This window comes from Hibiscus syriacus, unplaced genomic scaffold, assembly GCF_006381635.1.
Source record: "Hibiscus syriacus cultivar Baekdansim isolate YM2019G1 unplaced genomic scaffold, ASM638163v2 tig00110500_pilon, whole genome shotgun sequence".
Lineage (NCBI taxonomy): Eukaryota > Viridiplantae > Streptophyta > Magnoliopsida > Malvales > Malvaceae > Hibiscus > Hibiscus syriacus.
The window spans coordinates 666,224-738,312 of record NW_024062762.1 but is presented as its reverse complement, the minus strand read 5'-3'; the positions used below and the strand labels follow the sequence as shown (position 1 = coordinate 738,312).

At 32.2% G+C, this 72,089-nt stretch overlaps 1 protein-coding gene and 1 pseudogene across 1 annotated transcript; both read left to right on the top strand.

Annotated features, from left to right (window-relative positions):
* The window catches only part of LOC120129492, a 1,882-nt pseudogene extending 125 nt beyond the window's left edge, over positions 1-1,757 (top strand).
* A 31,148-nt stretch (positions 1,758-32,905) lies between these two features.
* LOC120129435 lies at positions 32,906-33,754 on the top strand. The gene is made up of 3 exons (XM_039146935.1): positions 32,906-33,155; positions 33,304-33,427; positions 33,518-33,754. The coding sequence occupies exons 1-3, from the start codon at positions 32,906-32,908 to the stop codon at positions 33,678-33,680; spliced, it is 537 nt and encodes a 178-aa protein (XP_039002866.1). The 3' UTR covers positions 33,681-33,754.
* Positions 33,755-72,089: the final 38,335 nt, after the last annotated feature.

The window sequence follows — 72,089 nt, the reverse complement described above, 5'->3', positions numbered from 1 at the left end:
TCTGGCTTCCGGCGAAGTCACAAAGCTTGGTTTGCCTCCTTTCCTCCCCCCCAATCTTTTCTGGGTTTTCGTTATTTTCTTTAAAAAGCATGCTATTCTCCCGTTGTTGTGTTCGATTCTTGTTTGGGTTTTTTTCTTCGCAATTGTTTCTTTTTTGAATCTTGGGGTTTTCTTTGCCGTTTTTCTGTATATTTCATCTAATGGAAAATTTATCGGCGTTCTTTAGTAAATTAAGGAATTTAAGCTGTTGGTCTTGATTTATGCCTTCATTTCTCTTGTTTTTTGTTCTTTGTATTAGTTAATTGTTGGCCTTTTGTGGTTTGATTTACATTGACTTTTGATGATATACTATGAGTGGCCTTTGATACAAATAAGGTATTGTAAGTTGTCAGTTTAGTGTGGTCCCATTTGATCATTGGCAAAAGTAATTTATTTGTTGGATTAAATAGTTCCACTTTAGATTACATTGTTCTATTGATTGTGTTCGGAGGCATTTAATAACTAACACATTTAATTATTTTTAATTGTCAATTTTTTGGGGTTTATTGAAACCAAGAAATGGCTAGATATTGTTCAGTTTATGCCTCAAAAACACTCTTCAGTTCTGTTGTTGTGCTTGTGCTGCCTTGCAGTCATATGCTACTGATTGTATTTAGTGCACTTGTTGATTCTGCCATGATCTTCTGCTTATTATGAAACGTTAATTGATCCATCCATATCTTGCATTTCTTTTGAACTTTTAAGCTATAGGTAGTAGCTATAAGTATTTTCTTTTATGGACAATTTTCAAGTCATAAAATCTCTAGCTAAAGATTTCCCAATTTTGAAATTTGCTACCCTGCATTGGAGGGCACTTATTGAGCTTTGATGGTCTATAACACTGAAACTGTAGGAATTTCATAACCTGTTAGTTTTTGGAGAGTATTTATCCTATAACTTTCTTCTGCCTTGGTAATTGCATATTTGTTTTTTCTCCTTAATCCTTAGGTCATGCTCAAAGAAATAGACTCGATTAAAGTTTGAGTGACTAGCCTCATCTAATTCTATGATCTTAGCAATGTGCAGAGCATGTTTGAGATGTATTTTGTCATAAAGCCTTCAGGATTTGACATCAATTACTAGTATGATGTATTTATGGCTAGAAATAATAAATGTTATTGTTTTTAATTTGATGTCTTGAAACAAATTGTGGATGGTTACACATGCATACACTTATATATATCATATTACACGAGTTGGGGCCTGATGAGAGATTAAGTTGGAAAGTGACCTGTATAATTCAAAAGTTAGCATGTTATTCTAACAATCACATGTTTGCTTGCTAACTCAGCATATTACAGTGACATATGTGTTGGATCAATTGCTTGTCAAATGAAAAACAAGGAAGGTGGGGCCATCTGTGTGTACATCATGACATTGGGTGTTTTAGCACTATATCGTGGGCTAGGAATTGGTGAGTTCATACATATGGACCTTTAAATTGTTCTAAGCATCTGCACATTATTGTTGCTACTCGTGATGCTTAAGTATCATGAAATCATAATTAATTTGATGCTTAGCTAATTGCCTCAAACATGCTTTTGCTGAAATTACGTTGCCATTGATTCTTAGTAATAGCCATAGTTTGTTAAAAATCATATATCATTGGTTTTTCCATTTGTCTGAAATTTTTGCTTAAATCTTGAATTTATGCAGGTACTAAGCTATTGAACCATGTTCTTGAGCTTTGTTTGAAGCAACACATACCGGAGATCTAAATGTCAGCATATATAATCCCGGGTTTGTTTTTTCATTTGATTATCAATATATTTTAGTAACTTAATTTGGTTTTTGGTTTTTATAAAAGACATTGGGTGTGGGCGGTGATAGATATGAAAGCAACAAGTTCTTATTATCTTGATTCCTTGGGGCCAAACAATGTCCATCAACAGTTGAAGTAGATTATTGATACATAAGTAACATAAATTATCAAAACATTATAGTTTATTCTTTGATATATTTCATCAATTTTTATAGGGCAATGATATTGTACAATGCTCAAAGTGGATCTAACGAAAGGGTTAGCCTCAATTGGATCAATGTTTTGGTGAGGACTTCGATCGATCATTCATTGTTTAAATTGCAACTTTCATTTTGAGTAATCGTTTATTGTAAACTGTTTGTAGTGTCCCCGTCAGTCGGGAGATACCGAGTGTGGATATTATGTTTGTAAGTTCATGAAAGAGATAGTCGAGAATGGACTTGAAGTGCTGGTCAATAAGAATGTAAGAAAACTTTTCTGATACACATCTGTCATATCATACATACACATTAGTCATACAACTATCATATGGACTTGAAATAGGATGTTATTCTAAACAAATTAATGCAAGTATTTGTTAGTAAGACTGAAAACTGTGAATTCGTGCCGTGATAATGTATATAATTTCTATGGGAAGTTTTACTAATTAAATGTTTAAAATTTATTTTTACAAATGCTTCAAAGAATGCATATGTAAAATTGGTCACTTTAGTACTCTTTAATAGTTATATACTTCACTTTAAATAAATATAAATTATATACTTATTTCATATTTTTTACTTAGGTTGGCGATGGGAATGAAGAATACACGGATGATGACATTGATGATATTCGCAAAGAATGGGTATCTTATGTGGCAAACTTTATTATGCCGTGATATTTTGTATCGACATATGATTACAATATTTTTGATAAGTTAATGTTAATATATTGTATGCAAATGGATTGTTTATATATAATATGATATATATATTTAGTATTATGAGGCATTAAATGTGATTTAGTTTGATTATTTGTCAATCTAAAATATATATCTATATATATATATATATATAATTTATGACATACAATCACGATGCATGAATGTGTGTCATCTTCATTTATGACGGGGGCTTCAATGACTCGCAATGTAAGTCGTAAATGCGCATCATAAATGCACGTCATAAATGCGTGCCATAAATGCACGTCATCGATTTATGACATACAATTGTGTGTCATCTGAGATTTATGATGGTGGCTTCAATGATACACATTTGTGTGTCATCTTCACCCATAGATGACGCATAATGTGCGTCATTAAAGGTGTTTTTTCTAGTAGTGTGAGGTTGTATAATCATTTACAATCTTGATTGTCGATTAAAATCACTAATACATGTCTATACATGCTTATGTTGATTTTGACCTAACCTTAGATTTGGGGAAAGATAGTGATTTGATGAAATTAAGTTAGGGCTTTGATTTTAGAGATTTTATAAGGTTGAATAGAGGTTGATTTCATACTCGATTCGGATCAAAATTGAGTAAAATCATAAAAACCCTAATTTTAAACATACAAAGTATTCAACCTTACATAGAGGATGAGAATAATTATGGAAAATTGTGTAAGGGCTGGAAATGATGTAGAAAGTATTCTATGAGCCCTAGAAAAATTTAGGGACCATTCTATAATTTTACGAAAGTTGAGGGACATAATCAGTAATTATGAAAAAGTTGTGGGTAGTTATGTAATGATTCAACAATTTCAGTACTATGCTGGAAATTAATGTTTGAGAGTTGAAATCGATGTTAGAATGTGAAATTGAATTATTTTGGGAGGTTGGTAAAAGTTGAGGCTTAAATCATAAATATGAAAAAGTTGAGAACTTAAGTGAAAATATTATGTGAAATTTGGATAAAAAGGGACTTGAATGGTCAATTTTAAAGTGTTATGGCTAACAATTATGTTATGACATGTAATTTGTATCGAATGAGCATCGAAAGAAGTTTTAAAAAATTATTTTCTATTGTGTGCCTATGTTAGTATAATTCTAACATGTGGTTTGAATTTGAATATGTTTGTAATGATGCTCATTTAGATTGTGTGCTTGAAATCAAGATCAAACATTATTAAAGATAAGGAGAAGCTTAAGGATGAAATGGGAAATTTCTAAGGAATGTTGCAAGATAATGACACCAGGTGAGTGCAAATTTAATTTGTACTAATGTTGTCAAACAAAAATTGGCTTGCGATGAGCCAATGACAGAGTTACTATGTAATAAGTAACTGCTAACTGTTATGTGTTTTTTGGTTCATGCATATATGTGCATTTGGTGAGCTAATAGAATTAGTGAAGAAGTTAAAAATGCAAATTGGTGAAATCTGCTTAGAATTTATATTCTGGACCGTAAGTTTAGAAAATCACTATACATTCTACATAAATTATTAGAGGATTATTTTTATACCGTTCGATTTGTATATCAGTCTAGTTCGTTTAGAACAAACACAAACTATTTTATAGGTGTATACAAAAAGATATGATTTTTTAATTGAGGATAGGTCAGAAAATAGGGTAGCAGATTCTGCTCCAAACAGATTATGTCAGTCAACTTTTAAAATTCACCATAAATTGTACAAATTGAACTGGAAAGAGTTTCTCATATGATTAGATTCATATTCGAGTATAGTTTCAAGTGGTTTAAACAGAATAATTTTTTAAGTGAGTATATTAATACAAAATAATATTTATGTGAAGATTGTGCAAACTGCCAGAATATGAAATGGTGATAAAAATTGGGATCGAACCAAATTGAATGCAAAGGATTAAGTTAAAGCTTAGTGAGACTTATATTTGACTTGTATATAAAATTTCAAAGTGAGTGCAATGCATGCATAAAATTATACATGGATGTTTATATGTAATTTGGTTGGACTTGCGATAAGTCTACCTTAATTATATTGTTATGATATTTATGTCATTTATCATATAATTGATATATTCTAAATATGTAAAAGGTGAATATAAAATGCACTGATCACTGTTTAATACATATGATGTTATCATGAATACATATGATGTTTATCATAAATGTTATTTTAGGTATGAAATTCCTAAAGGTTAAATGATATTGATATACATTGCCATGGATGAAATAAAAATAGACTATGTGTCCAAGTATATAATTGAGGGTTAGTGGTATTAATGCCATGCCATAGAGTCTAGCAGTTACATAATTAGGTAGTACTAGAGTGTCTAACGAAGGCACATAGTACAGACCCTAGAGTGTCTAACGAAGACACATGATTTAAAAACACTAGAGTGTATACCCAAGACACTTAGTGTATATAGTGGACACGACCTTATGTGGAAGTACTACGGTGCATATATTTTACTCATATACTTGGGTATTCATAGATTTATATTTTGGGCTATGGTTTATTGGTTAATAAATGATAGACACGTGAATAAGCTTATGAGCTTATGGAATATATGACAAGTATATTGGTAAACAATTTATATGTTATTCATATCATGCTCATATTAGTATCATGATTGGAAATACATGTAAAGTGATCGTCATGCATTGAATATTATCACTCATCACATTTATATGTTGTATTTCCCTAAATGTTTCTATAATTGCCTCACTAAGTGTATACTTAGTGTGTGATGATTTTCACATACAGGAAAAAAATAAGAAAAAGAGTAAGTAGCTGAGTTTGGCATCAATCACCAAGGAAATATTTATAGGTAACAAATGATGACATCCTATAGTGTTTTAAATTTACTAGCTGGCATGTATATGAGTAAAAAATGTTTGCAAACTAGAAGTGTAACACCCTCAACTCATATCCGACCCGGATACGAGTCCAGGATGTCACATTGACTATACAAAACAATAAAAAAATGATAAAACAATTTGAACTTATATTATTAAAATACAATAATATACATTATTAATACAAGTTTATCAAAATACTCAGAGCATACACAACTTGACACTTTGATTACATGCCAACATTCATTTACATAACAAAAGAACCTACTGATCAAGTTGCCTCTGATCTGATAGTTGCATGAGTAGTGTTGTCCAGCTGCTTAACCTGTCTCGTCTACTTTCTCAGATCCTACGTGTGGAACACTCACACGCTAAGTCATCGACTTAGTGAGGCAATATAATAATAATAACAACAAAGGAATGTAACGAAAATGCCATAATAAAATGGAATGAGATGAAATCAAATACTTAACCATGCAGTTTATATCACCATGTTCTTTACCTGTAAGCATAATATATTAACATTCATGAATTCATATTAATAAGATTATTGGCCCATGATACCATACTGAGAACTTAAGGTATGTGAGTACTGTGAGGTTGTGCACTATGCTGTCACCACAGCTCGTATAAATGCACCGAGGTGCCACGTAGAATTGCACCGAAGTGCCGCGTAGAATTGCACTGTAGTGCCATATAAGATTGTCCCTAAGGACCACGTAGATAATTCCTTAAGAATCATATACATATGCCAAGGATCAAGTATGTGTCTTAAAAGACCTCACACATGTTCCAAAGAATACATATATGTCCCGAAGGACAGCTTAGACCCTCTACTCTTGGCATACCAACTATACCTATAGTTCTCATCTACATAACATGGGCTTTTCTCAATTCACGTAGTATACCATATAGACATATCATTCCCTTACCTTCATCACATGGCTCATATAAGTTTGCATACCTATTCATTTAAAACATGCCACACAATGCACTTAGTATGAATTCATATCATGCATCACAATATGAAATGAATCATGCATCAATGTATTGAATCTAGACTTCTCACAAGTCTAGAACTAAATATATATTGTTATAATCATATTATGCATATGCACTCACCTATATTTCCTTGCTTTTTCCTCGATCGATCTTACTAGGCAATTGTTTTGGAACTTGTTTAGGCTCTGTATCTACATAGTAATTCATTGATACTAATCAATATACTAATTAATATATTCTAAAATATCATTTCTTGGGCTAAAAGAAAAGTCATTTTCATCTTTTAATGAAGGTATGCATCGATGCACCACACCCTGCATCGATGCATAAATCCTATTCGATGTTTACATTTAAGGGGGTGCATCGATGCACTGATGGCATTCGATCTTCGTATTTTAAAAGAGTGCATCGATGCACTTCAGGTGCATCGATACACCTTGAACAATTTCTGGGATTTATCCTTGACTCATCGGTGCACATTGAATGTGCATCGATGCACATAGCCCAGAAATGTTATTTTGGCATGAAAATCTCTTTATAATCCTCTCCACACTTTATATTTCACCTCCTTTTATATCCCTAACTTGCATACACTTACTTAAACTAATTATTATCCATTCAATACTTCTAAAACTTAGAAATCCAATTCTCCATATGGAATTTAAGAATCTCACTCAAATTCCAACATGTTCCAATTTTAATTCTAACACTTCCTATTCCTTAATTAGCTTGCTGACAAGTCAAATCACACTTCCAATTCTTATTATGAACTATATTCCAAGATTTCACTTTTCTACTTCCTTTCTTTAATCCTTCATGTATTCATCATCTTATTGTTTTAAGATAATCTAAGCTTTCCTTAAGCTTAGTTATCATCTAATAGTCAATAAGCCACCTTAAATTCATCAAGAATTTGCTCAACAAGAAAACTCACCTTTAGCTTGGTCTCACGGGGAAGAAGAAGAATGAAGAAGAAGAGAAATCTAGAAACTTTTGTCTTTTTCCCTGGCTTCCACGCGGTTATAAATATCATCAAATAAGATTTAATTATTTTCCTTGTCAAAAGACTTATTTGCCCCTTTAATTCCCCCTTCTTTGCTAATTGATCCTACACCTAGAAACTTTTGTCTTTTTCCCTGGCTTCCACGCGGTTATAAATATCATCAAATAAGATTTAATTATTTTCCTTGTCAAAAGACTTATTTGCCCCTTTAATTCCCCCTTCTTTGCTAATTGATCCTACACCAAACATTTCAACCAATTCATTGAACCTTTCAATTTATCCAATTTGGTCACTCAATTTTTAAATCTCACAATTTAACCACTAACCCGGTATGGAGGATGTTACAAGAAGTGTGGTTAGTATTAAATATAGTCTGGTCTAAACAAATATTATGATACTAAACCATGCTTTAAATAGTTATTTAAATTGGATTTTAATTGAGATAGTTTTTTTTATTTAATTTACGAATCATAGCATAATCGCTCATTACCACATGAGTTCAGATTTTAAATTAAAATTTGAAATATTATATTTTTTTCAAATTTTGATTTTCTCTGATTATTTAATTTATAACAAAAGTTTAATATACGAGTTAAGGGTGTTACATTTATTGGTATCGTAGCTGCAGGTTTAGCCGATTCTACAAGTAAACCGAGCTTATTTTGATTTAAAAAATGTATACATCCCACTAGGATGTCATTGTTACTTATCTGGTGACTATAAAGTTTGATTGACCCTGTAAAATGACCTTATCCTACTCTTCAATAGCGACTTAATGACTGGAACATTTCGGCTAGAATTGTCGGAGTAGTATTTACATTTTAAGGTAATTGTTCGAATAATTCTACCCCGACAGTTTTGGTGTACCCTAGATTCTTTGAAAAACTGACCAGACTATAGATCCCTAATCGAAAGATATTTATTATCTTCCAATTTTAGGATAATCCAAAATAAGCTTCTAGATATGCGTTCACACAATTCTCTCTCTCATATGTGTGTTTAACCCGACCAGTTACCCTTTTTCGTCTACCCCTATGATATTTACCAATCTATTCATGAAGGATTAACTTTTAGCGAATTTGAAGAAGATCAAGTCTATCTAAATTCCTTCATAGTACAATAGAGTCACGTACTCTTCTATTGTGGGAACCATGTCCTACTTGTTGAAGGTGAAGTGATTGTATCTCGGATTTTAAAATTGAACTAATGCTTAGAGTAAAGCATCATATACTTTGATATATAATAAGTGAGCAGTGTCACCATAGCGTTGATAGAACTTCTATTTCTTCTCGTACTTATAACTGTCTTAAATGATTCGCAGCTCCTAGACATCATTTTATTTGAGACTAATTGAAGCATAATCAACTAGCTCTGACACATAACCATCTTGCAAACTATCCTTATTTTCTTTTTGAGTATTCTCTTACCACTTTCGTACCTCTATGTTCTTAATTTATTACATCACAACCCTTTGTCCCTTGTCAAAATTTATTCCAAGTCGACAAACACCTTGTGGATCATTACCTCTAGGTTATGATGCAAATGATGGAAAATGAAAAAACACAAAAGAAAACAAAAAAAGGTTAGTAAGCTAAATTAATAATTAGAAATCAAATTTATAACAATTTTTATCCTGCGTGATATCTACGGCAGATGCTTTTATTTCGACCCAAACATGATTTCTATCTCACATGCTTTCTAATAGAATAAAAACTCATAACCGCATATATTTATAGTTTGTATGCCTTGAACAATAAATGAAATTTAAGGTAAGAAAAATTGAGCATCCTAGGGTTTTAACATGGCTTTAGGGTGAGGTCTAATATAATGGCAACACGGTTTGGTTCTGAAAAGGTACTAGAATTATCCTTGTTTGTGCCTCATTGGGCTTTATCATTCCTAAACCCATCACATGCTAGTGTGGATTGGGTTAAACTCAAGAGGATACATTCTCCTATTTCTGATAGATATAATAAATTCTCAAGAAGACATAAGGTGTATAAACCCCAAAGGCTACTCACTAGGCCTAAAACAGAGAACAAATTCTCACGGCTTTCACCCTCACTTAAATAGGGATAAAGATCGAGTATAGAGATTAAATGATGTATTGTTTCTTTTCTTAAAAAAATATGAAAACATTAAAAAAAACATGTTAGTCTAACTATTTATGAGAAAGTAAAAAAAATATTCAATGGTGAGTGAAAAGAACCCAAAAACTAAATCAATGTTTAAACTTGCAAATTTTGCCTAAGAAGACAACAAGTAACCTATTATTGCTTAACTCTCTTATATCCCCAACAGAGTCGCTAAACTGTCATAATGATCCTTTGGGTAACTCGAATTCGTGCGACTTGAATCGGATAATGGAGTTGCCATTGAACTTTTCAAATAAAGGTAAAGTCAGATACCTTATACTTACCATTTTAATCGAATCTATGTCTTACTAGAGATTTGACCGGTTTGGGAATTGATTACAAACGAGGAAGGATGAGCCCCTCTGTATTAGCTTTTCAGTACCAACACAGTTACTGGTTGTCTTGATTGTGAAATTTATGTAAAAAGTTAAATAGTCGATCTAGATTACTTAATTTTGAAGAAATTTTGTGAATTTAATAAAAAGATTCCCTAAAAATTCTTAATATTTAACTTAAGAACACTGCAAAACAATAAAAATAGTTCAATGTACCAATTTAAATAAAAATAAATTCAAAGGAACAAATAAAATAAATCAAGGATCAAATTGCATTGAAAATCAAGTTTTAGTGACTAAATTATAAAGAAAATGATCAATTGATTTCTCTGAAAACTTAAGAAGATGGTTGAAAAAATTAATCATCAAATTCTTCAAAACACTCGTGGACCCATACTTAACCCAAAATTTCCAACTATGTTTTATTTGTATAATCTCTCCAAAAAAACAGAAAGGTTATAATTTTCTCCACAATCCGACGACTTCAAACCCAAATAACCCCTCGTCGATCGTCGTTTGTCTCGTTGCTCTAGCCACCACCTACAGTTGTCGGAGCACCCTAAAGATGTCCAAAACCTCCCTCTCAATGCCACAAAACCAAAAACAGTGTTTAGATATTTTAATACCAAAAAATTTGACTAGGGATGGAAATGTAATTTTTGAAAATTTGGTAGCCAAAGTAAAAACTTGAGAAAAGTTCAAGGACCAAAGTGGTAGTTTTCTCATAAAGAAATTTTATTATACAAATAAATAGTTTTTCCTTAAGAATAAATTCTTTATGAAATTCATATTTTGATCCGAAGTTTGTGTAAAAAGTTATGAAGTAATAAAATTTGGTAAAGTATTTGGATAATCAAATTGAATAAGAAGTTTAAAAAAATGAAGGATGATATTGTGGGGTATAAATATTATAATTATACTTTTAATTAGTAGAATTTAATAAGAAATAGTGGAGTTAAGTGGATTATCCATGTTAAATTGAAATAACAAATTTTAGTGATTAAATTGAAAATATGGAAAATTGAAATGGCAAAGATAGAAGTTAGTAAATGAGATTTTTATATTTATTTAATGTTATTAAAATGGAGATAAAAAAGATGGTGTGGGGGTAATTATTAAGACTCATTAATGGCAAATTGAACTTTTGAAATAAAATGAATTTAAAATTCATTTTAATTAGTAATTAAGCCATGTGTAAATGAGATATTTCTCAAAAAATCTAGAAAAAAATTGTCTTCATCTCCATTTTCCTATATATTGTCGTGGGTTTCATGGAGAATAAGCCAATGTATGTTTCCTTTCTTTTTACTCCATTTTAGTCTTTTTTTTGGTTTTTGGATTTTGTTATGAAATAGAAAAATGATCTATATTAAATTCTCTATCATTTGGTGTTAATATTTCATTATTTCCATGCTTGAATCAATTGTTTGGTTGTTAGAGTGGATGATGAATAAGTTGAACTTTAATAATTTAAGGATAGACTGTTATGTTGCTGATATTAAAGAGTTAATTCTAAGTTTAAATAATGATTAAAATCAATTGAAAATGTTTAAAAATGAATTTGATAAAGGTTAGGGTTTATGGAAATGATTAGACTGCATGAAAATGATGATAGGAACTTGAATTTATATTTATCTGTTCATTTGATAAGCTAATAGAATTAGTAAAATCTGCTTAAATTGGTAATCTGAATAGTAAGTTTATAAATTCACCATAAATTCCACAAGAATGATTAGAATATGATTTTTATACCTTTGGATTTGTATATCAGTATGTTTTTATTTAAAACAAACGGTTACAGATTTGGAAGTGTATAAAAAAAGATATGGATTTTTAACCGATAAAATGTCAGAAATTTAAGATGCAGATTTTGTTCAAAACAGATTTTGTTAGCTGGATTTAAAATTTTCCATAAATTGTACAAGTTAAACTAGAAGAAGTTCCTTATATGGTTAGATTTGTATTTAAGTCTAGTTTTTAATGGTACAAACAAAATAATATTTCTTTGAGAGTAGTATAAACTGTAAAAATATGAAATTGAGGTAAAGTATGCATAGTTTTATGTTATATACTATCTTAATTGTTTGAAATGAGCCAACTCCATTATCTTAGCATGATAATTATGACATTTATCATATGATGAAATTATAATAATTTTAGAAATTTTGTTTAGAGTATGAATTCATGCTTGAATCAAAATGTAATCCATGCTAGGAAAACTTAAAAGAATTCGGCAAAAGGGAACGAGATAAGGAAAATTTGTGGTAAAATTTTAAAAGGGTTAGAAATAATGTATGAGTGATTTTACATGCTTTGAATGTGATATAGACCAATTTGATTTTTTTTGAAAGTATAGGGACCTATTAGCATAAATTAAGAAACATAGGGAATAATGTGTAATTGTTCAATAAACGATTATTATGTTGGAATTTATTATTAAAATGTTGAATTCGATGTTAGAATGTGAAATTAGACTAGTTTGGGGATTAAATCGTAAATTATGAAAATAGATAGGGACTTAAGTTAAAAATTTTGTAATTATTAAAGTATTATGTTTTTAATTAAAAGGCTGGAATTTTTGGTTATATTAATTGAATCTTGAATTGAAGTTAAAATTGTAAAATTGTTAATATTGATGACTAAATTATAAATTATATAAGTTGTGGGTTTTTAAATGGAAATTGGTATAAGTTAATGGATAGAAATTGAACATGTTCTGGAATATTTGATTTTCTTAGGATGCTTGAATTTAGGATTAGATGGAAAAAAGGACTATATTAAATAAAATAGAAAAATTGAGATGAAAATTTAAAATAATTTAACTTATGGTTAAAATTATGATATTATGGATTTAGAATCGAATTGAGAAGAATGTATAAGCTAAAGAAATAAATTGTAAATATAGAGAAATTAGGGATTAAGTAGGAATTGTGTATGAGATGATGTGTAAAGTCTAAATAATTATTAGAGGGACTTGAATAGTTAAATAGGAATTTGACTCAATGTGGAAAGTTGTATAAGATAGAGATCCAATTCGTAAGTTTTAGGAAAGTTGGTGGTGAAATGACAATTAGGTAAAGTTAATGTATTAGATTTAATATAATCTGAAAATAATTTATAAGGATTTAAATTGAATATTAAGGAACTAATATGGATATATTCAAAGTATTGGGTTTATAGTCTAAATAATTATTAGAGGGACTTGAATAGTTAAATAGGAATTTGACTCAATGTGGAAAGTTGTATAAGATAGAGATCCAATTCGTAAGTTTTAGGAAAGTTGGTGGTGAAATGACAATTAGGTAAAGTTAATGTATTAGATTTAATATAATCTGAAAATAATTTATAAGGATTTAAATTGAATATTAAGGAACTAATATGGATATATTCAAAGTATTGGGTTTATAATTGAAAGAAAAGTTTATTAGTAGTTAAATGTGAAATGTTGAAAAGTCAAAGGAATGGTTGTAAAAATAATAATAATGATTATTTAAGGGACTTTGAAGGAAAATTTAATAGAATTAAAGTTACTTACGATTTTCTGAAAGAAATTAGTATCACATACACATTAATAATATTTTTAGAATATTTATAAGAACATGAGTTATAAAGTTACATGAGTTATTAAGTTAATTAAAGTATTAATACATGTTAAAATAATATATGAAGTTGATAATTATTCTATAAATGTTTTATATTAAAAATAATATAAATTTAAATAAAAGGGCAATATATAAGACGTGAGAGACAATGATGTATGAGGTGTAGTGATTGCTGAATACAATACAAATCATTCATGTGACTCATGTACCTTTGTGGTGCATTAGGTGGAGTGATAGTTGAATACTATACGAATCACTCATAATTATTCTATAAATGTTTTATATTAAAAATAATATAAATTTAAATAAAAGGGCAATATATAAGACATGAGAGTCAATGATGTACGAGGTGTAGTGATTGTTGAATACAATATAAATCACTCATGTGACTCATGTACCTTTGTGGTGCATTAGGTGGAGTGATAGTTGAATACTATACGAATCACTCATATGATTCATGTACCTTTGTGGTGCATGAGGTGGAGTGATAATTGAATACTGTACGGATTACTCATATGACTCATGTATCATTATGGTGCATGAGGTGGAGTGATAATTGAACACTATACAAATCACTCATATGACTCATGTACCTTAGTGGTGCATGAGGTGGAGAGATAATTAAACACTATACATATCATTCATATGACTCATGTACCTTTGTGATGCATGAGGTGGAGTGATAATTAAAAGCTGTACAGATTACTCATATGGCTCATGTACCTGTGCAGAGCATGAGGTGGAGTGATAATTGAACAATGTACAAATCACTCATGTACCTTTGTGATGCATGAGGTGGAGTGATAATTGAATACTGTACTGATCAGTCAATGGGACTTGTGTATCTTTATGGTACATAAGGTGGAGTGACTATACGATGCATGATTATATGACACCTATGGTGTAATTCTACGAGAAACTTTTAAGTGCATACAAGTGTACACTCAATGAGACTCGGATATTGTATATTCTCATGATTATGTACTAGCTATAAAATGAAATTAAAGAAATAGTACATTGAATGGTATTGTATATAAAACAATACAATATAAGGTGTAGAATAGTATAAGAGAAAGGAATAAGAAAAAAAGAGAAACAATATAAGAAATAAATAGTACTGGTTTGATGTTCGATTTAACACGGAATGGTTATAGACAAAAATTTGTATTATAAATTAATTCGTATATAAAATGAGTTGGACAAATTTTAATTAAATGGATTTATATTATATGGTTATACGATGTTTTGTAATAATATATAAGTTGCATACTATCATTATGTGATTTAATAAATATGTTTTAATAAATATGATTTAAATAGGTTAAATACGAAGTAAATTTTATGATTAACAATACTGTCTTTATATATATACATGTCAAATTAGAATGAAAAAAGTGACAATTGTCATAGTAGAAATTTTTTTATATTAATTAATATTTCTCATAGTTATATAATGGATGCTTATTCCAAATTGTAGATAACTAAGGTTAAAAGACAAATACTTTTCTTACGGGAGTTGATATGTAGGACGTGGAGTTATGATACTGGTTGTTGTTAGTGGGTGGTCATGTGGCGGTAGTTAACAACCAAAGAAAATCTTTTATTAAATTAACCTATTACAGACATTTTATATGTTAATATATGAATAAGATAGTTATATTAAAATGCGAAATAAAGTAATATGAAAAAAATATAATAAAAAGATATGTAAATATAACAAGATGATAATAATACATTATGTTATAAATGATAATCGATTAAATATTTGAATTAGGTAGTTAATGGTAATATGAAATAGTATTAAACTGCTTAGCGACTGTGTGAAATAGGATACAAATTGAAAATTTAAAATATATCATTACAAATTTATGCAATTAAATAGTATGATAATAAATGTTAAATTCGGATATTTTAAAAAACAAAATTTTACCAATTTAGAGCAAAAAATGTTATACAAAATCTTTATGACATCCTTAATTTGTATTTGGGTACGAATACAAGTTAAGGGTGTTATATATATCCAAGAACCAACCCCAATGACTTAGATCTACCATGCAAGGTTTCACTTTTTTACTTTTTCAACAGTATCTCTTTATTTTTTTAATTAATATGAGATAAGTATAAGGTAATATTTGTTCTAAGATTACTCTCAAACTCTTAACATTGAACGTTTATATCCCTGACGTTCTCGGTGCTCGAACCCAAGTCTCAAGGAACGATAATGATTCCTTTATCACGGAGACCACTTGATTACGAATACAAGTTAAGGGTGTTATATATATCCAAGAACCAACCCCAATGACTTAGATCTACCATGCAAGGTTTCACTTTTTTACTTTTTCAACGATGTCTCTTTATTTTTTTAATTAATATGAGGTAAGTATAAGGTAGTATTTATTTTAAGATTACTCTCAAACTCTTAACATTTAACGCTTACACCTCTGACGTTCTCGGTGTTCGAACTTAGATCTCAAAAACGATAACCATTCTTTTAGAGACCACTTTCATGCAACATTGTCTCTTTAGTTTCTTGGTGACCGTTCACTCTCCACGATGAGGGACACAAAGCTAAGTGATTTGCCCTCTTCTTCCTTTCATATTTTAGTGGGTTTTGGGGGTTTTGAATAATTGAAAAACTTATCTTCTATCATTTCTTTTGCAAGGATTTATAAGGCTTGAGAAGGATTTCTTTTCTTCTATCTATCGTGATTTAGGTATTTAAAAAGGAGATTTGTTTCTCTTTTTCTTTTGATTTGATTTTGTTTGTCTTTTCTTTCTGATTTTGGCTATGTTGCCATCTTTGCTTCGGATTTGCCTTTTGTTTTGGAAAGAAAATTTTGTCTGAAATTTTCCTTCCAAAATTTTTCGAGATATTCTGAAGATGGCTTCGTTTCTGCTCGTGGTAACGCATATGGGGTTATTTCGCCGACGCGTGATCTTCACGCATCGTTGATCAAACGGTGGTTTTTGCTCACCATTTCTGATGTAATCAAGACTGTTGGATCATCAAGCCACATCTAACGGTTCATGGCTAGTTACACATGATGACATCTTTAAGGGTTTCATAACCCTAATTTGTTTTCAATCTGGACCGTTACTTTGTGTTTTGATCTGACGGCTGAAACATCTGTGATAATGGGACTAATGTTACCTGGGTTTCCTAACACCTAATGGACTTGGACGAATGGGGTACATTGTTTGGGCCTAGCAGCTTGTTTACTTGGTCAAATGAACTTGTTTGTTGAGCTCTTTAGACTTGGACCTCAATTTGGACTTTGGAATGGATTTGGACCTACAAGTAAAATAATAATATTAATAATAAAAGTGTAGCATAATATAAATATACTAGTAATATTTATAAATACTATATATACGATACTAAAAATATAAAATATAATATAAAGACTATATAATATATAAATAGTATATGTCTATAATATTTAATACATACTACTACATATTATAAAATATAAATATTATAAATAATATATATGTATATATTATACTATAAATACTACACTATAATATTATATAATAAAAATACCATATAATATATAAATAATAAATATACTTTATAATATATATAAATACACAATATATATATATATATAAACACAATAAATATATGTACTATATAATATAACACCATATATTATAAATAATAGTTAATATAAATGCATAATAGAAATTTAAAATAATCCTCATACGAAAATATGTATCTACACACCAACAAATAATTAATATATTTAATTCTATTTTTTCAAAATATAAAACTAAGAGTCACTACAAGAAATTTAGATTATTTCAACAAAATTTTTTATCACTAAAAGTACTAAATTTGTCACGATATATTTATTCTGACTAATTTTATTTGTTACCGTGTTTGTTAGAACAACCTTGTCATGTAAAGTATATTGTGACAAAATTGTGTTCGTTACCATAGTATAGTATTTATTGTAATAATAAAATTTTGTTACTATAATTGACTTATCGCAATAAAAATACTTATCAAAATCAATTAACTATTTCATTACGAGAAGTACATTTTGTCATAACTAACTTATATTTAAACATCACATATAAATGATGTTTGTGACGAAAATACATAAGACAACAAAAATTATTTTATCGCAGTTGCTATTTCGTCACTAAATGTAACTTACAGAAACAAAATATTTGTTAAAATAAAATAATTATTTTATCACAAAAAGTAAATTTCGTCACAATTAACTTAAATTATAACATTAAACAAAAAAAGGTTTTCGTGACAAAAAGACATATTACAACAAAATTTATTTTCTCACTACTTTTATTTCGTCACTAAATATTTTTTATAACTTGTTTACTGTGACTAAATAATTTTATTACAATTTGTTATTGTGAAAGAATATTATTTGTTACAATTTTTTATAATGAGAAATTAATATTTTTTATAAATTGTTATTTTGATTAAATAAATTTGCCACAATTTTTTATTTTGATAAAATTTTGAGACGAAATAAATTTGACATAACTGTTTACTTTGACTAAATTTAACGTGTTATTGTAACTAAATCATTTTTTTACAATTTGTTATTGTTAGAAAATATTACTTGTCACAATTTTTTATGATGAGAAATCAATTTTTGTTATAAATTATTATTTTGATTAAATAATTTTTTCAGGATTTTTTATTTTGACAAAATAAATTTGACATAAATATTTATTTTGACTAAATTTACTAGTAGCTAAATAAATATTTTTACAATTTTTTATTGTGAAAGATTATTATTTGTCATAATTGTTTATATTGAGGAATTAATAATTGTTATAAATTGTTATTATAACTAAATAAATTTGTCAAAAGTTGTTACATTAGCTGGTGTAAAAGTTCGAGCGGTAATTCCTACCTCCATTTTAAGTAGATGTTCATCATCACCAACTGGTAAATGCAATCCTTTTTCTATCTTTACACCCTTAATTTGACACCATTTTGTTTCAATCGTTTTTTAACCTCAAATCCTCTAGCCACTCTACGAACTTTTTTTGTCGTAACTATATATATGTACACATATAAATATAAATATATGATTATTATAAATTAATATTTAAGATAAAATATAAAAATGTAGATGAATTCAGTTGATTGACACAACTTACCCTCATTATTCAATGATTCGATTGGTGTCGTCTCGCTTGACATATTTTGCAAGTTCGATGGTATTAATCTTTGATCGGGCATAGTGTCAATACTTTCATTGCCGAAAATAACATTTCCTATAACTATCAATATCATAGTAAATGAGTGATAGAAAAGATAATAAATAAATTATTAAATAAATAATAATAATAATACTAATTAAGAACATTGAAAAAAACAGAATTAGCATTCAACTAAGAGAAGTAAATGCAGTTTCTACGATATTTCTTTTTGTCCTGTAACTATAAACTTTAATTATAAAATGTATTAATCCAATATTGAATGATAAGTTTGATTGAACAAAACAAGGAAAGCAGGATAATGTCGATAACCCATATGAGGGGAAGCCGCCACCTAGCGAGGGTCGAAATATCGAAATCCAACAGAATGAAACAACTGACAAGGAAACCAACGACAATGACACGAATTATTAGCAAACAAATGGAATCGAAGGTCGAGATAAACCATAAACTACATAATGAAACAAATGATTGCCAATAACTTATAAAAAAACATGGTAAAAAATCTGAAATTATCTAAAAATAAAATAAAACCATCATCTCTCTTACCTTGATTGTTGATTGTCTCAACATTTGTATTGAATTTTGAGGGTTTAGGATCACCCACAGTCTTTGAGGTAGCTCTCACTCTCTTTCTTTTATACATGATTGCCTAGAAAAACAATACAAGTATAAACCATAAACTATAGATCATATTAGATTAGATAAAATATATAAAAAAAAACTAACTGTTTTTTGGTCATGTAGTTGCCCATTGATGCCATTGCTACATCGACTTCTATCCTTCCAAGTTCCGCCTGCAAGGTTATAACTGATTTGGTTCTCCATCGATCAGTCAGGAACTTAGTCATGTTCATAACAATTCTATGGCTAAAGCTAGTTTAACATTAACACAAACACAAGCATCTCAAAGCTGCCCAGGGTACCCCCACCCATCTTCGTGCCCATCGTTTATCACATTTATAGTAACTAATTAAACTTTTCAGAAAACCAAAGAAACCGCAAAGAGTGGTTATCTTGATCTTGTGTTTCAGTTCACGGTCCATAAATCACTGCTTCCCAAGCGTTCTAAAAAAAATGAATCTGCAACTCTTTTGCTCTCACAACAACAAATAAAACAGGGAAAGTTTTGGATGTAAAGGAAAGGAAAACACCAAAAATAGAGCTGGTTAAAGAGATTGGTATAGTCATAAGGGAGATGTTTTCAATCAACTATCCAAGCATCAGAACCAAAACAGTTTCGAGATTTTAGACACAACAACAACAATTGTTATTCCCATAGATTTGAGTACAATTACTACACTAAGAATTATCAAATTTAGCATTGAATGTTACTACCCAACATACCAATTCCATACACTCATACCCTGAGAATCTGAAGCTTGGTGGAGAACGCGATGGCCAACCAATCAGGCTGGGAAGTTGACCACTGTAACTTCTCAATTTCGGCCCCGGTGGTGTAGGCAAGGATTGGGTCAAGTCCACCCTCCAGAGGCTGACTCATGGAGGACAAGTCCCAAATCAAGGCCTGGGAATCATCCCCGGCGGTGCAAATATGACAAGAGCTGTAGGGTGCCCACGCTATGGCATTGAGTGACACTAGCCTGGTGCCTCTGCAGCTCAACCACCGGCAGTGTAGGGAATCGGATATCCAAAACAACCACCTTAGCACTGTCCATAATTATAGTGGCCATGTATCTTATGTCCTGCTTGTTCCACCCATACCGTATAGGCGGAGTATCGCGCTCCGAACTCTCATAAATAATAGTCGAGTACTCCTTGTCGCGAAGGTCAAAAACCCTAACCGACCCATCAGTCTAGAGAGCATATCACAATAATTGAAGCAATTATTGTTCTCATGTTTCAAAGCAATTGTTATCAGGGAACACATTGCATCGGTTACTCTTATCATATAAATACCAATACGTGTTATAGTGTATTTTTTTTACTTCAATAACTGCAGCCTAGTTGCACGTATAAACACCATCATCCCAAAGTTTTATTTGAAATAGCAGTTATTTTTATCATTCGTATAACACTTGTAAATTGTGAAATTTGTAGGGTTTAAACTTTTATGTGATTGCTATAACAATAGATTAAATTTTAAACAAAATCAGACTCCTATTAAGAGTGCTATACGATTATTATTATTAATTAGAATATCTTTGGATGTCTTCTTAAGATGATGATAATAATAATTAAAGCATAGTCTAGAGTAGGGATGGGCATGGATGGGGTTTGGTCCACCCGACCCGACCCAAGAAGAAGAAACCTTCCACCCTAGATCCGACCCGACCCGATCAAAACAATATTCCACCCGATCCGAATCTGATCCCACCCGAAATAATAATAAAAATATTATTTTTATTCAATAAAAATAGTGACTTCATTGGAAAAAATAATATATAGAGAGGTATTATTGTAATTATTTCTAAATATAAGGTAAAATATATATTTTTTCGGGTCAGGTCGGGTCAAGTATTTTCACCCTAAACCCGAACTCGACCCGAACATTACATTAAAAAAAATTCGACCCGACCCGACTCGAACCCCGAATATTTTTTAAAATAACCGACTCGATCGAGTCGGGTTCAAGTCCCATGCCCATCCCTAATCTAAAGAACATGATGAGATTCATATAATATTAAAATATAAAATAAATAACCATTTTATAATAATATTAATAGAAATGATAAAAAAAATAATATATCAAATTCATGTATTAAAAACAATTTATGGTTAAACTTCGATGTCTTATAATTAATCATAATAAATTTTAAATATCTGACTACACATAATAATATGAAATATAAATTTTATTAAATACATGATTTTTATCATCCGTATTAGTTAGGGGTGTTTATATTTAGGGACTCTCTTTTTCAAGTATTTGAGATTTTCGAGTGCCAAAAACTTGGTCCATGTCTTAGCTAGTAATATGCGGGTACCCGTAAATCGAGTAACCATAAAACCCAGTACCATTATTTTTAGGTCATCGATACCCGATTAATATTTATTTTATTTCTTTAATTTTCAACAAAAAGATACGTAAAGCTCTTGTACTTTTGTGAAAAGATCAATTTGGCAATCGAATTATTATTGCATTCAATGTGACCCTCGAATTTAGGAAAAAATTAATGTGACCCTTTAATCAATGGTTTCTATCGTTAACCATTATGAAACTATGTAATAAAAATATTAAAAAGTAGTTATACAACTAAGAAGAGCTTTGTAGTGAATATAACATGATTGACAGAAGTAAACTTCACCTAAACTTAAAGTAAAAAAATAGGAAATTTATCCTACTTTGGGTAATATATATTGTTCAATTTTTTAGAAATTTAATTTTCATTTTCATTATCATTATATATATATTTTTGTATATTTTAAATTTTAAATTTAGAATAATTATTTTTTAATAAATAAATAAGCCCCTGAAATATATAATATTTTTTGCACCAAAAAATCGGGATAAAATTTTTTATAGTATAATTTTTCATAATGATTAAAATATATAACCACAAAAATAATTGATTACAAAAACTTTAATTTTATTATCTGATGTAAATTTTTTCTATAACAATAGCTATAAATTATAATTACAAAACTTATTAATATAACTTTTTGAAACAAAAAAAAAGTGGAGAAAAATATTTATAACAATATATGTTATCACTATAATTAAAATTTATAACTACAAGTATAATTTCTAACAAAAATGTGAATACCATTATTTTTTGAGTCAAAGTTTTTTGTAATAATTACAAACACTTATAGTTACAAAAATTGTTACTATATGATTTTTTTGGTGTAAAAAAATATGGAGGAAAATATTTATGGCAATATATTTTGTTAATATATAACATTTTTGACAAAAAATAGGGAGAAATGGTTCTGATAGTATAATTTTTCATAATAATTAAAATATATAAGTACAAAAATAATTTATTACAAAAAACTTGAATTTTATTATTTGATGTGATAATTGTTTCTATAACAATAACTATAAATTGTAATTATAAAAATTTTCAATATAACTTTTGAAACAAAAAAGTGGAGAAAAATAGTTATGAAAATTAATATATGCTATCACTATAGTTAAAATTTATAACTACAAATATAATTTGTCACAAAACCGTGAATATCATTTTTTTGTGACAATGTTTTTGTAATAATTATTAACACTTATAGTTACAAAATTGGTCATTATATGACTTTTTTTGGCACAAAAATATGGAGAGAAATATTTGTGACAAATTTTGTCACTATAATTAAAACATATAACAACAAACATTGTTTTTTACTAAAAACTTGAATCTCATTATTTGTTGTGACAATTTTTTTGTAACAATAATTATAGCTTATAGTTACAAAACATGTCACTATATGATTTTGTTTTTTTACCAAAAATTGGAGATAATCATTTGTGACTATACATTTTGTAACTATAATTAAAATATTTACAAATAATTCGCGTCATTCTTAGAGTTTGAAAGTGAGACAGTCTTATATCTACAAAAAAAATGAAACAAACCTAATTAAATAAATAATATATGAATTAAAATATAATGCAATAAAATTTTTACACATAAATGTAAATAATATAATTTTATATTATTACCGTATCGGCAAAAATATTTCGACGTATGCTCCGGCTTTCCAAATTTTACAACCACAAAATTAATTGAAAACAATTAGACAATAATTTTTTCAAATAATCATATATAATTATAAAAAATATTATAAAAAATTACCTTACAACGAAAGATCGAACGAACGTCTAAATCAAGAGCCATTAAAATAAAGGAAACCTACTTGGAGGAAACTCACATTGGCTATGGAGAGAACGGGCACACGAGAAGAAGGAGAAGAGAAGATAACTTAGTTTATTTCTCAATTTCCCCCTTTTTCTCCTCTTATATACCATAATTAAAATAAATTTTGAATTCATTTCTCTCTAAATAACCAAAATGCCCCTTTCATTATTCCATTCTTACTAATTGCTCTTAAACATGATTTCTAAATCATTTCTTATACTTTACCATTATTCAATTTAATTCCCAAAAATTTCAAATTCTTTAAATATAGTCACTCAAATGATATTTGGGATATTAAATTCTCCCCTCTTAAGGAATTTCATCCTCGAATGGTACGAAGAGGTGTGGAAATTGTTTCCTCATATCCTCCTCTCTTTCTCAAGTAGCTTCTTCCACCTATGGTTTTACCAGAGCACTTTAATAAAGGAATCTTCTTGTTACGCATTTCCTTGTTTCTCTAGCCAGTCCATACTAGTTCTTCCTCGTAAGTTAAATCTGGTTGGATCTCTGTTTCTTCGAGTGTGATGACATGGGATGGATCTAATCGTACTTCTAAGCATCGATATGTGAAAAACATTATGGATCTTGTCCATATCTGGGGCAAAGCTAATTGATATGCTACTGGTCCGACCCTTTTAAAATCTCATAAGGTCCAATGAATCTCGGACTCATCTTCATTTGCGCCCAAATTGCAATACTTATTCCAAGGTGACACTTTCAGAAATACCTTTTCTCTCACTTGAAATTCAATTTCTTTTCTTTTCAAATATGCATAAGACTTTTTTAGAGGTTTAGGGTTATTTTAGATATCTTGGATAACTTTCACTTTTTTTCCATTTTTTCATCAAATCGGGGCTAACTAGGTCTCAATTTTTTAGTTCAAACCAATTTAATGGTGTTCTGCGCTTCCTCTTATACAAAGCTCATATGGGGTTATCTTAATACTCGATTGGTAACTATATTATAAGAAAATTCCGCTAAGGCAAATACCTTTCCCATGATCCTTTAAACTCAATCACAAATGCCTTTAGCATATCCTCTAATATATGAATATTTCGTTCTGATTGTCCATCTGTCTGCCGATGAAAAGCTGTACTGAATTCAACCGAGTACCCATGTCTCATGCAAGGACTTCAAAAATCTTGAAGTAAACCTAGGGTCTCGATCAGACACAATCGATGTAGGCACTACATGCAGCCTAACTATCTCATTTACATAAAATTCCGCATACTTTTCCATTGAGTAATCTACTCGAACTGGAATGAAATGAGTTGTTTTGGGTCAATCTCTAATATTACCCATATCAAGTCATTTTTACTTGGTGGCAAAGGTAGCCCCGAAAAAAAATCCATTGTAACTCGTTCCCACTTTCACTCAGTAATGGATATCGGTTGTAACAATCCATATGGCACTTGATGTTCATCTTTCACTTGCTGACATGTCAAGCATCTCGCAATAAACTCTGATACAACTCTTTTCATACCAGGCCACTAATAACGACTCTTTAAATCTTGAAACATCTTATTCCCACCTGGATTCATCGTCAAAGGACTATAGTGTGCCTCGGAAAGAATATCTTTCTTCAGTTCATCATTATCAGGAATTCAAAGTCTTCCACGATAATATAAACATCCATTAACCCTCATTTCGAAGTCTTTAATCTTTCTTTTTTCTACTTGTGCTATTCTCGCCAAACATTTCTCATCTTGATCTTACAACTCATTTACCCGATCCTAAAGCATCGACTTTAACTTAAGTTTAATAATTAAGGCACCATCTTCCTTTAAAGACATACACGCATCCAAAGCCCGTATAACGACAAAAAGTCTTTCGGCTAAGTGCATCCGCTACCATATTAGCCTTTATGGGATGATAATCAATGATCAAATCATAATCTTTTAAAAGCTCGATCAATATTCTCTGTCTCAAATTTAGTTCTTTCTAAGTCACAAGTACTTTAGACTTTTGTGATCTGTATAAATATAGCATCGCTCACCATACAGATAATGACGCCAAATTTTCAAAACAAACACGACCGCTGCCAATTCCAAGTCATGTGTCGGGTAATTTCTCTCGTGATTCTTCAGCTATCTTGAGGTATAAGCCACAAATTTTCATTCTTACATAAGAACACATCCCAACCCATTATGAGATGCATCATTAAAGACTACATAGTCTTTACCCGACTCAGGTTGTAACAGCATTGGGGCCTATATTACGATTCTCTTTAATATTTCAAAACTTTCTTGGCATTTCTCCAATCAAACAAAATGCACATCCTTCTGTAACAACTTAGTTAGTGGTGAAGCTAACATTGAGAAGTTCTTAACGAACCGTCTATAATAACCAGCAAGCCCCAAGAAACTCTGAACTTCAAGCACATTCTTTGGGGGTTGTCAATCCACTATAGCTTGAATCTTTTTGGGATCTACTCTTATGGCTTCTGCGGAGACTATAAGAAAAGCAATCTCAGCTAACTAAAATTCACACTTGGATAATTTGGCATATAACTTCTTTTCTCGAAGTGTTTGAAGAACCACTCAAAGATGAGCATCATGTTCCTCTCTTGACTTTGAATACACCAAAATATCATCTATAAATACCACCAAGAATTGATCCAAGTAAGGTTGGAATACTTGGTTCATCAAGTCCATAAATGTTGCATGAGCATTACTCAATCCAAATGGCATCACCACAAACTCGTAGTGTCCATATTGAGTCCGAAAAGCTGTCTTTGAAATATCATCCCCTTTTATATTTAATTTGTGGTATCTTAACCGTAGGTCTATCTTAGAGAACACTGTTGCGCCTTTCAGTTGATTGAACAAGTCATCAATCCTCAGAAGAGGATACTTATTCTTTATTGTTACAAACAACACATGTGCTCCCCAATGAGAAACACTAGGTCTCACAAATCCATTATCGATTAGCTCTTGAAATTGGGATTTTAATTCTCTTAACTCCGCTAGAGCCATAGAAACAGGTTCAGTACCCGGATAAACCTTAATCTTGAATTCCACCTCGCGATCTGGGGGTAATCCTGGCAACTCCTCGAGAAAAACATATAGAAACTCTCTAACCGTGGGAATATCATCTACTCTCACTTCTGATACTCGAGTGTCTGTCACATTAGCTAAGAAAGTTGTACACCCTTTTAACATTATTTTCCATATAGTCATGGCTGATATCACATTGGATGGTGATTTCGCTTTTTCACCGATCACTACGATTTCTGAGTCTTTTGCATCTTTTAGAAATAATCGATTCTTACAACAATCGACCCATCCATAATGTGGAGAAAACCAATCCATGCCCAAAATTATTTCAAACTCATCGAAAGGAAACTCCATTAAGTTTACCCGGAACACAATCCCTTGAATCTTTATCGGGAATTTTCTATACACCCGAGTTACTCTTGCACTGTGACCCATAGGGTTTGCCGATATCATCTTACTAAAAATTGGTTCTAAAGGAATTCCTCTAGGTCTAACCAACTTTGTACTAATGTATGAGTGTGTAGAATAAGGGTTAACTAAAATAAATGCAGACTCATCAAAAAAATGGAATGTACCTGTTATGATCTCTGTGTCATCCCGATCCTCATTAGTCTTAATGTTGTAAATTCTGGCGACTCCACGAGACTCTTGTCATTGCATTGATTCAGATTTTCCCTGGATCTACCTCTTCCTCTACTTCTATTAGAGGTTGCCACAGATATTTTAGATTGTGCCAAATTGTCCCCGTATCACTTAGGACGATTTCGGGCAAAGTGATCAGTCTCACCACACTAGAAACAAGCTCCACTGACAAATCTACATACTCCATGGTGCAATTTACCACATGTCTAACATGGTGCTCTCTCTCCAAATTCTCTACCCGAGCTAGCAGTAAAAGAGTGGGATTGTTTAATTTTTTATGAAGCTGTAGCAGAACCATCTCTATCAGTATATCTGGAACTCAAACCCTTGTCTCTCTTAGCATGATAGGGAGTTGAAGGCGTTCCAAATCTTTTCCTCATCTGTATACTCTGTTCAGCTTCTAGAGTCTCATCTTGAGCTCTGTTAATAGCCTTGGCTCGGTTTATGACTTCTTGCAAGCTAGGCAAGTTCAAAGCCAACATCATCTCTTTCAACTTTGGCCTAAACCTTCAATGAACCAATCACGTCGAGCCTTGTCATTGGGAACCACCTCAGTAGCAAAACGGCTTAATTTGTTGTATTCAGCCTCGTACTCATGTACGACTCGATCACCTTCTTTCAAATTAAGGAACTTCAGCAGTATAACCCGTCTAAACTGCTCACCAACATACTTGTTCTTAAATTCCTCCAAGAGAAACTGCCAAGTCACTTGTTCTGGTGGTAAATACACCATAGTATTTGACTACCATACTTGAGTTGATCCTTGAAGTAAAGATACAACTCCATCCATCTTCTCAAAATTCGAGCAGTGTAGACTTTCAAGCGTTACCATAACATCATTTAGCCATAAGTCAGCCTCCATAGGACCCTCATCCCCTTCTCCCCGGAACTCTGGAGCTCCCAAACTCTTTAGCTCTTTTGGGATCAACATCCTTGGTGCTGGAGGAGCAGGGGGGTGGAAGAGGTTGGAATCGACTCAATATGGCATCGAGAGATTGCATAAAGGCTCCAAACTCTGGCACGGGCATACTTTGATGTGACGGTGCACTAGCGTTCTCGGATGGAATCGGATGCTCACTATTCTTCTCATAGTTTTTCCCTCTCTATTTCCTCATTCCCACACTCTTCGCGAGTTCAAAGATTCCGACATCTAATATAACATACATTATAATAACACTAAAGTTAGTAAGGAGTATCATCAATCACACTCTAATGACACCATATCAGTAACCTTGACAGTCTTAATGACATGTAATCCCTTTTTTAATATCAAATAAAACCGGTTTTGGCCAAGAATTGGCTAAACATGTAGCTCTGATACCAATAAATGTAACACTTATTTCCTATATACGTTTTTGTACAAAAGTCACAGATGTCACATGAGTTTTAGAAATATTTACTTATTTGTAAAACTTATAAAAATTTTGTTTTGAAAACAAAACAAAACATTTAATATAATAATAAAACATTCTTTGCAACATATTACCAAAAACAATCACTTTAAATACATTTCATAGCATTTTTCTTAAATTCAATTACATGCTAACAAATTTTCAAAATAACATGATTGTCCTACTGTTACTGATGAGTCAACCTTAGATTGATGATAACTGCAGCTGCACTCCTAACTCGGTTAGTCTTTGCTTTTACCTACGCGTGAAATCAACACACGTTAAGTATTTACTTAGTGAGGCATAATTTTAAAAATGAACTGCAATTCATACATAAGCATATCATGTCTATTGAAATACGAACCAAATCGTATACTTCATAACAATCAGTTAACCATCTCAGTTAAACCAAGTTTCTTTCATATAGTCGTCAAGACTAATCTTAGTATGCCCAACATACCTATATTATTCTGTATATTATTCCCAATTATCCTTTATTTTTCCCAAAGTATGTTAAATGATATTGTAAAGTACATACATTGCACCAAAGTGTCGAAATGGTCATTCACCTTTTATGAATACCATGAGTGGCACCTTTTATGCCAATGATGCACCGTTATGCATTTTCATTAGTAGCACCTTTTATACTGATAATACACAATTATGTATTTTCATTACTGGCACCTTTTATGCCAAAAATGCACCGTTATGCATATTCATTAGTGTCACCTTTTATGTTGATAATGCACCATTATGCATTTTCATTAATGGCACCTTTTATGTCGATAATGCAAAGTTATGCATTTTCTTTTATTCATTCATTTTAGACCAGTTCATACTCTAAAACTTATTCATAATATCATTTCCATACACATTATTAAAGTATATTAAATATTGTAAAACATATAATAAATCAAAACATTCTAAGTTAACTCATTCCGAATCTTCCTCGTCTCATATAATTACAATAAATGCAGTCACCTGATATACCTCCCTAGTATGTTTAATGACGTCCAACTACTCGATAACTTTATCCTTTCCCTTTTTCTTGCTTGACTTGGGAGCTTTGTTATTATCTACACAATCATCCATTAAGTACAAATACCATACCAATGTTAGTATACTCTCTAACATTTATACTTTTAATAATACTCAAAAGTACTATTATATTCAATTTCTATCTAAATTCCTCTTACCTAAAATTTTCCATGCTCAATAATTTTGGTACCCTTACCATGGTATCGATACTTCTATATTATGGTACCGAAACCCCATTTCAGTATCGATACCATTTCTGCATTCAGGAATCCATGGTATCGACACCTTCTTCTTAGTATTGATACCCACAACAATAGCGATACTAATTGCATCAGTATCGATATTGTTCATCGTAATTCTTCAAATTTAAACCTATAGTATCGATACTGTTCTTCCAGTACCGATACCCTTACCAATATTTTTCATTTTTCAGTTTAATTTTTACCCAAATTTTCGTTTAAATCTCTTACTTTTACCTCAAACAATACCCTTAAACTTAACATCATTTAACCTAACTAACTTTCCTCCAATTAGCTTCTTATAACATCTAAATTCTCCAAAGAACATCCCAAACCAAGAATCATGCTACTTTCTCATACATGTTTTTAATCACATCCAATGCTTATAATATCTTATTATACTTTTTTGACAAGTCAAATATACTAGCAAACCTCAATAAAAACTCATTTCAACATATCATTCAAAAACCCTTTTTCTTTTATCTCAAATAATAATCCAACTCTTAGTTTTAATCCTCTTTAACCTTTCCTTAAGCCTCTATAACAATCAAGGTTTCAATACTAACCATTAAAATAAAGGAAAACCAACTTTGAGGAAACCCACCTTTGGCTATGGAGAGAACGGGAACACGGGAAGAAGAAGAAGAGAAGATAACTTAGTTTATTTCTCACATTTCCCTTTTTCTCCTCTTATATACCCTAATTAAAATAAATTTTAAATTTATTTCCCTCTAAATGACGAAAATTCCCATTTCATTCTTTCATTCTTACTAATTGGTCTTAAACACAACTTCTAAATCATTTCTTATACTGTACCATTTATTCAATTTAACTCCCCAAAATTTTAAATTATTTCAATATAGTCATTGAACCGATATTTGGGATATTACACAAAACTATTTAACATACATGAGATAGAAAAAATAAAAATTATTTAAAATAAAAAACTCATGCATGCTTAAATCAAATGAGCAACCAATTATGCAAGATAATCAAAATAAGCTTAGAGGTTACCCATTCCATATCAAGTGTGGCTAAAGCATGTGAATATCTTCACTTTTATCACTATTGCTCCCACACACCTACAAGAGACATTCAATTGGATTTTGGTATCCAAATTGCTTTGGATCCTTGGACGTTAGTTTCAATGCCTGTTGTTCCCTTTGAAACCCATACTTTTCTAATTTTAAAAATTTTCCTTTCTTTAAAGGACAAGCATGTTTCATGTGACCATGATAATGACAATTGTGAGCATTTTGTCATTATGAAATAGATGAATTATTTAAATGATTTCCTTTTCTTTTGTTCAGCATTCAAGCTTAAATTTTAAATCAAAGCATTCTTTTTCAAAATTTTAATTTTTACTTTTGAAAATTTTAAATCATTTTTCAAAATATCATTTTTTTTCAAAATCCAATTTTACTTTTAAAAGAAAATCATTTTAACCTTTAAATTTTGAAATCATTTTCTTATATTTGGAGTTCATAGTATCAAACTCCAAAAGTAATTCATCATATGCATCTTGTAACTCATCAAAATAATATGAATTGAATTCATTAGATTATAATATACCTTGGGCTCTTCAAGAGCCATAAAGCATACCACCTTTGGATTTGAGAGGAGGTTTGAACATGATTATTCTTCTTTCTTGTCATCATGCAATTTTTCAAGCCTATCCCAAAGCTCCTTGGCTTTAGAACATAAAAAAACTTCTTCATATATATTGGGACCAAATGCACAAAATAAAATGTACATGGTCATGGCGTTTTGTTGAAATGTCTTACGTTCATGGTTACTTCATTCCTTTATCTTATTTATTAGAGAAGAATAGTCATTCATGATCATATCCCATGCTCCAAGATTAATAGATTGAATGAATAACTTCATTACGTTCTTCCAATGACCATAGTTATCTCCATTGAAGTATTGAAGCTTGTTGATCGGTTAGGAGCCCTCCATGTAGAATGAGCCGGAAGTGGAAGCCATTTTTCGGCTAAATAAGAAATTTATAGAGTGCTTCTAGAATCTTCAAATGGTTGTTAAATTGTTGATTGTGGCCTAGGGCTGTAAATGAGACGAGACAGATCGCGAGCTACTCGAGATCGACTCGATTTTGGCTCGATAAATACTCGGATCGAATGGACTCGACTCGAGCTCGAACTCGACTCGAGTTCTTAACGAGCCGAAACGAGCTACTCGATACTCGACTCGAAAAGCTCGTGAGCAGCTCGAAAAAATGTTATATTATAATTTTAGATTTTTTAAAATTACATTATTAAAAATATATTAAAAATACATTATTGATGAATAAATATATTAAAAATATATTAAAAATAAATTAATAAAAAAATTATTTATTTAATGACAAATATTTAATATATTTCTAATGATAATATTTGTAATAACTAATTTTTTAAATTGTTGTTATATTTTGAGGTTTCGAGTTCAAATATCATAAATATCAAGGGTTTGAGCATTTAATATCAAGATACTATATTGTACTTACCTCATAACTAATTTTTTATTTGATAATAAATATAATATAATAAAAAATATGATTCAATTTAAATATTAATAATTTAAAAAAATATATCAAAACAAGTATACTCTCTCTCCTTTCACTAAGCCATCTCATTCCTTCTAATTATGTGATAATGCTTAGGGTTTAGGGTTTAGGGTTTAGAGTTTATGTGATATGATTTAAGATTTAGGGTTTAGGGTTTAGAGTTTATGTGATATGATTTAAGATTTAGGGTTTAGAGTTTAGAATTTATGTGATATGATTTAAGATTTAGGGTTTAGGGTTCATTAAACATGCATATACATATTAAACTAATGACTAAATTTAAATAAACGTAAAATTTAACATACAAATCAAGAATTAAATTAGGGATTTACAAAAGGGTGCTCAATCAGTCTAGACTTGGAGCAGTCTGCCATCTGGTACCGATGATTCCTTCCAAGCAGTCCATCGTTCCAACGCGGCCACCTCCTCCGCTCTTCAATTGGAGCCAGCGGCCACTTCCGACAGCAACTAATTCGATGCTTGTTTCCCCTAATTTTCAGAACCCGACTAGACTTGGATTTCAGCAACCCAAAGATGAAACGCACATGTTCCTAATGCCTCGTTCGTCCGAAACCCGAATGGAAGACATGATGGCCGAGCATGAAAACGACATCAAATGGTCTAATGGCTTGAGTTTCTTCAGTGCTCTCACCGGACGGACCGAAGACGCCAAGCTTTTATTCAACTCCGAGAGCTTAGGAAATAAACCATCACCCTCTCATACTCGAAGGAAAAGACTCGAATCAAAATTCAGACGCCGAGGAATGGACAGACGATTAAGTTGATTCTCTGGAGAATTTGGGTGGCAATAATGTAGCAAACAAAAAGTATGAAGCTTTGCTTCCTGATAACATCACAAAGCTGACACCAGATTCATCCAATGAGGAGCGTGCCGATTTCATCAAGTAATGCCGAAATAAACTTGCCATTGTCTTTTTTATCCGGCTAGAATTCTTAATTTGTTATACTCAGTATTGTGTTTCCTGAATGCTTAGGAGAAAATATGAGATGCTGCAATTTCTCGATGGCAATGATCACGAGATTTCCCCCATCCGCCTCATCAACGTTCTCCTTCATCATCTTCACAGAGTTCTTCTCCCACCCTGTTTGCCCAAGATAAAAGACAGTTTGAGAAACAACCAACCAGACATCGTATAGGGCAAAAATTTAGAAACAGTTGGGCAAGAAGAGATAATGATCATCACAAGTCCATTAAGAAAAGCAACTCATTGGTAATAATTACTTTTTTATTGATACTTATTTTAATTTTCCAATCCCAGAAGCATTTATTCCCTTTAGATCTAGCTGGTTGATGCAGATCTGCTAGTACTATTCTCGTCAGATACATTTTATTTCTGATGCAACTTTACTGACGAGCAGAGGAACCCGAACGAGTTCTTGAGCTTGGATAGTCATCCGGAGAATATGAGGAAGATAGAAAACAAGTTGAAGAAAAACTTTCCGATACCTGCAAGTTGAAATGCACTGTCCTATGTGAGTTGATATTCCACATCGGTGGTTCTTGGGGAATAAGGGGTAAGTGGAATGTATAAAAGGGGATGGGTTTCATCAAAAAAATATTAACCCATCCTCGAGCTTAAATCGTGCTCAAAATTGAGCTTGAATCGAGCTCAAAATCGAGCTTGAATCGAGCTTAAAATCGAGTTTGAATCGAGCTTAAAATCGAGCTTGAATCGAGCTTAAAATCGAGCTTGAATCGAGCTTAAAATCGAGCTTGAATCGAGTTCGAGTCTCAAACTTTAGTCGAGCTCTTGATTTTTTTTTAGTTCGAGCCTTTTCGAGTCGAGTTTCAATATTATCTTTCGAGTTCGAGTCGAGCTTGAAAATTTTAGGCTCGCGAGTTTTCGAGTCGAGTCTACGTTTAAGGTTTTCGAGTTCGAGTCGAGCTTGGCAATACTCGAGCTCGACTCGGCTCATTTACACCCCTATTGTGGCCTACTCTGAAACCAATTTTTGGCTCTTACAATCAACCATAAATTGCCAAGAGAGGTGAATTGGCCTTTAAAAATCTTTAGTGTTGAAGCAATAAAAGATAAGAATTAGACGTAATATTTATAGTGGTTTGACTTTCTCAAACAAAGTCTACATCTACTACCCTAGCTAATTTGTTCTAACTTTTTCTAGGCTCAAGAGTAACCTTTACAATTCTCTAGTGTTTCAAGGCTAAACTATAACCACTCCCTTTTTACAAATGATAAGAAATGTAAACAAGAAACCTCAGAAGGTATGTGTTTACAAAGATTTAAGCTCACAAGAATAAAAACAAAAGATATTCAATTAAGCTCTATACACTTATGTACAACTGAAAAATAAAGGAAATATGAATGAAAACTCTTTTCTCTTGATCTCTAAGCTTGGATAGGTGTAGTAACTTTTTTCATGTTTCCTTGGAGTGTTTTTATTGTGTAGAATGAGTTGCTAGCCATTTATGACCGTTAGGGATGAGTTATAGCCATTGGGAAGCTTTAAAAACGTGCAATAAAGGCCACCTAGACATGCAGTTTCGAAACTTTTAAACACATTATTCATGAAAGTTTAGAAACGTTGATGAAAGTTTCGAAACACTTACTTAAAAATATGACCGTTGAAAAAAATAGGGTCGTTAAAATAGTTTTTTGGGTGCAAAGTTTCGAAACTCTTAATAGAGGTTTCAAAACTCTTACAAAGTTTCTAAACTATGAACAAAACCCAAGTATGAATAGTGTCATGAACAGTGTCAAATAGTGATTGAATAGTGTTTGTCATATTTAAGAAGCTTTAAACAAATTTTAAACACTTTAAACATATTTTAATTAACTCAAATATTTCACATATATAAAACAATTAAGAACACATAATTTTCAAGTTATTTTGGACTTTGAATTATTTTTAAAAATTTTGATTAAGTTCAAAATCAATTTTACAAATATTTGTTATATCAAAATATAAGTTCAACATGATATTTTTAAATGGTTCCATACGATGGTTGAAATCAATTTCAGAGTTTTATCTAGATATTTCATTCTGACAATGGCAATGAGTACTTTACGAAAATTTTGGGTTTTTTCTTTCAGGAAAAAGGGATTGTTCATATAACCTCGTGTGTTAACTCTCCTCAAAATGAGATAGCTAAGTGAAAAAAAAATCTTCTTGATGTAACTCGATCTCTTTTGTTCTCTACAAATGTTTCCCATTCTTTTTTTGGGAATGCTCTTTTGACTGCCACATATTTGATCAGTCGACTACCTAGTAAACCCTTGTGCTTTCAGTGTACACGAGAGGTATTCCTTCAATATTTTCCCAATTTTAAACCTATAGCTTCCTCTTTACTAGTTAGAGTCTTTGGTTGTATTGTCTTTGTCTGTAACAATGTTCATTCTTGATCCAAGTTAGATCCTCTAGTGTTTCGGTGTGTTTCTTGGTTACTCTTCTACTCAAAAGGGTTTTTGATGCTATTTACTTTAAACTCAAAACTTTTTTGTTACAATGGATGTCACATTCTTTGAGAAAACTCATTTTTTCCATAAACATGTTATTTAGAGGTATTCGTATAGTGAAATTTATTTGCTTCAGTCGAACCAACCATCATTGGACCAAACAACAACACCTATTTCTAACCAACCACCATCGAACCAGCTAGCTTTTTCGAACCCACCAGAATCGAAAAATTTACTGAGTCCATCCCACCTAGACCAACGAGCACCACCAAACCAACCCACTTCACCTCAAATTGAAAATACCAAATTGTTTTTTTTACAAGAGAAGACAAAAACCAGTTCTTGAGCCTACTTTCAGACCTTGACCAGTGATTTGTTGATTGCTCAAAGGGTATTGCATTAAGATAACGCACAAAAGAGTCAATATTACATTCAGGTAATGCACATAAAAGTTAGTATTGCATTAAGATAATATACAACAGAGTTAGTTTTGCATTCAAATAATGCACTTTGTGAATATTAGAGTCACATTCAGATAACACATAGTATCATAGGAATCATAATTAGATAATGTGTAGCAGATACAAACATTAAGGTTAGAGACCCTTTAAAGGTGTACTCATGGCTAAGCCCTTAACAGAGGATATAGGGAAGCGTGAGACTCCTACTTTAGTTATAGAAAAGCTAAGTCTTATGTTGGTAGCACTTGATCTAGATCATTTGTATACCTACTGCTTAGTGACATATCTTCATCATACTTGTGTTTATAAAATTCTTATGCTGCTCTAGTTAGCAATTATATTTTGGGCTTTGTAAGCTCAACCTTTGGATGTTTTTTATTGGTAGGTTAGTAGCTTAAGAAGTTCGTGGAGCACCATCATAATAGGACTTCTAGTGTCTCCTTCAGACTACTATACCGTAGATTAGTGGGCATATGTATTCATAGAACCTTACTCATGTAGTCAATTTATGAAACTCAGAGTCTGTATTATTTTGGTTTTAAATTATGTGTCATGGAGCTCTAGTTTTATAAATTGTTTTACAATAGTTATTCACGTTTTAATTATGATATCATTCAGTATATTTGAAAAGAAAATGAACATGATTTGAAAATCAGAGGTTGCCTCAGTAGCCCAATGTGGAACTTTAGGCCTAATCGGGTTTAGGGTATTACATTTAGTGGTATCAGAGTGTCAGGTTGATTCAGTCCTATGACCCAGTTGTCGGTTTTAGTAAGGTGTCAATGAATACATGCCCCTAGGTACTGAAAGTACTTGTATAAGTCTAGAATCTTGATGGTGCTTCCTTCCAGATCCTATGTTGTAGAATTTACAATGACAGATAGATTCAAGCGTAATTTAGAGAATCAGTTAGAGAGGAAAGCCTCTCACCCCAATAAGGACTATAAGGGATTTCTACCAAGGGTAGATATTATTTGGGTATCGTTAGGCACGAGCGTCGCAAAGGAAACCTTTTTCAGAGGTATAACTTCCACTCTCAAAGAGATGATGGACATTATTCTTAAAGGTATACAATTCAGTTAACTACTCAGAGCGCGTTACTGCCAATAGAATCCCCAGTAGAGAGGCTATGGAAATGTTAGACAATTGACTTTTTTGGTTCAAGCGTTAATGATCAGATTTTAACCGATCACTGGGTAAGAGATACCGTAAAAATTTTAAGATAGTTTTACCCTATCCATAGGGTAAGCAGAAGTGCATCATCGCTTAGCTCAAAGTGATATTATTGATCAGTGAAAGACTATAGAAATGGCTTTACAACCATAGGTTCCCAACTGGAATATGTTCCCAAGCGAATCTATAGCAAGTATATTAGTAAGGCGTATATGGATGATTTGAGAATACAATTCTCTTAGCTAGTTTAGGGAGATCACTTGGTGCATGAACTTGAGAAAAAAAGATTCTTAGGTTGAGTTATTAGGCTCTATAATTGGTTGTGACCGAGCCCTTGAAGTGAAGAAGGTCCATTGAGGGGCTATATTTTGATATTAATGTGTAATTAGGGGCAGAGCCTCTTAAAGTGGTTCAGATTAGAGCATGAGAATAGGTTTGTGGCATAATTCAGCACCTCGAGTATGAAGACTTGGTGTCAGTAGATATATCTCGATCAGTGGCAAGGAGGACCCATGGTCAACGTGAGCATAGAAGAGTGACGCTAGCTCAGTCACTTCAGACATGTCAGAGGTTAGTAGTAGGGTTTTATAATTTTAAAAGCATTGGTAGAGTTTTGGATTATCTAGAATACAAGCGTGGTGGTTAAAATCAACAAGGAATGTGCTTTAAACTTTCAAGAAAGTGTCATGGGTATGGATCCTTAACACATATGGATCCTTAACCATAGGTGCCCAACTGGAATATGTTCCCAAGCGAATCCATAGCAAGTATATTAGTAAGGCGTATATGGATGATTTGAGAATACAATTCTCTTAGCTAGTTTAGGGAGATCACTTGGTGCATGAACTTGAGAAAAAAAGATTCTTAGGTTGAGTTATTAGGCTTTAGAATCGATTGTGACCAAGCCCTTGAAGTGAAGAAGGTCTATTGAGGGGCTATATTTTGATATTAATGTGTAATTAGGGGCAGAGCCTCTTAAAGTGGTTCAGATTAGAGCATGAGAATAGGTTTGTGGCATAATTCAGCACCTCGAGTATGAAGACTTGGTGTTAGTAGATATATCTCGATCAGTGGCAAGGAGGACCCATAGTCAACGTGAGCATAGAAGAGTGACGCTAGCTCAGTCACTTCAGACATGCCAGAGGTTAGTAGTAGGGTTTTATAATTTTAAAAGTATTGGTAGAGTTTTGGATTATCTAGAATACAAGCGTGGTGGTTAAAATCAACAAGGAATGTGCTTTAAACTTTCAAGAAAGTGTCATGGGTATGGATCTTTAACACATATGGTAAAAAATTGTCCTAGTTCAAGTAGTGATGTTTCAGTTAGCTCAAAAGGAGTGGCCCCAGTAGTTCATCATGGTTTAGAGCCTGTACAGGGAGATGTTAGTTCTATGCTCGATATTAGAGTAGGAAAGCAGATCAAAATGTTTAAAATATTCGACTAGCACAATTCAACTTGGCATATTATAGAGAGATAGGGTCAAGATGTTGATGTCACAGACGAGATGTCAAATAAAGAATCCAAAAGTACAAGTTCGAGTGGCTAGTAGGTAGACCTTATTGGATTAATCAGAGTTACCCTAAATAGTTGTTGAGGGCTTAGATCAGACCCGATAGTTTACCTAAAGGGAGTTGTTAGCACAAGTGTTGCTTGACCTTAAGATTTTAGGATTGAGAGTCAGGAGGGTATCATTTCTTGCGATCTGAACAAATACGAGACTATAAGGAATGTTTTCATACCGTCAATAGAGGATTCGTGTGATCGACCCACAGAGAATTTGGCATCCCAAGTTTAATCTTGGAGGTTGAGATCTCCATGAGAGTGTTAAAGGTACTCAGGTTACTCTCCAGTATAGCGATCACCATGTTGTTAGAATTCTTAGAATATATCTCAGTAAGTGCCATGGCACTCCAGTTGCTAACTTGGAACAGATGCTCCAAGTATTTACGAGGATTAAGTTAGTAGGTGTATATTTCGATACAATAATTCAAGAATTTCCCCCAGATTCTAGAAGTATTATATATTTTATAGTGAGATATGATTCTCGAGGTGTAGTGAACCCCCAAGTATCAATAGGATGTCTTCTTGCTTGAACAGTAAGTGAATCAGCTAAATGAGCCAAGCCTCGTCAGTAGTGCCTTTGTGTAGTATATGAGTACGAGCTATTATCACACCCAACAATACACAGCGTTATATAATATCACAAATTTTGGGTGCTTCAGATTAAATGAAATCAAGTTCGTTAAGCGTTGTATGCCTAGCGACAACCATCATAGAATAACTCAATAATGGTATGTGATAGGGAGTGTCAGACGCAAAGTCTCAGAATTTTTAGTCAGAGTGTGGTTGCGACAAATCTTTTCTTTGTAAAGTGCTCTCTGAGAGAGCCATATGTTTCTAGTTTCTCTCAACAAGTGGTCAATTTCCAGTTGTGAGCACCCTAGATGCTCGATCAAGTGAGTAGAACATGTGCAAGCCGTAAGATAAATAAGAAACAATCAAGTACAATGGTTGAGTATTACATTAAAGTTGTGCAGCAGAAGCGTAGAACTCGACGTTAGGAAGTTAAGACATATCATGATATCTTCAGTAGTCGGTATCGAGACAATGTGGGAAAGTTCCATAAGATCTTAGAGTATAGCATTACGGGTTACTTATGTTCAGCAGGTAAAAGTGGTTATCGAGTTATGTAGATAATTAACTCAATTGAGTAAGTTTAATCAGGGAAGGATCTAGTGATAGCAATAAATCATGAAGTAACGTCATCCTTGTAGAACGTTTTGAGCGTACAGTATCAGACAATAAGAATAGGAATTCTTTGGCTTTGAGCTTCTTGAAGGTTATTGCTTAAAGTATGGCATTGGTAATTCCCTCAGAAAAATCATAGATCGTTTTGGCAAGTTTCGAGTTGTAATGTCAGGTTGTGAGGTCTTGTTCATTGAGGATCAGATTGGATAAGAGCCTCAGTGTTTAACGAAGGAGTAAGTTGCTTTCAGTCCAAGTAAATTTTGAGGATGAAATTTCTTTTAAGGAGGGGAGAGTTGTAACGCCCCAAATTCTAAGCTAGTAGTTTTGAGTTTGCCTGAGAGATGAATGGACCTCACAGAATTTATAATTGAATTCGTTGAGCTTAATTGGGTTGGACTTGGGCCTAATTAGCCATTAAAAGAGGATTTTTGCATAGTAGAAAGATGAAGAGGGGCCACCAACATAATTAACCCATTTTAAAAGATAGAGACACTATTATCTCTTCATCTTCTTATCATCTTCATTTTTCTCTCTTTCTCTTTTTTCCCTCTTCTTCCCCACCAAGCTCTATAGCCAAGGTAATGTTTCTAACCCTTGTTCATATTTCCAATTTTTCCTTAATTCCTCCAGTAGCAATGGTTTTAAGGATTTAAAGCTTGGATTTTTATTTTTGCAAGAAAAAGAGGGGTTCTATCATCCAAGCCTTGAGGAGTGTGTTTAGTGCTTAAAGGGGCTTCATTTCAGGATTCAAACATCAAGGTAGTGTATTTATAATACTTTGGAGTATTAAGTTTCCATAAATTTCTATGATTTGGGTATTTGAATATGTTTAGGGTTTACCTTTAATTTCATGATCAAACCACGTTTTAGGTGTTAAAATATGTTTTAAGATACCTTAAGACCCTAAACAACTTACTAAAACTTCATAACAAGATTAGAAAATAAACCAAGTCATTTAGGTGATATCCGAGCCTTAAATAACCATTTCAAGGTTTGATTATCGATATTGGGATGAACGCTATCGATACTGGATGAATTGGGGAAAAAATAGGGATTTCAGGCAGCGAGTATCTTTAACACCCATAACCCGTATAATTATACGTATACAGATTATAGATGTCATCCGAATTTCTAAAGCTATTTCTATTTTAAAATTGATTTAAAATTGATTTTCTTAAAATGGTAAATGATATTATAAAATATCATATCATATGAATTATGTTTCATTATAATAAATTTAAGATAAAATATTTTTTATGAATATTGAATAGTGAACAGTACCGTGAACAGTGTATCGATGCACTGCTACAGTAACGTGAACAGTGTACTGATGCACAAAAACATCGAATTAAAATTATTTATCGATGCACTGCTACAATAATTTCCAAAAAAATACATAAAACTCATAAAAACTTAACCTTTCTTCACTATAAAGTTTCCATTTTGTTTCCAAATTAGTTCAACAAAACAAATTGAACATTGTTAATTACATACCACTATCTAAGTCAAAATTTCATCATAGGATGTCTTACTGATATTGAAATATACTCATCGATGCTTGATGTCACTTTGAACTCTTTATTCCACTACTGGCTTTTTACCTACGTGTGAAAATCATCACACGCTAAGTATATATTTAGTGAGGCAATTTAAAATAATAAACAGTGCAATACAATTCATGCATAAATTTCAATGTAAAAAACAAATGCCATAAGATCATGTTAAATGCATATCCAATATTTTACCATGATCAACATAATATAAAATTTCCTATCAATATACTTACCATTTTATCACATAAGCTCGTAAGCTTATTTTACCAATATACTTACTATTTAATCCCATAAGCTCGTAAACTTATTTTACCAATATACTTACCATTTATTCCATAAGCTCGTAAGCTTATTTTACCAATATATTTGCCATTATTCCATAAGCTCGTAAGCTTAATTTACCAATATACTTGTCATTATTCCATAAGCTCGTAAGCTTATTTGCATGCTTACCATTTATTAACCAATAAACCATAACACAAAGTATAACAGTATGAGGAACCCGGTATAAGAGTCAAATATTGCACTGAAGTGCTGAGGTCGAGCTTTGCTCACCTAATAACGCACCGTAGTGCTGAGGTCGGGCTTTACCCACCTAGTACACCGTAGTATTTTGTACCGTGTCTTCTCTAGACACTTTGAGGCCTGCACTATGTGCCTTCTCTAGCACCCTAGTGCTACCTAATATGCAACTGCTAGACTCTTGGCATGCCATTAATACCACTGATCCTCAATAACATACTTGGGCATATAGTCAATATTATTTGATCCATCCATGGCAAAGTATATTATCAATATTTAACATTGGGTAGTTCATACCCAAAATAACATTCATGGTAAAATATCACATTTTCCAAATATCAATGCATTATAATTTCATATTGTGACATATCAATGTCATGTCAATTTATAAAAATAACATAATATCATGCTGATATAAACAAGGTTGACTTATCACAAGTCTTCCTGATGATGTATAAATCATCCATGTATAATGTCATGCATGTATTGCACTCACCTTGAAACTTTATATCTTTCAAAATATGTAACTCACTATTGTCCACAATAAACCTTTTTCTGTTTGACTTGCTTCGATCACAAATCAATCACGATCTGTATAAATCACAATTTCATAATGATAAACATGTTAGTATTGTACTAACATAAACATATCCCATAACACTCCATAATATACTTGGAACTCATTTTCCACCAAATATTTTAACACTTATTAATTCTTTTTAATTTTGGCACCAACTTTTCCAATTTATATAAAATGGTCCATCACCATTTTATCACTTAAAATTTCAATACAAACATTCTAGTATTGAAAGTATTATCAACCAAATACCTATACAAAGACATAATTACAATAAAAACTCCCAACAATTTGAAATTTGTATTAAAATCACCAAACTTTCTAAACTTCCCAAAATAATCAAATTTCACATTCCAACACTCATTTTAATTCCCAACAACAAATTCCAGCATAGTACATCAATTATATAACACTTACACAACAACTCATAAATTTTCCAAAATTGTCGAATTGATCTTCCAACTTTTCAAAATTTATGAAATGGTCCCCAATTTTTATAAGGCTTGTAGAATACTTACTTCATCATTTCTAACTCTTATATAATTTTTCCATAGTTGTTCTCACTCAAACAATCTATGGCTGAAACTTAAAGAACAATTTCTAGAAAGATTAAACATGTTATAATCATCATACATGTTTGAATATTAATCAACTACCTCACAAACATCAAGATCCATCATCAATTTCATGATCCCTTATATAAACACAAACTTTAGAATTTGGGATCTTTGAACACACACAAGATTATCATGCAATATTTGTACCAAATGATAGTTTTTTTCGCGTATAACCATTTTCTATTTACATCATACACAAAATCCAAATGAAATTGCTTAAAAATTGAATTGAAGCTTTCTCTCACCTTTGGAGAAACCCACGGTAACTTGGAGAAGAAGATGAGCAAGTTGGAATGAAATGTTGGGTGCATTTCATCTTAGTTTACATTAAATTCCACTATAAATGAATAAAATATTCATTTAATTTGAGATAAGACCAAATCACCCTTAATGAATCTTCATATTCACCATAAAACCAAGACACCTCATCCTTATCATCTTTCAAAGTCAAAGATGAATTAATTGGACTTTAATTTACGAAATTTTCCATGAAAGTTTCAAAACTTACGTTTTAGTCACTAAATTCCAATGTTTCTGTTAAATTTGAAAAATTCCACATTTCCAAACCAAATTTATATGATCTAAAATATGAAAAATAATAATTCCAACCATTTTATAACATCCTTCAGATTTTTGTAAAATTCCAATTCAATCTGAAATACCAATCATTATCGAGCTTTAACCCCTTTCTAATTTTTCTTTACTAAAATTCCAAATCCAAAAATATAATTTCTATAAAACCCCACTCTCAAGAGTACTATCTATTTATGGAATAAAATTCTTTTTAGGAAATTATCACTTAATTCCTCAAACTTTTCCCAATTTTCTACTTTGACCATCATACTTTCAAAATTTTCATTTTGGTCATTATCTGAATTTTTTTGGGGTATTACAGTATCGATAATGACATAAGAGTATCTATAATGCCCCTACAGTATCGATACTCAGGGTGACAATATTGATACTGAGTCTCTATTTCAGCAATAGAATGTATTTTTTGTACTGATAATCATATGGGTATCGATACTTAACCCCAATATATCGATACTATAGGTAGAGTATCGATACTACCCACCTCAGATGATCAAATTCGACTCGGTTAAGGTTCGTATGAGCTAGGGAATGTCTATAAGGGCAAGACTTAGTCTATGAGGCACGCAAATGGCCAAAGGGGCCCAGTGACACTCGTAGAAGTTGGTTACAACCAATGTAACCATATCAGACGCAACACGTCCCTTTAATTCAGGCGTAACGCATCCGTAAGAGTGAAGGATAGTTGGTCAGTGAGTACCGGTAAGCAGTATAACCGAATAATAAGATTATGAAACAACAGAGTCTTTTACTGCAAGAACGACCGATAATGTTGGACGTGCAGTTATCCTTTTAATTTGAGTGTGCATTGAGGAAAAGCGTAGTAATAGAAAATAGAGTATCACTACCCAGAAATGAAACCGAGTCAGATATCAGGCTAGCTAGAATCACAACTAGTAACCATCAAACATAATAAACGTTATGAAGTCTCGAAACACGTAGAGACTTATCTAGAGTCAGAGAATGACTAAAATTCCCTTAAGTAGAAAAAAACCAGATCAATACAGATAATAAGAAATAACTAAATAATAGCTAGAAGTAGTGACAGCTATGGTATCATAAACCTAGCCTTTGTGTGACACTCGAGAAAAAACTCAGACACCCGGGTTACTTTAGCAGTAAGATGATTGTCTTGTTTTTCAATAACCAGGTATATATATTAGTCAGTGCTAAGGCACTTCAGATGCCAGCTAGGTGGAGATGCCCCAAGATTCGATTGAGTAAGTTGGCGGGGTGTATGTTTCTGATGTAGCTCCGGATCTCACCCCATATGTCTGAGGGGTTGGGTGTAAGTTTCTGATGCAGTTTCAGATCTCACCTCAGGCGCCCAAATGTATTTCGAAGGCTAGAGGGGTGCGTGTGCTCCAAGATGCAAAACCCTCAGCCACACCATGATGCAAGCCACAACGTGTGTGTTGCATAGTAATATCAGTGTTGAATTTAGAAAATACTCAGTAGAGTCAGTATTGCGTTCATATAATGCACAACAGAGTCAATACTGCATGCATGTAATGCATATTAGAGTTCATATTGTATTCAAATAATGCACAACAGAGTTAGTTTTTCATTCAAATAATGCACATCAAGAATATTAGAGTCACATTCAGATAACACATTGTAGCTCTAGTATCGCATTTAGATAATGCGTAGCAAATACAAACATTAGGGTTAGAAACCCTTTAGAGGTGTACTTGTGGCTAAGCCCATAGCAGAGGATATAGGGAAACGTGAAACTCCTACTTCAGTGATAGAACAGTTAAATCTTTAGTAGGTATCACTTGATCTAGATTATGCATATTACTGCTTAGTACCATGTCTTCAACATGCTTGTGTTTATGAAATTTTTATAATACTCTAGATTAGTGATTATACTACTAGGCTTTGTAAGCTCATCATTCGGATGTTTTCCATTGGTAAGTCAGTAGCTTGAGCAGTTCGTGGAGCAACATCATAGTAGGACTTCCAGTATCTCCTTTAGAGTACTATATCGTAGCTTAGTGGTCATATATATTCATAGAACCTTACCCATGTATTTAGTTTGTGAAACTCATAATTTATATTATTTTGGTTTTAAATTATGCGTCACAAAGCTCCTGTTTTATAAATTGTTTTCACAACAGTTATTTATGTTTTAATTAAAATATCATTCAGTACGTTTAAAAAGAAAATGAACATGTTTTGAAAATCAGGGGTTGCTTCGGTAGCCCAATGTGTCACATTAGGTTCAATCATATTTAGGGTGTTACAATATCTAAACCTAATTCGACCTAAACATACCCTCTAGAAAATCTGACCCACCTTGATTGAATATCCATACCTAACATCCAACGCTCAATTGACACAACAAACCCAAGATCCATTAATTTAAAATTTTATTTTGTAGCTAAAACATGTGAACTGGTCCAAAACCTATAATGTAAAATAAAAGCTTATTTAAGTAATTTTAGTTAAACTTTATTGTACCTCCGCTAAAGCCTTTCATATATTATCTTTGTACCTTATAATATTTTCGTAGTCAATATTTCAAAAGTGTATCTGCGGAGAAAAAGTATCAAGCAGTTAATATCTTTCGAAAACTTAGAAAGTCAAAGGAAAATGTCTTTGGAAAAAGGATATTGAAAATCTATTATCGAGAAGTCACAAGTTATTGATATAACTTCTTACCATAATCAATCTATCACCAAATGATCTTATGCACTTAACATGTCAATTTACTGATTGTCATAATAACCATAGATCTAGCATCGACTCCTTTAATCAGTATAAAACACCTCGACCAAGACCGAAAGAAAGGACTGAACCTAAATGAAACTACCTCACACTTACTCATCTTTTTTGTACCTCCTCATAGAGACTGAAACTTTAACATCATCAAACCGTCAATTATCTATTGACAGTTGTTTTCCGTCCAAACCAAAAAAATAATTCGCTTATAATTGTCACAATTCATTTTTACCACCAATAAACTCAAACTGAAATTTTCTACCTTCTACTTTGATGAGCCACTCAGGAAACCAAAACTAAACCGAAATCATTAATAATTAATTGGTTTGATTGGATGGATTGTTAAATTGTGGGTAAACTATGCATTTAGTACCTAAATTTTCATTTTTGGTATATTTTAGTAATTGAACTTTCAATTTTTATAAAATCGCACCTAACATTTAATTTTCTTATCATTTTACACCGTCGTTAAAACTTAACAGGAGAGCTATGTTTGCATTCTTAAAATTATTTTCTTAATTTTTAAAAATCTCCATAGGAGTCGCTGCCAGGAATCGAACATGGGCTTCCTTAGAAGAAAAATAAAAGCCCAACCAATTAGGCCAAGCATAACATTTATACTTGAATGCCGAAGATTATATTTAATTTATGTTTATTTATTTTTAAAAAATATTTTAAATATTAAATAACTAAATAACGTAATTTTAAACTACTTATGATAGAATTTAATTTTTAATATTTATTTATTTTTAAAATAATTTAATTTGTATTCTATTATAATAAATATTATAAATTTAATTTTTAATAATTTATTAATTTTATAACATATAAATATTTATTTAATTATTTTTAATTTTTAATTAAAATGATAAATTATTTAATTTAATTTAATATTTTTATAAGTTAAATAGTAATTTTGGTATCAATTCCTAATGTGATTTATTATTTAAATATTTTTGTGAGATGTGTTAAGTTCAAATAATAGATCTAATAAATTTCTTTTATTTTTTAGTAATAGATTATATAAGTTAAAAACTTCAACAAATTGATATCATTGACACGCTTAGCCTAGATGGTTGGGTGCCAATTCTTACCCCCAATGTAACCCAATTTCAATACTTGATAGTCTCTTTAAAGAAGGTTTTTCCTTTATTTTCTTTTAACGGATACAATTTCGTAGATTTTACATCGTATTCGCTCCAATTGGAGCGGAGATGTGTATAATTTTAGTGGGTAGTGGGCGGGTGTGGATTTAGAAAATAGTACTTGAAATTTTGGACCATTATACATTTAGTTATAATTTTAGGGTTTGTCATTTATGTGTGCCAAAGAACAAAAATATTATGCGTTTGTCATTTATGTTTCTAGGATTTAATTATGTCTTTTATTATGGTGTTTTATGTACTTTAAGATCTATGTTAACACTTAACTCAAATAATCCTTGGTTTATTTTATTATGTTTCTTAATGGACGTGTTTGTTTTATGTTTGTTGTTTATGTATAACTTAAGGTTGCTGTCAACGGGTCTAGCCGGGTAAGTCTCCAGTTGGATAGTGGGTGTGGAGATGAATTTGACAATGTACCCATGTGCGCGGGTATAGATTTGAAAAAATTTACCCATCATAAGTGATGGGTGAATGGTGAATTTGAAAATATTATGTGGATATAAAGATGGGCGAGAGATTATCCACACCCGACCAGCCCGTTTATCATCCCTATTTCTCTCTTCGAATAATTGAAATAATTTCACATGAACCTTATTCCTTCCATATATCACGCAAACTTTGTATGGTTTGAATGGATGGCATCATTGTATGACGTTAATATTCTGATTTACCAATCTTACAATATATCTTACTTTTTTCTAAGAAAAAAACAAAACAAAACAAATAATGAAGGCAGAGGCTTTCTGGAATGTTTTTTTTTTGGGTTCTATAAAATGGTGGGTTCGGCAGTCTACTTTTACTCTAGAATATAAACGACCCACATTCACACGTGTTCCACGTTAGGTTACTTCTATTCCTGATTGACAAAGTTCTCCATTTTCGAGCATAAATTAAAAAGAGATTAACAATTTAGAAAATAATTAAAAATTAAAAAAAACCAATGGAGTCTTTATAATAAAAAGGTATTCAATTGAGTTTTATAAATGAAGGTGAACCTAATTAAATATTTTCATTAAAAATAAAATTCATTCATTTATTTTTGTTAACCAAAATTATTATTAATCAATTACAAAAGATGGTAAAAAAATACCATATTATCAAAAATTAGAGACTAATTTTATCACTATGCCTAGAAAAATACAAAACGACAAAGAAACAATTAACATAAGATGGTTAAGAAAGTTTATAAAATAATCATCCATCTTTTATAATCTATGTATTCCTTCATCTCCATTTGCTTGATTCATGAATACCTAAAAATCATAATCCAACTATTATTTTAAATCTTAAACCTTAAATCCTAAAATAATTTTTTATATGAAAATTATATACAACTTGAAGAGAATCAATCCTTGAGAAAGAGATGGGAACTTCTCAAAAGGATTGATTCCTTTAAAGCATTATCCATGCTATTAAGATTTTATAAAAACAATAATAAGGCAAGCTGGACCAACACAAAGGGAAAGAATGGGGAAAATACCAGGTAGCCCTCCATCTGTTATAATTTACACATTCCTTCATCTCCATTTGCTTGCTTTATAAATACCTAAAATCACACTCCAATCATCACTTAACTCCAAAGAGAGAGAAAAAGAAGAATGGTGGAAACAAAAATGGTGGGCAGCCATATTCCCCCGGACATGCAGGTGGGCAATCCCCAGTTGCGCAATCCACCGGCGGGCAGGAACCATATTCTCCAGGGCAAGCATCTCTACTTGTTTTGTTCCTTTAATTCAATTTTTTTATTTTTAATTCGATCAATTCAAATTTTATTACTTGTAAATAAAATTTTGACAAAAAATAGTTTTACAAGCTCAATATGTGTCTTAACTTGTTGAATTTATTCCAACATAGTAGTCTGACTAATTTAAATTATTTCATATCAAGTGCAGGAACAAAATGTTGTCCAAGTCTATGTACAAGAACGAAAGGAGAAGGAGGCTTCATGAATATGCTGTAACTTAATTTTCTCTTTATCAATACCAAACTATTTATATTTTCAGTAGTTTTCTTTCTCAAATTTACCATATTTCTCTTCAAAATAATGTTTTTTTTCCTTTTTTGAAGTTTTCATACCATATTTTTTTTTCTATTTTCATTATATAAAAATATATAATAACAAATATTACTAATTTAGGGAAAAAAACCGGTCAAATGTTAAAACTCAGGTCTAACATTAACATTTAGTTACAGTCGGTCTAATTATTTTACCAAAATTTGTTTTTAAAATATAATATTTATGTCAAAAAAAATTCTAACATTGAATGAATCTTGGGACGTGAATGTATAAGCTGATACTTGAACACGTTGAAACATAACCTAATCCATTTAAATCATAAAATATTTTTATCCTTTTTAAAATATAAATTAGTGTTAGGATTTTCGGAAGCTCGAAACGACAACTGGAACGATTTGCAAAGAGGGGTCGGAACGGTTTTGTGTTTAGGGAGTAAGGAGATTGAAAGATAGAGAATTGCACAGCGATTTATAGTGGTTCGACTTTCTCAATCAAAGTCTACGTCCACTACCTTAGCTCCTCACCAAGGATTTTCCAACAAATTCACTAATTTGTTCTTTCTTTTGAGGACAAAGAGATAACCTTACAACTCCCTAGTTTTTCCGGGCTAAACTAGAACCTTTCCCTAGCTTTTACACGGGCTAAGCTAGAACCTTTCCCCTTTATAAAAGGATAAAAGATGTAAACAATAAAACCTTTCTAAGGTAGGTTGTTTACAAGAATTAAGCTCACAAGAACAAAATATTTACAAGAGAAAGATGAAATAAGAATGAAAAACTCTTCTCTTGTGTTTGATTACTTGGATAGTTGTTCTCTTTCTTCTTCAAGTGTCCTTAGCTTGTACTTATAGCTTGGAATGTGTTTGAAGTCATATCTAGCCGTTGGGGATGTTTTGGAGCCGTTTGGGAATGATTTTTATGCAAAAATAGGCTGCCCAGAATGGGGGGAATCGGTTCCCCTTTTACATATTGGAATTTTTGAGCCTCGGGGTACTGTTCAAACAGTGATTTACTATTCAAATAGTAATTTACTGTTCAAATAGTAAATTACTATTCATAAAAACATTTTTGTGCTCAATTTTAAATTAAAAGAACTTTGAATTATTTTTGTAAATTTTGAATAAATTCAATTAAGTCCAAATACATTTTGTAAATTCAATTCAAGTCCAAAAACCATTTTGCCTTAAATTGTTATATCGAAACATAGTTCAACAATCTCCCCCTTTTTGATATAACAAAACATTTGAAAAAATGTTTTTGGCAAAAACTCCCCCTTAATAAAATGTTTAATGAAAAAAGATACTAGTTGTTGGAAAACATATGAAAATGTTAAACTTTCCCTTTTTCATTAAGAAATTGAATTTTTCAAACTAAACTTCTCCCCCTTTTTGTTATATCAAAAATAATTCGATCTTTGAAGTTTAAAATAACTTTGGAGAGTAAGTAGTAAATTTTACATTTAAAAATAATTTTAAAAATCAAAGCTCCCCCTCAATAAATGTATTCCAAACAAAATTAAGCTTTTAAGATCTTGACACTTAAACAAAATATTGAATTTCTAAAAAGAATAACAAACATGTTTGTAGCACATGAAATTCAATATATCTAAGTCTAAAATACTTTATGCAATACCAATTGTTGAAATTTGATATTAATACCAATTGCTAAAATTAAGTGCATTTGCATAAAGTTTTCCAAAAATGTTATGCAATTTTAAAAATTTGATATCAATTGCTAGAGAGATATCATTTTCATTTAGACCACATGCATAAACATTCAAATTTAGGCCAAAAATTAAAATTTATAAAATCAAAGTATTTTGAAATTTGATATCAATTGTTAGAGAGATATCATTAGCATTTAAAACCAATTTTGACCAAAATTCATTATGATGAACTAAAAATTCTCAAAAATAAATGTTCATCATAATCATCTTTTCAACATACATGAGATTAAAACAATGATGCATAATCATTTAAAACCAAAACTCATGCATGCTTAAAATCAAATGAGCAACCAAATAACCAAAATTAAAAGCATTAAGCTTAGAGGTTACCCATTCCTTTTTCATGCGTGGCTAGAGCATCTTGAATATCATCATTTTCATCACAATTGCTTCCACACACCTACAAGAGACATTTAAGTAGATTTTGGTATCCAAATTGCTTTGGATCCTTGAACGTTAGTTACAATGCCCCTTGTTTGGAACCCATACTTGCCTAATTTTAAAATGTTTTCCTTTCTTCAAATGACAAGTATGTTTCATATGACCATGATAATGACAATGTGAGCATTTTTCCATTTTTAAACATAATAGATTGTTTTTAGAAATTAATTCTTTTTCTTTTGTTAAGCTTTCAAGCTTAACTTCTAACTCAAAAATTTTCTTTTCTAAATCATTTATTTTGATTTTTAAAAGTTCTAAATCATTTTTCAAAATTTCATTTTGATTTTCAAAATCAACTCTAGCTTTCAAAATCGATTTATTTTCAATTTTGAGTTTTAAAATTAATTTCGTATATTTGGAATTCATGGTCTTAAATCCCAAATACAACCTATTATAAGTATCTTGTAACTCATCAAAAGTAAATGAATTAAATTCATTTGAGTTAGAAGATACCTCAAATTCTTCTTGAGTGGTCATGAGGCATAGGTTGACTACTTCATCTTCATCATTGGAATCATCTTCATCACTCCAAGATGCAACAAATGCCTTCTTCCCCTTTTTTCTTTAGAAGAGGACATTCATACATGACATGCCCCTTTCTTTGACAATCAAAACATACCGGGGGACTCTTCTTCTTGGTTGATTCATGTTTCACTTCCTTGGAAATCATGAATCTCTTGAGTTCCTTCAAGAGCTTGACCATCTCTTTTTTTTGTTCATCATCGTCTTCACCCACCTCATCACTTGAATCTTGATAGCTTTCATTGATGCCTACGTCCTCATTCTTCTTCTTCCTCTTCATGTTTTTCTTCTCTTCCCTTTCTTCATCTTCCTTCACCATCATCTCATTAGTGAGAAGGGAACCAATTAGCTCGTCGAGAGTGAGAGACTTTAGGTTTCTTGCTTCGATAATGGCCGTCTTCTTTGATTGCCACTCCTTTGGAAGAGAGTAAATCATCTTCCTCACAAGCTTCTCATTTGGGATTACTTCTCCATATCCATTGAGACCGTTGACAATCATAGAGAATCTATCCGTCATAGCTTTGATGTTTTCATCGGGTTTCATCTTGAAGTTCTCGTAGCTATGGTTGAGAAGACTTTTCTTTGATTCCCTCACTTCGTCGGTTCCTTCATGAGTGACTTGGAGCTTATCCCAAATCTCTTTGGCACTGGAACAAGATGAGACTCTTCCATATTCATTTGGGCCTAAAGCACAAAATAGAATATGTATAGCCTTAGAATTAAGCTGAAAATTTTTCTGCTCTTCTCTACTCCAATCGTTGTACTTGCCGGGTGAAAAGGAGTAACCGTCCATGATTTAGTACCAAGCTCCTAGATTGTATGATTGAATGAAGTACATCATCTTATTCTTCCAATGTGCATAATTTTCTCCATTGAAGAAGGGTGGCTTGTTGACCGGTTGTGAATCCATAATAGGATATTCTTCAAGATAATAAGCACCAGAGGAAAAAGTCATTTCTTTGTCGGTTGCGTCGGGAATTGGTAGAGCTTCTTCTAGGATCGTCTCAAGGTGGTTAAACCTTCTTAACGAGTTAGGCTCTGATACCAATTGTTAGGATTTTCGGAAGCTCAAAATGACAACCGGAACGATTTGCAAAGAGGGGTCAGAACGGTTTTGTGTTTAGGGAGTAAGGAGATTGAAAGATAGAGAATTGCACAGCGATTTATAGTGGTTCGACTTTCTCAATCAAAGTCTACGTCCACTACCTTAGCTCCTCACCAAGGATTTTCCAACAAATTCACTAATTTGTTCTTTCTTTTGAGGACAAAGAGATAACCTTACAACTCCCTAGTTTTTCCGGGCTAAACTAGAACCTTTCCCTAGCTTTTACACGGGCTAAGCTAGAACCTTTCCCCTTTACAAAAGGATAAAAAATGTAAACAATAAAACCTTTCTAAGGTAGGTGTTTACAAGAATTAAGCTCACAAGAACAAAATATTTACAAGAGAAAGATGAAATAAGAATTAAAAACTCTTCTCTTGTGTTTGATTACTTGGGTAGTTGTTCTCTTTCTTCTTCAAGTGTCCTTAGCTTGTATTTATAGCTTGGAATATGTTTGAAGTCATATCTAGCCGTTGGGGATGTTTTGGAGCCGTTTGGGAATGATTTTTATGCAAAAATAGGCTACCCAGAATGGGGGGAATCGGTACCCCTTCATAGGGAATCGATACCTCTTCATAATATTCAAATATTATGACTGTTGGGCTGATGAACAGTGAGGGAATCGGTACCCCATTGGGGGGAATCTGTTCCCCTTTTACATATTGGAATTTTTGAGCCTCGAGTTACTGTTCAAACAGTGATATACTATTCAAATAGTAATTTACTGTTCAAATAGGAAATTACTATTCATAAAAACATTTTTGTGCTCAATTTTAAATTAAAAGAACTTTGAATTATTTTTGTAAATTTTGAATAAATTCAATTAAGTCCAAATACATTTTGTAAATTCAATTCAAGTCCAAAAACCATTTTGCCTTAAATTGTTATATCGAAACATAGTTCAACAATTAGTTTTGTATTAATGTTAACAAAATTAATACTTATTTTCAGGTGCAACGTTTTGGGATGCTGTGGACTATTTTCAGCTTGCTATGACCCTCGAACTGCTCATTGAAAAAAGGGACAGAATTGCCGAGAAGCAATATAATTAGCAACAAATTAATTTATGGAAGAGGATAGATGTTCTGATCCAAAAGTCGTTGCATTTAATAAACAAATAAACTTGGGATCTTATTTATTTGTTGGAATATGAGTGTGTAAAATTGCATGTATCTGAAAAGGGCTATATTGTGAAGAAAAGAAAAATACAAAAGAAAAAAAAAGTTTGTGAAAAGGGCTATACTTGTTGGAATACGAGTGTGTAAACTTTGAATCTGATTTTCATATTTTATATTATAGGGTATACTACATTTGTGCGGTCATTAAATTATGGGTTAGTTTTTTATTTTATCATTATAACTATAAAATATTACGAAATGGTCGACAACATTTTTGAATTTGCCTAGTTCAGTCACCTTTGGTTCAACGATTAATGAAATGATGACATGACAACTTCAAAAATATGTATTCTGACATATTTAATTCTCAAAAATTATACATCAATCTATTTAACCTAATTTTTTTAAAAAATAACCTTCAATTTTTTACACATTAATAAATTTAATCCTAATTCTCCATCTTTCTCAAATTAATCGTTGTTAACGATTAATCGATAGCATAAATAACCAAAAATGTAACTTTTTCTTAATTGATAGTGAAAAATGAATAAAATCTAAATAAGAGTGATCTTGTTGTAATTTACCATTGTCTATAGCATTCGTTTGGTGATGTCCGTTGTGAGAAGAAAAAAAAACAAAAGAACTAATGAAAAGGAGAAGCTTTCTAATAGTGGTGCTAAAGGGCATTTGAGTCGGATATTATCTGTTTTTATAAAATGTTGGGTTAAGAAGAATATTGTTTATTATTTTTTTAATCATCGGTATTTGATATATTGATAGATTATTTTAGATTTGATTTTACAAAATTTTATTATAAGAACAATTCTCTCAAATTAATTTATTATATTAGTAAATGACAGAATTTTATTTCATGACGTTATGTGACTCATGCTTTCACTACTTTTAAAGATAAACGAGCCACATTCTTATATTGTGGAAAAAGCTTACAAATTTGGAGAATATATGCCTCGTCATCGAAATTTATTGTTTTTAGTAAAGTTTTTTTTTCATATGAGAGAAAATAAATAGATGACATGACACCTTTCAAGAATACAACCAAAAAACATTGAGTCTTTCAAGAAGACGACCAAACAACATGGTCTTTCAAGAAGATGACTATCATCAGGTTACTATTTTTGATAACTAATTTTTTATAAACTACATACTTAGTCACTCAACTGTTACTTTAATTTTGTTTTAATCATTCAACTATTTTTTTAAAAATCATACATAATATTACGTTTTAGTTTCGTTTTAGTCATTTATCATTAAAAAATAAACAAAATTGCTAATGGTATTTTTTTTTATTTTCTCTGTAATGACATGACATTGTATTATGATGACACATTTGTGTCATCTTTAATTATTTAACGATAGGTAACTAAAACGAAATCAAAATTTAACTTTAAATATGATTGTAAAAAATAATGGTTAGATAAACAAAATGAAACCAAAGTGTTAATTGGATGACTAAATATGTAATTTACCCTTATATTTTATATTTTATTCACTTATGTCGGTACACATTTTTTCTGGCCCACTTAACACAGACCCAGTACAAATAGGGTCAACCCAAGCTTAACTCTAAGAGGTAGTCTAGTAACCCAAACATAGGTCAAATCCAAACTTAGACTGACCCAAACCCTTAGGAATCCTACCTCATAGAGTCCTTTTTACCCTAAACTCTGTTGACCTCTTCTCCAAAAACCAACCGTAGTCTAATCTTATCTCATTCATCGATCAACAATATTAGGGCTGAGCAATGATATACAGAAAAACAAAAAATCGATTCGAATTAGATTTTGTGATTCAGTTTTTTGAATTTGCGGTTTGGTTCAGTTCGAGTTTCTCAATTGGCAGGTTAATTTTGGTTTAGTTTATAAAAATATAATTCGGTTTGATTTCGGTTTTTTTATATGGTTTGAACCAAATTGAATCAAATTAAAAGAAATAAAAGGAAATAAGTATCCAAAACAAAATAATTTTGAATTTTTATAAGAGCAATTTAAATAAATAAAATATTAGAACTAATAATTTTTTATAAATTTAAATTTATATATTTGCATTCGATTTAAGCTTTAAATTTGTTTTTTTCCTGAAGTTGAATTTAAAAAATAGTAAAGAGTCAAAAATCTCAAAATCAAACCGAACCGAATCGAAAATGCTGATATTTATGCCATTCGATCTCGGTTTCCATTTTTTAAAAACATACAAAGTACGGTTCGATTTATATTTTAATGAAAAACTAAACCATAATCGAATACACCCTTAAAAGATATCACTACCTTATAATCATATAGCATCCCAAATATTTATCCCAAAATAAATTTAATCCATTAAACCAAACAATAAGATATATCACTACCTTATCATTAGATTATTTAGGTTTTTCTTAGTGAGGAAGCTCTTCTCGATGTGGACAACGATATACTTCAAATTCAAGTCATTCTAACCTAATTCAAACTTATCAGTGGTGGACGAGGCAGGCTGGCGTAGTCGAGGGAGTTAGAGAAAAAAATAATAAAAGAAAAGGGAAGAAATGAAAATAAGAGGATAATAGCGAAAATGGTTATTTAAAGTCGCCAAAAATGACATCGTTTTCGTTTGAATCCGAATTTTTGACTCTGAATCATAAATTGAATCCTTGCCTCACCTGAACCTGCCACCAAGACCCACGTTTGACCTAGATCCTCTATTAGGACTCAGACCCACTGTTGAGACATGCACCTTTCGGTATTTATTAGTTTAGTTACAATTTTAACCCTCGTTTTTTTTATATTTATTATATTTATGCCCTAATTTGCATGTTGTATTTGCTAATTTACTCATTTAATTTCTATTTTGTTTAAGTTAGACCCTTATTCACATATTTTAGTCTTTTAATTTCTTTTTGTTCAATTTAGCTTTTTTCACTTTGATTAATTTTGCTAACATATTTTATTATCTAATTCTATTTTTTTTAATTGGAAAGAGGGAAAACAACTAGTAATCAATACAACTATGTGATTCTAGTATATCTTTATCTAATAAAGGTTTCAAATTAGCATGAGGCACAATGAAGGTTGTCATGGAGAGTTGAAGGGGATCAACTTGTTTGGCGAGATTGTCCGCATGCATATTCCTTTCGCATGATGTTAAATTAATTGCCCAATTTTTCATTCTAAGGCCATCAATGGCACAAACAAGCAATATCCGATTGAGGTCGCATCCAGCGAGAGAGGGAAGTTAGAGTTGTCTTCTGTGGGGATTCAAAAGGTCGATTTTCTTCAAGTCTAACGGTTCAGAGGCTTTGATTCCCATGATATGCGAGATAGCTTCAGCCGAGGAAATCGTTGAAAGCTTCTCAATATCCCAGTCACCATCCATATTGAAGGTGGTTACTCTCATTGAGTCTTAATTACTCTCATTGGTGGATTTAAAGGCAATTCCCACCTTATTCTTTTTCTTTTAAGTCTCACCTCGTGAGGGAGTAATGATCCGATGAGCTCATCGAGAGTGTACAACTCCAAATCCTTGGCTTCTTCGATGGCAGTTGCTTTGTCATCCCAAGATGTAGGTAATGAGGCAATCATCTTTTTCACTACTTCTTCATTGGGATAGACATTCCCAAAGTTCTTCAACTAGTTGATTATTGAAGTTAACCAATCAAACATCGTCTTTATATCTTCATCGGGCTTCATCTTGAAGTTCTTGTAGTTGAAAATGAGAATATCTATAATACCCCAAATTTTTTGTTAGTGACTAAAATGTAAGTTTTGGAAGTTTGGTGATTAAAGTATAAACTTGTAAAAGTGTAGGGACCAAAAATATAATTTTAAAAAATTATAACTCATGACCTTATGTGTCATGCTTACACTATTTTTAAAGATATACGAACCACATTCTTATATGTTTCATGCTGTCTTACTTTTATTCTTATTGAAAAAGCTTACCAATTTGGAGAATATATGTCTGGTCATCGAAATTTATTTTTTTAGTAAAGTTTTTTTTTGCAATGTATTAGAGAAAATAAATGGATGACATGACACCTTTCAAGCAAACGACCAAACGACATAGAGTCTTTCAAGAAGACGACCAAACAACATGGTCTTTCAAGAAGATGCCTATCACCACGTTACTATTTTGTTCACTATTGTTTTTATAAACTACGTACTTAGTCACCCAACTGTTACTTTAGTTTTGTTTTAATCATTCAACTATTTTTTTTAAATTCATATATAACTTTACGTTTTAGTTTCGTTTTAATCATTTATCATTAAAAAAAAAAGATTACTAATGGTATTTTTTTTATTTTCTTAGTGATGAGAGGACATTGTATTATGATGACACGTTTGTGTCAACGTTAATTATTTAACGATGGGTGATTAAAACGAAACCAAAATGTAACTTTAAATATGATTTTTTTAAAAATAATGGTTAGGTGAACAAAACGAAACCAATGTGCTAGTTGGATGACTAGATATGCAGTTTACCCTTATAATTTTATATTTTATTCACTAATGCCGGTACACATTTTTTCTGGCCCACTTAACACAGGCCCATTTCAAATAGGGTCAACCCAAGCTTAACTCTAAGAGGTAGTCTAATAACTCAAACATGGGTTAAATCCAAACCTTGACTGACCCGAACCCTCCCTACTTGAAAGAGTCCCTTTTACCCTAAACTCTGTTGACCTCTTCTCCAAAAACCAACCGTAGTCTAGTATTATCTCCTTCATCGATCAGCAATATTAGGGCTGAGCAATGATATATAGAAAATCGAAAATAGATTCGAATTAGATTTTGTGATTCAGCTCGATTCAGTTTTTTTAATTTAGGGTTTGGTTTCAGTTCGAGGTTCTCAATTGGCAGGTTAATTTTGGTTCAGTTTAAAAAAATAAAATTCGTCTTGATTTCGGTTTTTTTATATGGTTTGAATCGAATTAAATCTGTGGACACTAGTTTTCGTCCAATTAATATATTTTATTTTATTATTGTATAGTATGATACATACATTTATTTACTTTATATTTTTACAGATCCAACAGTACAAGGCCCAAATACAAAGAAGCCCAACAAGCGGTCCAACAACTGCAACCCGAATCTGCAACACGACTCGAGAACCGGTCCAGACCCGAACCGACCCCAAAGTGTAACCCGAAACAGTTAAGGTGTGAAACTCTAGCTTCTCACCATTTTTAGCGTTGTATCTCCCCTTGACGATTCTTCACGCCTCACGCACCAACCGGTCGTTTTCCTCGGTCAACCACCCGCTTTTCTTGGCACAATAGTGGACATAACGACGTGTTTTCATAGGTGAGAAAAGGGGGAGGGTTCCAAGAACTTCTTTCTCAGATCTAGCCCTCCCCGAGGCGTTTTTGAAAAAACCAACTTGATTTTTGTAAAGTAGGTGAGAAAAGCTTTTCGAAAAAAAAATTTGTCGTCGATCAACAGGGGTCGGCTGGAAACTGGATTCTTGTTGAATCCCGACGACTGTTCTTCAACTTGAAGAACAAGTTGATAGAAAATTAAAGGGGAGGGGACATTGCGTTTTTAAAATATAAAAAATGAGGGAGGGGTGTCTAATTTTTGGTATTTATATTCGACCCGTCGACCCATCTTCCAACCCACGTGTTTCTGAGAAATAAGGGGGAATTATAGTTTTGGTCCCCCGTTTTTAAAACTTTTATTTTGCCCATAATATGCAATTTCAACCTTGATTCCCTTTCTAATCTGGCCTCCTATTTTGCTTCGCTTTCAATTTAGTCCTTTATATATATACATATTTTTTTGTTGCAATTAATTTCTCCTTTTTTATTTATTATAATATAGTTTTTCATATATTTTTTATATTATTATCTTTTCTTTTTTTATTATTTTTTCTTTTTTTTGTTCTTATTATTATTATTATTATGTATATATTTTAACTTATTTTTCTTTTTCTTTTTTATTATACTTTTCTTTACATAACATTATTTATATAAATATATATATTTGTTCCTATTATTATTTATTTTATTTTATTTATTTTTTCTATTATATATATAAGTTATTTTTGTTTTTATATTTATTTTATTTTCATTTTTATGTTTTCTTGTTTTTGTTTTTTATTTAATTTTATTTAATTTTGTCTTACTTTATTTCTATTTTATTTTACTTTGTTTTATTTATTTATTTTATTTATTTTGTTTTTTTTATTTCACTTTACCTTATGTTAGTTATTTTATTATTTTTAGCTATTCTTTAGAGTTTTTATATTTTTATTATACTTCTTTTTTTTTTGTTTTATTAATCATTTATATTTAGGTTTGCAATTAGCATCACCTTTTTAATAAGACTTTGTTTTTGCATTTTTTATTTGGTGTGATTCAATATGAGCATTTTATTTTATTTCTTGTATTCCTCAGCATGTATTATTTTTTTTAAAGTAATATAATTTAATCTTTTATTTTTCTTTTGGATTCAGCATTTTACTTTACAAATCTAACATTTTTAACTTTTTAAGGGTGTTCATCTAGATCAATCGGAGGTAAGTAATTTAGATAAAAATTTTACCTTTAAATTTAACTTATAATTTTCTTAATTAAAGACAACAAGAAATGAATTAGTACCGAAAGCGCAGTTCAAGGGTGTTAATCCTTCATTGACTGTAACCGACTCCCGAATCTGACATATCTTTGGTAAGATGCAGATCATGTAAGAAATCAGGGTATCCGATCAACCCATTTTGTTCTTAAAATAAATGATCGGTGGCAACTCTAATTGTTTCATTCACGTCGAAGCCCAATTCCGGGCCCACCCGAAAGACGCCAACGACAACTTGGCGACTCTACTGGGGATAGGTAAGTAAGTCAGGCTAAAGGTTAATTTCCAGTTGTCTTTTTAAATGAAAAGGGTAAGTTTAAATTTTAAGGTAACTTTTTTATCCTTATTACTTACTTTTGATTATCTTTTCAAAAAATAGTTGTGTTGATAATTTCTTTCAGTGGTTTTAGCTTATCAAACTTGTTTTTCCATATAAGGCTCTATACCCGAGCTCCAAACCCATTTTTTAAGTGGGGGTGAAGGTGACACTTTCGTGAGAATTTATTCTCTGTATGGGCCTAGCGAGCAACCTTTGGGATTCATATACCTTATGTCTTCGTGTGAATTTATTCTCCTTATGGGCATAAATGAATGTATCCTCTCGAGTTTAACTTAGTCCACATAAGCTTGTAATAATCTTAGGACTAAGGGTATGGCAAGCCCAATGGGGCACCAGCAAGGAGAACTCAGGTACCTTCTTTAGAACCTAAACTGGGAGACTACAGGGATTTAGAGCCTACCCCAAAACTTTATTTCAAAACCTAGGATGTTTTTACCCTAATCATGCAGTTTGTTATTTTCATTTATTTTTTCTTTCATCGTTATTATTATTATTATTATTATTATTATTTTACTAACTTGTTTCCTTTCTTGTTTGTCTTTTTAGCATTTGCATCATAAAAAGAGGTCATTGATCCATAAAAAGGTGTTAGTTACACATAAATAATCCACATTAATGGACAAAGGTGTTGAAATGCAAGAGGTAAAAAATACAGAGGTACGACTATGGTCTAAAAAGACTCAGAAAGAAAAGGGAGACAGTCTGCAAGGAAGCTATATGTCAGAACTAGTTAGCTATGCCTCTGTCAGCCTAAAACAGAATAATGTCCAAGAGCTACGGAGCATTTGGGACAGTTGGAAGGGTGACTGGAAGCAGAAGTTCAGCTAACGGTATGGTGATATCACACTCCTACTCTATGTCAAGACCGATGAGCCCTTAATCAGAGCCTTGGTGCAATTATGGAATCCGGGGTACAATTGTTTCACCTTTAACCAGAAGGACATGGTGCCCAAAATTGAAGAATATACCACATTGCTGCATTGTGAGGGAATCAAAATGGATTGTCTACATCAAACACATCAAAACTCAACCTTTCAAGAATGGATTGGCAAAAGTTGCGGGAGTATACGAGAAATTGGTAACAGACCGGATTCAACGCAGAGGAAGCGGGGAAGGAATTCTTTAAGCTGACATCAAGCAACTGATGAAGAATCACCCCGATAAATGGAAGGCAATAGATCTTTTCGCATGTGCCTTTATGGTTTGGTTATCTTCCCGAAGACTTTGGGGTGCATAGATGCAGTCGTGGTGGAACTGTTTGAACAACTCCTGAAGCGAGTAAATCTAGTACCGATAATTTTAGCTAAGACCTTTCGCTCTCTCAACCACTGCAGAAAGACTGGTGGAGGAAGATTCATAGGGTGTGCTCATCTTCTCCAAGTTTAGATTCACAACCATTTTTGGAAGACTAACGGGATTGCTTACCGTCGATTCAGCACCACTTATTCACCTTTGGGGGAATTCCTTACTCTAAAGCGGCATGAAGACGCCTTAAAATAAAAGTGGATGGAAGTATTCACACATCTTTAGAACATGGATATTGCTTGGAGAGCTCCTTGGTTGACCTACAATAACATTCTCTTTTGATGTGGGGATTCAGATACTATGACACTACTTGGACTATAGGGAGGAGTTGGGTATTCTTCGCTTTTGGCACTTCGACAGTATGGGACATGCCAATTTGTCCCAGTAACATACGGACTATCTGGATCAGAATTTGTATACATGGTGACAACCACAAGAAAATGGTCAAGGAAGTAGCTGAGTCATGGAAGAAAGTGTTCTGAATGGATGTCATGGCAGCCAAGGACATGCTTACTCCGGACTATTTGGAGTGGAGAAGGTCAAGGAAAAATGACAATATCTCAGTGCCAGATCATGAGGACACTCGGACTATGGGGGAACATCTTAAACATGTTCCTTCCGAGCTGGATATAGCAAGGGAAGAATTTGAAGCTGTCGAGAACACACTGAAAGAGAGGGTAAGGGAACTGGAGGCTGAAAGGTACCAGTGGAAACTATATGCCGATACTCAGAAGGATCGGGCAGATAAGATTGAGAAAGAACATAAGAAAGTCCATTTTGATCTCAAGGACTTGAGAAAAGGGTACCAAGAACAAGTCCAGAGCAACTCCAATCTAAAAAGAACTTCTGTATACTGGAAAGGTGAGGCTAACAACCTGAAAATGAAGTTTAAAGGGCATGATGAAAGAGAGACTCTGAAAGAATAACTAAAGAATGCTCAGAGGCGTTTGATAGACAATCAACACTAGAACCAGCGTTTGAGAATCCAGGTGGCTGATTTAGAGAAGTTTCTTCAGAAACAGCAAGAACAAGATGGGAAAACCATAGCTAAGTTAGAAGCCATTGTGGATGGATTCAAGAAATAAGCAAGCGAGCTTCAGATAGTGCCTTTTGATGGAGGATTATAGTGGCATTTTCATTGGAAACAGGCTCAGTAAAGGATGAAGGCTAGAGATGCAGTAATCCATGATTTCCTGGAGCAAGTATAGAAGGAAACTCTTCATTTGCATGGTTTAGCAAGAGAAGCCGGAATGGTTCGACAAGGTATTCAACCAGTGACAGATGAAGGAAGAAGACTTGTTAACCTATTAGAGGCTTATCGAGGTCTAGAGGATTTAGTCTGGATGTACCTTTAAGATATTTTTTGTCTCTTAAAAGATAAAACTCTTTTGTTTAAATAAGGATTATTTATAATAACAAACACATTTCTGGATCAATGCCTCTAATTCTCATACATCATGCATATTATATTTTGCATTTTATTTTCCATGTTTATATTTCTATTTTCCATGTTTTTACATTTATATTAACTAACAGAAAATGTCTAATTAGAAGAAAGAACGAAACCGAGTTTACCTCCATAAGCTCTGGACACGCATCATCCTCATAACACCCGCACCAAGAAAAGATAAATAGAAGCCAAAATAGCTCAACGCGAGGAGAATATGTTGAAGTTACAAAGAGAGCTGGAAGATAAGATAAACCAGAATAATGAGACTACTTTGGATACAATTACGAAGAGGCAGTAGTCCTTGGTAAATCAGATTGTGGCCAAGTTATCTGGTGTACATCAAGAGAGTGCACCAATGGTAGGTTCGTCTGACGGGGTAACTATACCACTAACCTCACATGTGGTTATCTCACTTAAAATCTTACCCGGACTACAAGGGGACTCATATGCTGGTAAAGGGAAAACCTGATATGTTGTTAAAATACATACTTCTGTATCCAACCCTGACAATAATCCGGACGATTACCACATACTGTATTTTGATGAGGAAGACAAAGAAAAAGAGATGGAAGAGAAAATCAAAAAATTGGAGGACCATATAAAGGTAGTTAAAGAAGACCATGATTACTACGGAGTGGATGCTGTGAAGCTTAGTCTGGTCTCAGATTTGGTACTTCCACCAAAATTTCAAAGTCCCTGAATTTGAGAAATTTGATGGAAATAATTGCCCCTCATCCCACATCACTATGTTTAGTCAGAAGATGACGGGGTATGTGGGCAATGATCAACTCTTGATTCATTGCTTCCAGGAGAGCCTGTCCGGTTCAAGTATCAGGTGGTACAATCAGCTAAACCGATCTCATATCAAGACATGGAAAGACCTAGCCAAGTCTTTCTTGGAGTAGTACAAGCACATTAACGATATGAGACTAGACGAGTTATGCTACAAAGCATAGAGAAGAAGCATAAAAAAGTTTCAGACAGTATGCACATAGATGAGGGATTTGGCTGTGCAGGTTCATCCACCCTTGGATGAAAAGGAAACTCTTCATGCAGACCCTGAAGACTCTCTATTTCAGGCACATGGTTACAATCACATCAAGAAGCTTATCAGATTTAGTTATGGATGGAGAGATGATTGAGTTGACCATAAAATAAGGCAAAATCGAGGGAGGGGAATCAAGCAAGAAACTTCCCATGAAGAATAAAGACAAAGAGATCAACAACGTCAACACCTACAATGCCAACAAAGGTGTTACGATCTCAAGCACAAAAATAATTACAACTGTATCGTCAGGTACTTCTAGACAAAATCAGAGGGAACCTAGGAAAGAAAGAGAGAATGAGCATTTTGATCTTATTCCCATGTCATACAAAGAATTATACCAACAACTCTTTGATATTTATGTGGTGTCACCTTACCCTGTAGAACCAATGAAGCCCCCTTACCCCAGATGGTATGATTAGATCGCTCACTGTTAATACCATGGTGGTGTGCCAGGACATACGATCGAAAACTGCCTCTCATTCAAAAGGATTGTATAAAGAATACGCAACAAGAATTGGATCCACTTTAACTCCGAAGCATCAAACATTGTACAAAATACCTTGCCTAATCATCAAGAAACTGGGATTAATGCAGTCACTACTGAGAAGGGCATGAGAGTCAAAACTGGTGTTTCAGAAGTAAAATCTCCTTTGGCTTGGGTATGGAGCCAAATGGTGAAAGTAGAGCTTCTCGCGCCACATTTGAATACATCAAAGAATGAGGATGGTAACCACTGCTGTTACCACAATGAAGAAGGGCGTGAGGTGCAAGATTACCCGGAATTTAAAGCCTTGGTCCAGCTCATGATGGATAGGAGTGAGCTGGAATTTTATGAAGAAGTTTGAGATTCTCCGAAAATAGACGTTTGCGCTACTGGAGAACTATCTGAAAGAAAATATGGTAGGGGTAGTCCTTTAATAATTACCCCTCAAGCAAAGACAGCAGAAAAGACACAAGTAAAGGTGGTGATCACAGCATCCCGACCTTTTCACTATAAGGATAGTCAACAAGTACCGTGGAAATATGAGTGTCAAGTGAGCGCCCAGAAGGAAGATGACAACTATGTGGGGCAGACTGCGGGGAAATGTTACTCCCAAGAGGCTAAGTCCCCCCATAAACCACTTGAACTTTTCAAGGAGGATATGATGGTAATCAATGAGCCCATAAAGGAGGAATAAGCTAGAGAATTCCTTAGAATTTTAAAGCACAATGAATACAACATTGTAGAATAGCTACATAGCCTGCCGATACGCACCTCAATGTTAGCACTGCTGTTGAACTCGGAGGTGCACCGGGAGGCATTTTTGAAGGTCATGAATCAGACTTTTATGCCACAAAACATATCTGTCAGCAAGATAGATTGACTGGTAAACAACATTCAATCCAATAATCTTATCTCATTTTAAATCATGAGATTCTATCTGGAGAAAGAGGCCGAACTAAGGCATTACATATTACCACCCACTCTAAGGGGCACGCTTCACCAAGTATTTTAACCGACAATGGTTCTACCCTTAATGTGATGGCTTTAGTTACATTGAAAAGGCTACCAATAGATACCTCTCATATGAGAACCTGCCAGAGCGTGGTTCGAGCCTTTGATGGAATCAAGAGGGAGGTAATTGGCAAGATTAAGGTGCCGTTAACCATCGAACCTGCCACCTATAATATTGAATTTCTAGTGATGGACATCATGCTTCCTACAACTGTCTTTTGGGAAAGCCTTGGATTCATCAAGCTGGTGCAGTATCATCCACGCTGCATCAAAAGGTGAAGTTCGACATTGATGGAGCCCTGGTGATTATTAACGATGAGGAAGATATTGTTGTGAGTGTGACCACGGATTCTCCATACATCGAAGTAGATGAGAAAGTGGTTGAATGTTCATTTCGCTCATTAGAATTTGTGAATTCCGCATTTGTGGCTGAAGGAAGGAAGATTTCTAAATCTCGGCTTTCCGAGTGCACCAAGATAGAGATTAAGCAGACCTTGGGACGAGGCGCTAAGGCAGGAAGAGGTTTTGGGAAGATGCTACAAGGAAGGATTAAGTATTTCCTTCCTATATCAAAGTTAGATCAGTTTGGGCTTGGTTTTCAGCCCAGTCACCAACAAAAGAGGAAAGCAATTCAGAAGAACTGAGAAAGACGATTGGCTAGATTGATTGGAACTGAATTTCAATGGGAACCCATGGTATTCCCACCTCTTTATGACACATTCAAGTTAGGTGATTATGTGTTTGAGACCACCTCATCAAATTTGGAATCGGCTCGAAAGATTTGAGTGTCAATGCCGTAATAACAGAAAATGCTGAAGATGTGGATAGATTCGGAATTAGCCCACTACCACATGGGTCTGTGCTTAGCAATTGGTCAGCGGAAGAACTGCCTGTGATTTTTAAATGTCTTTCAAAGTAATATTCAAACCATCCCTATTTGCCTAAACTCGGGGAAATAGGTGATCTTTTGTAAAGGTGAATAAACATTTTTTTAAAATTCAATAAAAGATTCAAGTTTCTTTCATGACAAATAGTTTTCTTATTTCATTTCTTTTGAATTCACTTTTTTATTTTCTTCATTTCACTACTCCATTTCATTCTCTTTCGAACTTAATTTTCGGATGTTCTATGTGATATATTTTCATCTCACGCATACACATTTTCTTTTTTCCTTCAGGTACCTAGATAACGATAATCCAGGCACTGATGATCCTGATCCGGAGGTGGATTTTGAATCGGCATTTTGTCTCGGGGAAGTTGATGAATATGATAATGAAGAGGAGTGCAACTTGCCTACCGAATTGTTGAGAATAGTAGAAATAGAAGGCAAACAAATACTTCCACGTGAAGATGAAATAGAAGTCTTGAATCTGGGCACCGAAGAGGAGAGAAAGGAGGTCAAAATTGGCACAACTCTTTCGGCTGAAGCAAGACAAAACTTGATAGTCTTACTTCAATAGTACAGAGATGTGTTCGCATGGTCATATCAAGACATGTCGGGGCTAAAAACAGATATGGTAGTCCACAAACTGCCAATCAAACCAAAATGCAAACCCGTGCAACAAAAGCTAAGGAGAATACAACCTGAAATGCTCCTTAAGATCAAAGAAGAGGTCAAGAATAAATGCGATGTTGGTGTCCTTCAAATGGCCAAGTATCCGAAGTGAGTGGCCAACATAGTGCCAGTTCCGAAGAAAGATGGGAAAGTGCACGTGTGTCGATTATCGAGACCTTTGCACTCGATTTAAGCTTTAATTTTTTTTTCTGAGGTTGAATTTGAAAAATAGTAAAGAGTCAAAAATCTCAAAATCAATCTGAACCAAACCAAAAATGGTGATTTTTATGCCATTCGATTTCGGTTTCTATTTTTAAAACATGCAAAGTGCGGTATTTTAGTAAAAAACTAAACCATAATCGAATACACCCTTAAGAGATATCACTACCTTATCGTCATATAGTATCCCAAATATTTATCCCAAAATAAATTTAATCCATTAAACCAAACAATCAGATATATCACTACCTTATCATTCGATGATTGAGGTTTCTTCTCTGTGAGGAAGCTCTTCTCGATGCGAGGAGCGATATACTTTAAATTCAAGTCAATCTAACCTAATTGAAAATTATCAGTGGTGGATGAGGTAGGTTGGTGTGGTCAAGGGATTTAGAGAAAAAATAATAAAAGAAAAGGGAATAAAGGAAAATAAAAGGAAAAAAGCGAAAATATGGTTAATTAGAGTCGCCAAAAATGACATCTTTTTCGTTTGAATCCGAATTTTTGACTCGGAATCATAAATTGAACCCTTGCCTTACTTGAACCTATTACCAAGACCCACGTTTGACCTGGATCTACTATTAGGACCCGAACCCTGTTGAGACATGTACCTTTTGGTATTTATTAGTTTAGTTGCAATTTTAACCCTCGTTCTTTATATTTATTATAACTATTCCCTAATTTTCATGTTGTATTTGTTAATTTACTCTTTTAATTTCTGTTTTGTTTTAGTTAGATCCGTATTCACATATTTTAGTCTTTTAATTTCCTTTTCTTCAATTTAGCTTTTCTCACTTTGATTAATTTTGTTAACATACTTAAATATGTAATTCTATTTTTTTGAATTGGAATGAGGGAAAACAACTAGTAATCAATATAACTCTGTGATTCTAGTATATCTTCATCTAATAAAGGCTTCAAATTATCATGAGGTACAATGAAGGTTGTCATGGTGCGTTGAAGGAGATCAACTTGTTTGGCGAGATTGTCCGCATGCATATTCCTTTCGTGTGATGCTAAGTCAGTTACCCAAATTTTCATTCTATGGCCATCAATGACATGAACAAGCGAGATCCGATTGAGGTCACATCCAGCGAGAGAGGGAAGTTGGAGTTGTCTTCTGTGGGGATTCAAAAGGTCGATTATCTTCAAGTCTAATGGTTCAGGGGTTTTAATTCCCATGATATGTGAGATAGCTTCAGCCGAGAAAATCATTGAAAGCTTCTCAATATCCCAATCATCATCCATATTGAAGGCAATTACTCTCATTGAGTATTGATTACTCTCATTGGTGGATTTAAAGGCAATTCCCACATCATTCTTTTTCTTTTAGAGTCTCACCTCGTGAGGGAGTAATGATCCGATGAGCTCATCGAGAGTGTAAAACTCCTTCGATGGCAGTTGCTTTGTCATCCCAAGATGTAGGTAATGAGGCAATCATCTTTCTCACTACTTCTTCAATGGGATACACATTCCCAAAGTTCTTCAACTCGTTCGTTATTGAAGTGAACCAATCTGATATCGTCTTTATATATTCATCGGGATTTATCTTGAAGTTCTCGTAGTTGAAAGTGAGAATATATGTAATACCCCAAATTTTTAGTTAGTGACTAAAATGTAAGTTTGGAAGTTTGGTGGCTAACGTATAAACTTGTAAAAGTTTAGGGAGTAAAAATATAATTTTGAAAAGTTATATATTTTAGCACGTAAACAAGAATTTTTGTGGTAATTAGATTTTCGATACGAGATTTGTGTTAAAAGCTATAAAGCGATAAAGTTCGATATCGAAATCAGATAATCGAATCGAACTGGAATTTTACGAAAATTTGAACGATTCTAGATAAGTGTTGGGAATATTATTTACATGTTTTAGATCAGAAAAATTTAGCAAATATCAGTGTAATTTTTTAGATTTGGCCGAACAGTGAAAATTTAATGACTAAAATGTAATTTTCAAAAATTGCATGGCCAAAAGACAAAGCCAATTTGGTTTATCTTTGACTATGGAATATTTTAATGGAAGATATTGTAATGGTATATTGTAATTATCAAGTTTCATTAATGGTATTTTTGGAATTTTTCATTAAATAAAATTTAAATTAATTTATATTAGATTAAATCAAGTGTTTTAATCCATAAATTACTAGAAAAATCAAGCAAATTTTCATCCATCTTCCTCAGGTTTGCCATGAGCTTCATAGACACCAAGGTGAGTTTTTTAATTTGATTTTAAAGCTACACACACTTGGTTTTTTGATTAAGCTATTAGATAGAGAATTAATCTACATGAAATTCTCTATTGTTTGGTATAAATATTACATGGTGATTATGATTATTTCATGAGATTTGGAAATTAGAGTTTATGTAAGGTTTAGGTATTTTGAAAGATTGATGAAAGAATTTGATGTTGAATATTAATTCTAAGGATTGTGTGATGGTTACAACTATGTGTAAAGCCTTGTATTGAATTTGACCTAATTAGGGTTTTTAGGAATGTTTGGATTTTGATGGAATTTGATGTTGTGATGATTAGAATATCATGAATTTGATGTAAAGAACTTGAATTCATTCTTGAAATTGAATGAAAATCAAGCCCTAGGTACAAAGCAAGGTTCAGCTATAAAGGGGAAATTATGGGAAAATATTGAAAAATTTCCTATGGTCTAGAATTAATATTACAAGTTTTCTACGTGATTTGGAGATCAATTTGGAACATTGATTTAGTAAAATGGCTAATATACAAGTTTTGAGAATTGTGGGATATTATCGCAAGAATGTGATATTTAGGGTGTTTAATGTTAATTTTTAACATTGAAATGATGGATATTTAAGTTAGAAAGTTGATTGGTTGCAAATTTAGTAAAATGTTAGGGTAGAATTCGAAAAGTACAAGAAATATAGGGAATTGATTTCAAGTTTTTAAATATGAAACTATCATTTGGGTAAACTAGCACATTGCTGGAAATTTTATTTATGTGCTGATTTTTAGTTTAAATATTGAGTTAGGATCGAATTGCAAGCTTATCATGTTGGGTGGTTGAATTTGAAAAGTCTAAGAAATTTTAGGATGAAATTGCAAGTTTTCGAATTCTTCTTC

What these genes read in the sequence shown, in the direction of transcription:
- LOC120129435 (XM_039146935.1), top strand. Translation starts at nt 32,906, where the DNA reads ATGATTCCTTCCAAGCAGTCCATCGTTCCAACGCGGCCACCTCCTCCG. An exon ending in CAAATGGTCTAATGGCTTGA is followed by an intron (nt 33,156 to 33,303) that starts GTTTCTTCAGTG and finishes CAGACGATTAAG; the next exon opens with TTGATTCTCTGGAGAATTTG. An exon ending in GAGCGTGCCGATTTCATCAA is followed by an intron (nt 33,428 to 33,517) that starts GTAATGCCGAAA and finishes CTGAATGCTTAG; the next exon opens with GAGAAAATATGAGATGCTGC.